The sequence below is a fragment of the Adiantum capillus-veneris genome, chromosome 4, assembly GCF_014529385.1.
Source record: "Adiantum capillus-veneris isolate H3 chromosome 4, ASM1452938v2, whole genome shotgun sequence".
NCBI classification, from domain to species: domain Eukaryota; kingdom Viridiplantae; phylum Streptophyta; class Polypodiopsida; order Polypodiales; family Pteridaceae; genus Adiantum; species Adiantum capillus-veneris.
In genome coordinates, this window is record NC_140934.1 from 45827855 (window position 1) to 45899943 (window position 72089).

At 43.2% G+C, this 72089-nt stretch overlaps 1 protein-coding gene across 2 annotated transcripts; it reads left to right on the plus strand.

Moving 5' to 3' along the window:
- Nucleotides 1–1566: 1566 nt before the first annotated feature.
- LOC147459083 (copper ion binding / methyltransferase) lies at nt 1567–59249 on the plus strand. Of its 2 annotated transcripts, none has more exons than XM_086510426.1 (12): nt 1567–1777; nt 32963–33225; nt 34392–34465; nt 44697–44791; nt 56342–56442; nt 56732–56815; nt 57076–57156; nt 57231–57329; nt 57580–57675; nt 58044–58123; nt 58193–58281; nt 58374–59249. In XM_086510426.1, exons 1-12 carry the CDS (start codon nt 1648–1650, stop codon nt 58961–58963), a joined length of 1782 nt encoding a protein of 593 aa, XP_086366552.1. In that variant the 5' UTR covers nt 1567–1647; the 3' UTR covers nt 58964–59249. The 2 variants fall into 2 exon arrangements, with proteins under 2 accessions (XP_086366552.1, XP_086366553.1); XM_086510427.1 differs by having other exon boundaries at nt 1569–1777; nt 58196–58281.
- The last annotated feature ends 12840 nt before the right edge of the window (nt 59250–72089 follow it).

Consider the following 72089-nt stretch of genomic DNA (forward strand, 5'->3'; position numbering starts at 1 on the left):
CAACAACGAACATGTCATCAACACGATGGCAGAAGTTGCGGAAGAGATGATGATGGAGATCGCAGTAGAGATGATCGATATGATGATGGAGATCACAATAGCCAATAATGACATGAGAGAAGGTATGCATGAAAGACAAAAAGACCATGAAAGAAGGATGAAAATAGAAGGTATTTTAGCCACAAGGATGTTAATCTAAGGACTCATAGGGAGCATGTGGATTGTAGGGATATACAATGAATATATAGACGATGATGAACGAATAGACTAGAGTAGAAGGGATTGAGATGACAGAAACCCTAGTTCTTCAAAAGGGCATCAACAATAGGAACTTGAGTTGTTCAATGTTTCCAAAGGTAGGTTTTCACTTGGTTTCACATGTCATGGATCATAGCTACTTTAGTACTTTGTGCACCTTGCAAGCTTTGTGATCAAAATGTCACATATTGTCACACTTATGATTGCTAATGCGAAAGATGTTGTGAAGAGAGATCAAGGAATGTGGGTTAAGACTGTTTCCATGAATAAAATTAGGCTTTGCATGAAGGATGTGGACCAAAAGGTAGGGCAAGATCTCCTATTGATAAAAAGTAGCTCTTTGGATGAGGAATCTAATTCCTCTAGTATGAATTAGCCTTCAGTAGGTCGCAAAGGACTATCTCGGATTATCCTCACACATGGAAATGAAAATGGTCCTTTTAGGTGACCACTAAACAAAATGAGTTCACGTGAGAGATGGAAAGATACTAAGCAAATAATAGCGCCTGGGCCTTGGATGTGAGGGATTGCCCCAAATTTGATCGTAATGGATTTAGGCTCTTGTATCAAGAGGAAGGTGCTAGAGAGGAGCTTGACATTGAGCTCAATGAGGATGAATCAGCCTTCTTAAGAGGACAAACAAGGTACTCCATTGATTGTGTTTCCTATGAAAATGATACTCTATTGCCCTACTAGCCTGTGCCCAACACCTCCTCTCACTGCCTTTTAGATGCATCCGAGAGGAAATCAATTCTTGAGACTAAGTGCTCTTGCAACATGCAGACGGAGGGCAAACCAACACACACTAATATTGCTTCACAGTAGGAGCAACTTATATCATGATCTACATACAACCCTGAAATGGGCGACTTTTAATTCTTGCGATGTGTGCTAGCATATATATTTGCAAAAACAAATAGACAAGGACGACTCCACCTCAACAAGACTGCAAGGTTCGTAATTGCATCCAATTCCCCATGCTTATGTGTTTGCTTGGACAACATGTAAAGACTACAGGCCAAGGCACAACTTCCGTTCCTTATAATTTTTGGAGAGACCATAGTGCTGACTCTCCACCATACCTTCGTATGGGGTGCACGATATGATCTATAAATTGTCATTTCCTCATTGCATGACAATAAGTTTAACTAGTTACGCCATGGTTTTCTTGTAGCTTGACAAAACAATGTTACTCAATTATCAGGTCAATACTCCAGGTAATTTTTCCATTTCTCTACACTATAATCTTCCATATGTAAACATACTACCTCTCACTTGCAACAACACATCAATAGCAAGGCAGTTCGGATCTAACCATGGTTGATACAATTTCACCCATCGGTTATGTAAAGGAACTGTGGGGTTTTGGGTTTTAGTGAGCGCGGTGTGATGGCGCTCGTACCAAATACCGCCCAAAAAGCCTTGTCTCCTGCAGCCCTGCGGGCAGCAGCTCGTCAGTCTGAGGGCCTGCTTCGGACTCCTTCTAGCCTACAAGCAGCCATTGACGCCTTTCTTGGAGGTAGGTTTTTTCTGTCGACTAAAATGTTAGTGGTTTGTTTTTTGAGAAAACAACCTTAGGATCTCTGCTTGTGTACGTGTGATTTTCAACAGCTCAGAACTTTTTTTTGCAATACTCATGCATTCACTCATCGTATGCATCTCCCTCACTTCTCGTTTCATCATTAAGAGGAAGAAAATCGTGTGAGGTTCTTGGTAACGATCAATTCCAGCATTTGCATACATACGCTCATTTAGACTTGTGATAATCAATCCCAGCAAGTTATGCGTCACTATACTTACTTCAGGCAATGCTATATGATGTTGGATCCTTCAAATTCTGGTATCGTGATTCCATAAGGAACTTTTAGGCTTGCATTCCAAGACTTAAAGTGGAATAGGCAACTTATGTTGACATTTTGTCAATGCAGTAGGATCAGAAAGTTACTCTAACTTCCTTGGTAGAGCCTAGAGGACATGTTCAGTTCTTTGCAAATGTTGCGGCAGAAGAGTTAGGATTGTTCATCTTCATGAGCGTTGGACACGAAAGACTTCTATGTTGGCTTGTGGCATTGTGAGCATGGATATGTTGTGCTCAGTCAACTCGGTCTGACCAATCTCCTACACTTTTTTAGCTATAGCTGTAGTAACCACTCTGTGAACCAAAGATTGGATTTTTCCAATCACTGTGTGCTACTACAATATATAACAATTTCCTAACAAGTTTGCACAATTCGAAATTGTCAAAGTGTAGTGGAAGGTGTGGTGACACAGGTGCATGCGCGCGCGAGAGAGAGAGAGAGAGAGAGAGAGAGAGAGAGAGAGAGAGAGAGAGAGAGAGAGAGAGAGAGAGAGACGGGAAAACTTCTTTCTAGAGATACAGAGATGTAGTGAGACTCACCTCGAGTTATCAGTGGAAGGCGACAATCACAGCTCACGGACTTCTCTTAAAGAACTGTCCTATCCATCAGTACAATAGACAGACGTTATTCGAACCCGGAGACACCCCAGGGCACCAAGGGACCATGCCCAGAGAGTCACAAGACCATCCGAGAGATCCAACTACGACTTGAGCACACCAAACAGAGGGAGATAGAGCGGGCCTTCTCAGACCTTGCTACGATGCTTTGGGGAGTTCACTCCCTAACCACCTGTACATGCCATTTGACACCCCAATTTGGTACATGGTGAAGGTAGCTAGCCATTTGCATATCATGGTTGGACTCCCCTATACATATAGTCCTACATCCATTACTTTTAGAGCTCCACCCCCCTCATCCTCATACACGTGTACACACAACCCATGTCTGTTCTATTTTGTCGTATAGCGGACATGCAGACTTCGCATTGTGAAGTTTTCATTCGAGTTATGACCAATTGATATTGTGCTAATTCTTTCTTTTTTTTGTGCTAATTTTTTTGATTTAATGTTTCTTTTAGTGCTAGGCTTCATTATGGCTGAGTCTGCACTTGATCTCCGGAGTCATGACAGAAGCTTAGTACGCTGAACTTTGTGTTGATGTATGCTCATGTGTGTGTGTGTGTGTTGTGTTGTGTTTGGGAGCATATGTTAATACCTAGTTCTACACCCACTATTGGGGACTGACGACGTTAGTGGGGATGTCGTGGTATTTTGTCAATACTATGCATGATGAAGCTGATGGTTATATTGTCTTGTGGGTAACTACGATGGGTCTATAGTATATACCTTGCACTTTCCTCTTAAGGGTGAATCTGGGCTCCTCTCTCTTTCTCTCTCTCTCTCCCCCCCCCACCCCCCCAAGTCTGACCACCACCACGGCTTTACTTAATTTCCCTTAAGCATCATTGAAAAGCATGCCTAAATAGCATTTCACTTGGACTAATGGGTGTGTGTGGCATTCTACTAACATATAGGTTGAATCCAACTTAATTAAAGCATAGTTTAGGTTTATTGTTCCGGCCCCATTCGCATTCCGCTATCTTGGGGGCCCCTGTTCTCGTTCCGTGTAATTTTGAAGTCCATACCCATATTCATGGCTCTCTTGAGGAGAGACATACCCTCTGTCATGTGCACATCTAAACCTATGTGCACGTGGACAAACTAACTCCTATTTCTAGGGTTTAGGTCCTAGGATAACCTAGGAAGTGCTATGGCACTCTTGTGACCTATACGCATGACTTGCATGCCTAGACACTTGTACAACCCTATGTGCATGTGGACAAGCTGTAACTCCTATTTCTAGGGTTTAGGAGAGCCTAGGAAGTGTTTTGGCACCCTTGTGAGCGTGTACGCAGGACGTGTGTGCAGGCACTTTACAATAGCTGCATACCCTCTGATTGCACATGAGCACAATGAGTGTTCGCTAGGTGTAGACACTAGGGAGTGTTCTCATACAACACCATTAGTACCAAGCCTAGGTAATAACTACATACGAAGCACCTCTTATTAGTAGTTCATCAACTTATTAATAAGAGACACTTTAGCATTATCTTAAAAAGTTGTGGGGCTCAATTTGATAGTACTCGACCCAGAATTTTGCACCTATATAGGAGGCCTAGAGGACACCTCTCTAGACATCCAGTACCCGCAGTACAAGTACCCGCAACACAAGGATCTTCAGCGTTTTTCAGCCATCAACCCATCGCCAGCATTAGCAGTAGAACCAGCTCAGCGTTTTCAGATTTCAACCCTAGTGTCAGCGTTAGATCGTAGTTCTAGGCCAGATCAGCCCTAGTGTTTTTAGTTTCCGGCGTTCAGCCTTGCAGATCCAAGCATTCACTGCAAGATTCCATGAGCATCTAGGATCATTGTATCAGCATTTGTGCAATCTAAAGCAAATACCTCTCTAGCGATAGAGAGGGGGGACCCTTTGAGGGGGGTTTAGGACCCCATCTGGTGTTAAGTCTTCTCTCTTTGTCTCTCTATCACTCACAAAATATTCACAGTATCATTCTCTTCTCTCTCTGTCACGGGGACGTGGCAGCTGTTAACTATGTCATGAGGACGTGGCAACTGCTAACTTTAGTTGTTGGTTTCTTTCCAATGGGTTTTGTTTTATTTTTGAGACCCTCTTCTTGAAGTAGCAAACGGTCGGACATTGTATGGCCAATGTGAACGGTAGTTTCACCCGTAGACGGGAAGTGGTCGGCACTGGAATTCGTATAGTAAGAGGATGTCTAGGCTCAAAGCAAGATCATATAGGTCCCCCCATCGCACTTAGCAAGTTGGGTGGATAGTAGGGAGTGAACTCAATAAAGGCCTAAAGTCAAGGTGTGACTACCAACGGAAAGTATTCGACAGTTGGGCCACATTGCACTTTTGGATGCGGTCCCAATGAGGATAGATGGTCAGATGACCAGTGGGAGCCCAACGGAATCATTTCCTAAAATTTAGGGAATTGCTATTTTGGGCCGCGAAATGTGTTCGTGTCATTACCTCCGGTATGACTAGGGGAGCACTTTACAACTCTGCCGCGAAGTCAACTTGGCGACCAATCGGGAGATTTTTAGGCGGCAAACGCGAAACGGGCAAATGCTTGTGCAGTTTTTCATGAACTTGCCTCATGCAAAAAAATGGGCGCTGAATTTTATGCTGGGAGAGGCCTCCTTTTGCATTTTGTCACAGGTTAAGAGCTATGGAGTGCTTCCTTTCCCCCTTATGCACAGTGTGGTGCTAGGAGTGATGCTCTGCATGCTACACACTGCTCTCTCTCTCCTATGAGCAGTATGTTATGCCCCTCTAGTGGGCTTTTCATTTGACCAATGTACAGTTATGTGGGTTCATGCGCGATTGCCGAGGCAAGAGCCTCTTGCACAGGTATTGGATTAGCTAGCGGCTAATCCCCCGTAGGTACAGGTGAATTCGGAGAGGTTTCACGTGAGAAATCTCGTCCGATTCAAAGGGCAAGTAGCCCTAATGGTGCGGGAGCTCGAGGTCTTGCTATAGATTTGACCGGCACGCGAAACGGAGCCCAAAACAGGGAATTACAGCCTGCTGTGTATTTTTGCAGGTTTAGGGTTTCGGCCCTAAACGGACCCTAATACCCCTAGGATGTCCGGGGACGCGAGGGGACCGCTGTATAGGTGATCTGGCGCATTTTCGGGGCAGAAAACAGAGAATTCAGCGTGCTGCAGATTCTCGCCAGGTTTTGCAAAGTGTCTGTATGCGTCGGGAAAGTCATCTATTGCATGGGGATACTGACTGTGAATCGTCCTAGTACAGTTATGTTGCCGAAATCGGGCCAGAATAGGTGTTTCTTAGCCTAGATTGTGCGGGGCAGCTTGTAGGAGGTCATAGGTTTTATTCCCTCTGTTAAAGAATAAAGAAATACTGAAAGGGGCGCCAATCTTGGGGCCTTCAGGTTGTCGGCGTGTGCTTGGAGCATTCTAGCTTCCGAGCTGTGTGTGTATTCAAGTGTTAATTCCCGTCGCAGGTTTCCTTTGCAAAGTGCTCTGTGTGTGTGTCTAAAGTAAAGAATTTCGGGTGAAAGCCAACGCCTACCGCCCCACGGGGCGGTTTCACTCTCTCTCTCTCTCTCTCTCTCTCTCTCTCGTCTTTGCACATCTCTCATGAAGTAAAAGGAACTTTGAGTACGCGCACTGAGCACTCATCATGAGCATTTACCATCAATTACTCCCGTTGCACATTACATTGCTATTAGAGCTCTTTGGCTGTGCTCGGTATCACCAATTGAGAAAAGAACCTAAAGAACCTTTATCAGATTTATTTTGTCAAAGAATCTTTGTGTCCTTGCCCCGAACTTACTAGCCACTCCCACCCTTAGTCCATCGTGCATTGGGCGTGCTCCCATCTTCATCGCTCTTTCTTAAGGGCCATTAAGCCATAAAAGAACCCCCTTTTTTTTGCTTGTTTGAGATTGCACGTAACCAAAGACCACTTAGGCGTGTCTATCTCTCTAATTTGTTTTGAGTGACAGGTAATCCAAAAAAAAGGGCTCGTCTAGCCTCTCCTAATTCCTCTTTCCACTCATTGAGAGCGGACCTTGCACATTGCGGCAGGCCAATCGACATGAGGTGGGAAAAAGAAGCTTTGGTGTGAGCGCAAGGCCGCCAAGGGGTGTACCCGCAGGAAGGAGTTGAGCTTGGGTAAGACAAAAGCCTTCTTCAATGCAGATTGCAAGTAGTACCAAGAACCCCAAGTACCCAAGACTCAAGTACCCAAGAACCCAAGTACCCCAAGAACCCAAGTACCCTAGTACATTGTGCATGGTCATCATTAGAAACGTGATGGATACTTTGCATAAAGGTGATGAAAGTGGAATTGGAGAAGAAGTTCCTACACCAAGAGGACCATTTCGAGGTCCTCCATCCCCATCTATGCCATCGATTGTACCAAATTCTATGGAGGTTTTGGTAAAGTCTGATGGAGATGATGCTACAACAAGAGGCTCAGGAGGCGGCGGTAGAGCAAGCACGTGAAGCTCAATGTGTAGCTGCTGAAGAAAGGAGGGTAGCTATGGAGCTAGAGCGTGAGCAGGCACATGAATCTCAATGCATAGCGGTAGAAAAGAGGACAGCTATAGAGCTAGAGCGTGAGGGGCTGCAAGACCAACACATTGTCACGTGCACATGGCTCTATGTGCCACGTGGGCATGCTTCATCGACTTCTAGAGCCCATTTTTTGGTTTTGGAACCCTCTTACATGAATGGTTTGTACACGCGTTTTAACAAACGTTTTTACACTACGATGGGCATCTGGCATGATATGCATGTAGTTTTAGGTTAGAGGAATCCAACGAGCCATTCCCCTCATCAATCGAATTCCTAGGTGGGCAGATGTGCGACAGTTTCACCCATAAACTAACCCCTTGGTCAAACTTATAAATAAATCACTTTTAAGATGTATTTGTAGGAATTTGACAGAGGTTTTTCCCTAGCTAGCCCTTAGTTGATTTATAACCAGCAAGTTTGGCCTATAAAGGGAGCGTATGACATGGCGTTTTAGCATCAATTTAGTGAGTGCTAGCAACAATTGTAGATCAGCCCTAGCGTTTCCAGTTCCAGATCAGTCTAGCGTTTTTGGCAGAGATCAGCTAGCGTTTTCAGATTTCAGCCCTATCGCCACCTCTTCCTTGTAGATCAGCCCTAGTGATTTCAGATTTCAGCCCTTCCCTCGTCGGATCGGCACGGATCTGCACTCGTTAGCCCTATCCGTTGCTGTCCGGTACTTTGGCAGCCTATTGAGCCTCTCGGCCATTCCCTTGCCGGCATCGAGTGCTGTCCATCATCGGCAGCATCGAGATCTATGTTTTCAGCCCTTTATTCCTCTGACATCGGGAGTGCAATTAAGCCCCAGATCTACCCTAGGTGGCCGTCCGCAATGCCACATCGAGAAGGATCCAAATGTGCATCAAATCGGCCCTGGAGGTGCCTTGTCTTGAGGAGTTACCGAGGCGACATTCCCCATTACCATTCGAGTCAATAGAGGCTGCACATGTGTGTACATTCCATTTATTCAATCTAAAGCAAATACCACATCGACAACGATGGGGGGGAGCCTTGAAAGGGTTGGTTGGGACCCCATCGGGTATCATTCTCTTCTCTCTCTCTCTCTCCCCCCCCCCCCCCCCCCCCCCCCCCTCTTTCCCATGCATCTCTATCGCTCTTTCTCATTCCCTCTCTCTAGGGTAAGGTAAAAGGAACCATCATTCAAGCTAAAAAGAATCACCAACGCAAGGAAAAGAAGTAAAGGATTTGTGGAAGTGTAAAATCGAGATCTTCACCATCTCAATTCCACTCCACATGACATTGATATGAGAGCTTTATGATTTTGCATTAATTCACTATCTTTGATTTTTTTTTCCTCTCTAGTGTTTGAGTGTGTTGTAGCGTTTTGCCCAAGGACGCTTCTCTCACTTAGGGAATTGCATGCCATTGTGCGTAGGACCATGCGCCTTGAACCTAGGAAATGCAAACACTAAAAATGGGGGGTTACAATTGTGTGTGTGTCACGAGGCAGTGGCAACCACTAACCTTAGTTGTTGGTTTTGTTCCCTTGATTTTTATTTAATTTTTGGGACCCTCTTCGTGAAGTCACAAATTGCCGGACAATGTGTGGCCGGTGTGAAACGGCCGACGGGCGAGAGTTTCACCCACAGTCGAGAAGCGCAGGTCGCCACGAGATGGTCGGGCCAATCGACACTGGAATCCGAGCAGTCACAGGGTGTCTAGACTCAATTCAGAGTCATTTGGGCCCCTCACTACACTTTATAAGTCGGTGAGTACTAGGAATTAACTCAAAAGAGGCAAAGTGGACACATGGCGGCTCCAGATTGAATTGCCAGATCTGCCAAAAGAGGAGGCACCCAAATTGAGAGAGGAGGCTGATTTTTGGCTCACAAGTGAACATAAGTGTGTGTGAGTAGTGGGTGAAGGTGATCACAGCTTTAATGGAAAGCTCGCCTTCTACCTTGTCTTATGTAGCGCGATGATTCTACTCTTGCGCACACCTCTGTAAAACCGGTGTATGGTCTCATAAAGTGGTGGTTCCTTCAATTAGAATACCTGAACTTAACTACACACACACACACACACACACACACACACACACACTAACTTCAATCTCGCTTCCTCGCTCAACACCAGATTGGCCCCGAAGTCCGGCGCCCCTTGCGGTATTTCTTTATTAGTAAAGAGAGGAGAAATACAAAGATAAAGTGCTACAGAGCACTTGACTTGTACACGCTGAATTTCTCCTGTTCTGGCAAGATTTCAGCAACATAATGGTACTATAACTTACCAAGAACAAGTCCACGGGTAGGGAAACACTTCAATTGAACTAAACCCTCTGTTAGGAGCCCAAAACAGTCAATTCCAGCCTGCTGTAATTACTGGTTCATACCTGTTTTCCAACCTGTTTTCAGCTCTATGAGAACCTATGTTGTCCCTCGTATCCTAGGCCTCGTGCCCCTTGATTCTGGCAATAATCTGGGCACAAAACAGTCCCGAAACAGTCCAAAATTAGCATTGTTCTAGTGCTGATTTTGATGTCAAATCGAGAGGTTATTATCCTCTCGCGTTCGTGCTTTGGAGTAACAGTTAGCTACTCCTGTTCCTGGACAGAGAGGCTCTTGCCTTGGCGTTTTAGCATCAAACCCCACACAACTGTACATAAAGTCAAATGATTAGCCCTCTAGTGGGGCATTACCACGGCTCATATGGGTTAGTAGGAGGCAAGAGAGAGCAGCTCAACCACCTGAGCATGAGAGACAAGGAGAGGGCAGCACATAGTAGCTTTGGTACCTGCAACAATCCACCATACGGCTGAAAATGCAGCCCACGTTCAATTTCAACGCCTCTCTCTCTCTCAAGCTGGAAAGTGCCCAAAAATGTGCAAGTGGCACTCATGCATGGTTTTCCCGCTTTGTACCTTCCGGTCTAAAAATATATCAACTGGTTGCTCAATTGACTTAGCGGCAGAGTAATAAAACATTCCTCTTGTCATTCCGGAGCTAATGATGATAACATATTTTAAGGTCCAAAAATAGTAACTCCCTAAATTTTAGGGATCACTTCCATTACATTCCCTTGGGTCTTGCGAACACATTTTAAGGTCCAAAAATAGTAACTCCCTAAATTTTAGGGATCACTTCCGTTACATTCTCTCGAGTCTTCTGACCATCTGTCAATAGTGTGACCATATATTAAAATGCATTGTGGCATAGATACAGTGACTTTCAGTAAGTGGCCACTCGTGTGTGTCTTCATGTCCGGTTAGGCACAGTGTCCGACACATTCTTCAGTGACCAAGTACACGGTTGTGATTCACTGTCAATCTGTTCATTAGTGTGAGTTCTAAGGCTCAGACAACCATTCGTCCAATCTCTGAATGGCCGTCTTCTCTGACCATGCAATGGTCCAAGCTTATTCCAAGAAAATTGGGGGAAAACAACAGCAGTAAGAAAAAGGAAAAGGAAGATATTCATACATATAGATCAGTAGAGAAAGCAAGTGCAGAAAAGATCATTACCTGTAGACATACCCTGTCATCAGGAGGTGTATTTTTCCTGTTGCCTTCCGTAAATAAGTACTAGATATTTTTATTTATTTTTATTTTTTACTTGTTTTCCCCGGAACCCTTGAAAAGGTGCAAATGGACATTGCATGGCCAGTGTGAAACGACTGCGGCCGAATAGGTTTCTCAAAGCGGGAGTCTGGTTCGGTTAGTTTGGGACTGGTCACTGGTTGGACCAGTTAGCACTGAATTCTGATGAGTATGGAAGCCTATGTGCGCCAAATGAAGTCTGGGCTACTTGGAAAGTCACTTATAATTTTATAAGTCAGTGGGAACTAGAGAATTAACTCGAAGGGGCAAACTGGACACTTGGCAGAGGAGAGCTGCCTGCAGCACACCTCAGCCAGAGGAGGTGCCCAAGAGAGAGAAGGGGACTGATTTTTTTACACACAAGTGACCTACAGTGTGTGTGAGTAGTGGGTGCAAGGCTACAGCTTTAATGGAAAGCTTGCCTTCTCCTCTGTCTCATGTAGCGTGATGATTTGCTCTCGTGCATCTCTCTCTCCCCTTTGGCACATATGGTAATGCCCCACTAGTTGGGCTACTCAGGTGAACATGTACAGTTCTGGGGGTTTATGCGCGTTTGCCAAGGCAAGAGCCTTCTGAACAGGAACCGGATTAGCTAATTGCTAATCCCCCACAGGTACGGACAGTTCCATCGCGAAAGATTGCGAGTTCGGAGAGTTTTCTCGCGTGAAAACTCGTCTAATTTACAGGGGAACTGTCCCATTGTGTGCGGAAGCCCTTGGGACACGCGTAGGCGTGTTCGCTCCGCTAAAAACGATCCGAAACAGGGAATTACAGCCTGCTGTGTTTTTTTGCAGGTTTAGGGTTTCGCACCTAAACTGCAAGGGAACACCGGGGGAGTCTCGTAAGAGCCTTGGGATGCGTGTACAGGCTTTTGGGCACCCGGCAGTGAAAAACAGGGAATTACAGTCCCCTGAATTTCTGTGACAGCTCACCAGAAAGCTTCCAGATAGCGAGGGAATCCGTCCTAGACAGGTGCTTTTGATCTACAGGGGTTTTTGCGCCGTTATGTTGCCGAAATCAGGTAGAAAACCTGCGTTTTCAGCCCTCGCCAAGTTTGGACAGCTTTGTGAAAGCTTGTGCTAAGTGGTCGGATCGTCTACCTTAATTTGAATAAAGAAATACCGAAAGGGGCGCCAGTCTTTGGGGCCTGCAGGGTGTCGGTCCCGTGTGCGCAGTGACATTCTAGTCGCTGGACGCAACTGTGTTCTCTTACCTTCTGAGTGCTCTGTGTAAAGTTAAGAGGTAATTGAAATAGTACCGCCCTCTACGTTGTACAGGACGGTTATATACCCCCCTCTTGAAAGAAGCAAGCGACCTCGATTGCAAGCCACACATGCTAACGGATGACACCGGGCGATAACAAGATTCCCCAGGTTCTTTGTGTCATCGCATGTTTCTCTTGCTATCGGATGACACTGGGCGATGACGCAGGTTCTTTGTGTCATCGCATGTTTCTCTTGCTATCGGATGACACTGGGCGATGATAGGAATTCCCCACTACCATTTGTGCCATCGCAAGTTCAAGCCTCACATAAATGTAGTCAAATATGCTTGCTTGGAGCCTTTCATATACATGCTTCTGGATGCAACACAGTGAGGGACGACAGAAAACAAGACAAGAAAAAGGAGAGAAAGATGTCACCCTCTTCTCCATCTTCTACGTATAATCATTCTATTGAAGCGTAACAAATACAACTTCAAAGCATTGAAATTTCATTTAGTGACAACACACATCAAGTCTAATTTTGTACATTATTCAAAAAGTATTTTATGTCAGTGTAGGTTCCAATTGGAAAGCCTCTTTATAAAGTTGCAACAATTGAGGCGAATCGGCCAGTTCAACCTCGTCCATCCATTTGGTATCCATTGGTGATCAGTTCTTAAACTTCACCAAAAATTGTCTTGCAACTTGGCCTTTGACTCTTTTATCTTTGTGTGCCAGAATTTGCTCAGGAATCAGAATTTCATCTAATTCCTTGACTTTAGGTTGTTCTTCTTGAACCATCTCTTGTGGCACTTCTCCAACAAAGGGCCTCGATAGGCTCACATGGAATGCATTATGGATCTTCCAGTTCTTTGGCAACTTCAGCCTGTATGCTACATCACTGATCTTCTCTGAGACTTGAAAAGGGCCATAGTAACTGTCACGTGACGCATCCAACCCTATGTGTCTGTGGACAAGCTACAGCATGATCAGGAATCAGGTCAGTCAAGTCAGTCTAGAATAGGAAGTGATCTGGCACTTTTGTGAGTGTGTTCGCAGACCGTGCATGTCCAGACACTTAGATTAGATGCATATCCTCTGGTTGCGCACAGCATGACCATCAGATTCCAGTCAAATTTCATCAGTAGCATTTTTACAGTGCATAGGCCTATTTTCCCTATTTTTGACATTTTCATTTATTATTTTTAGGGAAAATTACCAAAATACCCCTCTAATTTGTGGAAATTCCCAATATACCCCTAAAATTTCAAAATTTCCCAAAACACCCTTGTATTTATTTTTGTTGGATTCTTCAAGATTTTCTAACTTTATGCTTGTTTGACAATTGAGATCGTTTTTAGAGTCCTTAGCATGTAATTTGTCGCAAATTACCTTGCAAAAAAAGGCAATTATGTTCAAAAATATTGAAGCAATTCATCTCCAAAGCCTACATAACCGACTCAAATTTTAGTTTTAGCATCCTGTATGGTAGACAATCACTCTTCTTATGAAAAGCTACAAATTGTTTTGTTTTTGGAGAAATTTACTCTCACAACCATGGGTATTTTGGGAATTTTGGAAAATTTGAAGGGCATTCTGGGAATTTATGACAAATTATGGGGGTATTTTGGGAATTTTTGAAATTTGAGGGGTATTTTGGGAATCCACAAATTAGAGGGGTATTTTTGTAATTTTTCCTTATTTTTAATTGACTTTTGTTGGAAAGTAGGCAGGGCAATTTTGCTAAGATAATATATAAGCAAACCAAAGTTAGCACTTTCTGGCAGAAGAGGCAGTAGGAGCACCTTGCTCAACAGGCAACTTCTCAGCAAGACCAACCCCCACGACAACTCTGGCGTATTCTCTCAACAGAAGACCTAGCGTTTTTGCACCAGATCAGCCAACGTTTTTGCACTTGCAGATTCCTGGTGACAGTAGACAACAGATCAGCCCTAGCATTAGTAGATTCCCACAGCAACACAACAGATTTCCTAGCGTTAGCAGATTTCCCCGCAAGGTCAGTTTTATCCCTAGTGTTTTTGGTTTGCAGATCAACCTCAGCGTTTTTGCAGATCATCGCGACAAAATCAGCCATAGGACCAGTGTTTTCAGTTTTCAGCCTTTCGCACTCGCAGAACAAGTCTCGAACCTCACAAATCTCACCTTCCTGCAGCAGTTCCTCGCCGCACGGTGGGATCCATCGAAGTTTACAGATTCAGCCCGGAAAATGCAGATTTCAGCATCTGTGTTTTTAGCGCGTCGTCGTCGACATCGTCATCGACATAGAGTCGGAATTTAGCAGATACAAGATTTGGAGATTTCAGCCCTTAGTGTTTTCAATTTTCAGCCTGTCTCATCGTCATCGACATCGTCAGCAAGTCCAAGCATTGTGCAATCATAAGTAGACCACTCTCGCCATAGAGAGCGGGGCCTTCGGAGGAGGATTTTACGTCTCTGGTGTCGTATTCTCTTCTCTATCTCTCAGTCTCATGCATTTCCATTCACAATGTCCATTCACTTTGTTTGTGTCCATTGCACTCTCTCACTAAAGGAACGGAAGTCTCTCCCTTCCGTAAGTAAAAGGAACCCTTGAGCACAGTTCGGAGCACTCATCTTGAGCAAAGTTCAACATTCATTCCGTTGCACCTTACATTGGTATCAGAGCTTTGAAAGTGTTCTGTATCACTCAAGGAAAGAACCACAAGAATCACAAGATTTTTTTTGCTTGTTGAGGTCGCACGAACCCAAGTTCGCTTGGGCGTGTCGATTCCTAATCGTGATTTTGAAGAGGGACATGAATCCCAGGAAAGAAGGGCTTGTCCAGCCTCCCCTTGTGCCTCTTTTCACTCATTGAGAGCGGACCGTGCACTTAGCGGCTGGCCAATCGACGTGAGGTGGGAGAAAGCAACCTTGGTGTGAGCGCAAGTCCGCCAAGGGGTGCGCCTGCAGAAAAGAGCAGAACTCGGGTGAAGAGAAGATCCTTCTCGAACACAAATTGCAAGCTAAAGAAGAACCTCAAGAACCTCAAGACCCGCAAGAACCTCAAGAATAAAGAACCCCAAGAACCAAGACCCCCAAGAACCCAAGTTCCTCCTGAACTCAAGAACCCCAAGAACCCAAGACCCACAAGAATCCAAGTTCCTCGTGAACTTAAGAACCCAAGATCACAGTGTATGGTCATCACTCGAAGCGGAATGGATACTTCGCTTAGAGGTGATGAGCATGAGAGAGGTGACGAAGAATTTTCCCCACCAGGAGGTTTTTCCGACCCTTCCCCATCTATGCCAAAGATTGCACCAGATCCTATGAAACTTTTCGACAAGAGGATGATAGACAAGGAGTTCGCAGAAACAATGGCAGCCATAGATCGTGACTACAAAGAAACAATGGCAGCCATAGAGTGTAAGTACGACTTGGAAGAAAAAGAAAGAGAAGCAGAATTTGATCGCGAGAACAAAGAAAGACAAGCAACATTTGATCGCGAGAACAAAGCAAGACAAGCAATGAACGACTGACGCATGAAAGAGATGTTGCGACTCTTTTCTCAAGTGCAGACACAGATGCAAGAGATTCGGGGAAAAGAGACTCTCTCAGTCTCTTCTTCTCCCAAGCATGACACACATGATAAGCATGATAATTTGAATGACAATGATAAGCATGATGATTTGGATGACAATGACAAGCATGATGATTTGCATGATCAAGATGTGATTTCTCACAAGCATGATGATTTGCATGAAGAAGATGTGATTGTTCACAAAAAGGATGATGCTCTTTCTAGTGAAGCTAACCTCGATGTAGATTCGATCAATCACGAAGAATCGATCTTGGCTCTTGAGTCACGGTCTACAGATTGCCCACAGGAAGATTCAATCAAACGCGAAGAACCGATCTTGGCTCTCGAGCCTAGGTCCAAAGAACCCTTACAGGAAGTACTATGTGTTCGAATGATTTGTCAGCACCATTCAAGTGTTTCATAGTGTATCGTTTCGTGTATTTTCTTCAGCGTCTTTATGTGATCCCTTTTCTTAGGCATGACATATTGTATGTTGAGCACGTTTCACTCATGAATGGATTGTGCATGAAAAGCTGAAAAATATGCATTTCAGGAAGTCACTTTCCATGTCCCTTCCTTGGCACGACACAGTTGTAGAAGGAGCACATGAAAGTATGAGCACCAAGCATGGGCATTTCCGTTGTGAATTGCCACAGTTGCTTGCTTTAGATCAGAAGAGAACGATTGGATCTCATTGTTTGCATGTGTATGGTGAACGGTTGGGCACTCCGTTTCTTTGTTCATCTACATTGCATGCACAGTCTTTGAGGAAGACGAGATTTTTTCCAGTCACTTTACATGGAATGGATATGGTCATGTTTTTGTGTTGGAAGTGGTTTCCGGATTTTTCAACCGTGGAGATTCTTGAAGAAGAAAGAAGCATGACTCTAGACGAAGTTGAAGCATCGAAGGAGCCCAAAAAGGGTTGTAAACCTGTTCCAAAACTAGTGCTGACAAGCTCACAAGAAGTCGTAAACTGTCCCACAACAAGCTCACAAAAGGGCAAAGAAGCGACCAAATCCGTAGGGCCACACTACCGAAGAAAGGAGACAATATGGAGAAAGGAAGGAAGGGTCCACACTCCAACAAAACCTCCTCGAACTGTTGTCATTGTTGGCTAAGGGTCTGGCACCACATGCTCCACCTCTAAACCTCATCCAAGGGAAGTCGGATGATCAAACACGAAGTGGTTCTCGAAATAGAAGTATCCCCCTCTGCCTGTCATAGCCAACTCCAACACATGCACTGAAACATGTACCTGAACTATGAACACCGGATAATCAAGAGTCACATGAAGCCGGAACTGGAACTTCCATTCTTAGATGGAAAATGAAAAATCATGGAACATCCTTAGGGGACGAATTCCCCTCTGTCATCCTCTATCTGCAATCTGGGACAAAGGTGTGCAACTGAATCATCAACCTGCTACCCATTGGATAGGTAGCTCCGTCGAGAACTCCAAGAAAGACGTGCATTTGCAAAATGCAAAGCAAATCTGCCAGTCCATCTCCTCGAAGAAAACACAGCCATAGGAACCTCCTTTAGAAGTGGTGAATAAGATCCTGCTGCCGTCCAAACACTTCTCTTTAAAGAAGCTGGAAAGAGTAGCTCCCCCTTTGGATCCAATAACTGCATGCTTGCTCCCCCTTGCGGGAAGGCACAGTCACATGACTCCATCTGGGATAACCAAAGCAATCCAGCATTGCTACACATCCTGTAACCTCCATTGGGTTCCTCTCGGTGAAGAGAGGTCGGGGTAATCAAGGGTAAAGATGGGGAAGTCGTAGACGAGGATCCAAGGCCTCTACATACCCAAAGCTGCCCCAAACCAGAAAAAAACAGCAAGCTTCTGCTCTCTCAGTCATGTCCAGAACCGCACCGGATCAGCCACATCGGAGCACTCAGGTGGTCCTAACACCATAGAGCTTTGATACCATGTCAAAGGTGGCAGCGGAAGATGCAATGAAGACAAGCACTTGCTCGTGATCAGGTGGGTACCTCGACTTTGATCTAGAACGCCTGCAATGCCAAACACATGAACAAGGCACACCTATGGAGAAGAGAGATCACTAAGGTAGAGAGAGAGAGAGAGAGAGAGAGAGAGAGAGAGAGAGAGAGAGAGAGAGAGATTTGAGAAAGGCTCTCCATGCTGATAACAATCTGCTCATACAAGTGACCAAGGTGGTCCGGCATAGAATTGACATGCCCAATGGATAGATCCGAGGACACACAACTACGGCTGCTACTGACACTGCCAATTGCTCGTGTGCGACCACGGCATGGGCTGGGCTCTCCACCACTGATCCATCTCTTGGCAAAGGGAAGAACTTGGATGCCTACGGGATGGGCTCTGCCCTGAGAGGATCACAAGGAGAAGATCTGCTGCCCATGTGTGTTCTAGCAAGGGATCGCCACCAAAAGGCTACTGCCATCATCTGCAAACATCTCCTAGTCTGCCCACCAAAAATGTTGCGGGTTGCCAGGGAAAACGCTGGTGTAAGCTGATGAAAACGTTGGGCTACTTGATGGGGAAAACGCCAGAACAGCCTGCTGTCGATGTACTCATGTTGCCCCTTGGGGTGCCCATGAGAGGGCGCCCTTGACTGGGGCCGATCTGTGTGTATAATAAAGTGATCTCCAATGAGGCTGCCCGACCCAAGATCCCAGCCCTCACGACCTGGCATAAATGGGAAATAGGGAATATAGGCATGGGAGCAGCATAGTGCAGTGGGGAGAAATACCTAGGGCACCAAGAGCATGCAATGCCTTGGAATTGAGCCTAAAACCCGAGCTAAACATGGCTAGACACAACCCCACATGAGAGAACAACCTCACACTGTTTTGGCACAGCCACAAAACAGCCCTCAGTCCTTAGCACTAGTCCCTGGGAGAAACTGGGACCGAGTGGACGAATCAGGAGAGATGCTTGAACTCTAACAGCGTGAGCAGCGTGCTGGCGGGCAGAGGTGGGGGGAACGAGCGGCGGGAGCAGGGGCAACGCGTTGGAAGGCGCGCGGCACACGGAGGGGGGGCAAGTGCAGGGCGATGAGGAAAGGGGGCACACAAGTGTAGCGAGAGCAGCAACGAGCGTTAGTTTCGTCTCACAAAACATCTAGGACCCTCCCCTTGAAGGGGGATTCGGGAATCCATCTGGTCTAAAGTCTTCTTGCTCTCTCTATCACTCACAGAACCTTCACTCAAGAATACCACTCTCTCTCTTATCTCTCTAGTCTATTGCACATCTCTAACATGAAGTAAAAAGGAACCTTGAGCATGCAGTGAGCACTCATCCTGGGCGTTCATCATCAGTCACTTCCGTTGCACATTACACCTCAAGCCATAGGACCCTCATATGCACACACGGGCACCCTCTACTCTCAACCCCCACCCACCACCAATGCAGACTGCAACAAAGGCTTCCTTCTTCACATATGAGAAATCCAGCTCTCTCACTCCCCATAACTGAGAGACATTCAGTTTTCTTCATGTTTTTAAAAACTTGATCATCTTTTTGAGTTCCCACACTTGAATGAATAAAAATAGCAAAACTACCAACCCCGCACAATTGTCACCCATGCATAGTGGCGCCTCGCATACACGGCTTATGCACACTTTGTACATGCATGATTTATGTACACGTGTGATGTTTAAAAGCGTAAGAAATTATCTAAAAGTCCATGAATGCGAGGATCTGCGTCATCGTCCAAATACACGTCGCAACAAGGACAAAAACACATTAAAATCTAAAAGAATTTATAGAATACTTGGAAATTATGAACTTATTTGGGATTGCGCCGCACGGTAACCTGTTGCAAACACACTACACACAACACATGTCATGATTCACAAATGCAACTTGATTCTTTATAGAAAGAACATTAACTTAAAGTTGAAAAGAGTCCAAACTCTACGCAAAAGCTTAGAGCAAAAAGATGATAGATCTGCTGATGGCTTACAAGGCCATCTAAAGCGCTACAAATGGCTATAAAAGGTTATGTGGCTAGAGTGCAAAATAAAAAAGGATAACAGCCACACATGTGGTGGTGCAATACAAAAGGGGGCAAAGGAAACAAAAACCAATGAGCAATGAGTCATGACTCATGCCTCATGTTCACCTCTACGTAGGAGCAAAAGAGTCTCCTGCCTTCCAATCCGTAGTGGTGTCCTGGATTTCATGAATATCCTCCCAATCCTCCTGCATAGGTTCATCCTCATGCGTAGATCCTCTCGCCTCTCCAAACACCTCTACCTCTGCCTCCATCTCCCATTGTAGAAAAGGGTATGTCACTTTGGATGCTTACTTGCAAAGCATTCGTAAGTTTGCACTAACTAAAACAAGGTCATTTGCTTTTTCCTCTCCAAGACGGTTCCTCTTTCTAGATGCAATGTGGCTATATACACTCGACACTTGTTCCAAGCAAGAGGGTCTAACCGCTTGGTTGAGAATGCGGATAGCAAGTCGCTTAAGATATGGATCATCTGAATGCCACCACCAGACGGAGGAAATTCTACTGGCAATCAATTGGGCATTGGCAATCCCAAATGTTCCTCGCATTTCCCTATAAAATGCAAGCTGATCCTTGATTTTGCACTGCATGTCATGATCAAGGTAAAGCTTCGTGCACCGTGAAGAGGTGAACTATAAGAGTTCCACCTGCTACTACAAAGGTCTTTGATTTCTTCGAGCCTATCTGGGTCCTTGTCAAGATCTTCAAGCGCCTCCATCATGTGATCCATTGCTTCATAGACCTTGCCAAGGCAAGGTTGCATACCACCCGTCACTCTAATCAAGTGGATCACCCATTTTGTCAAGAGTCTTGAGAGATTCCTAGAATTTAGGATCCTCTACCTTCCATGTACAAATGATCCTTGTGGCTGTACTTGCATGGAAAGTCTCAACAAACTCCGTATTGATGAAGAGCTGCCGCATTGCACTACGACACTGTCACCAGCGTGTGACTACTATCTATCCTTTTTGTTGATTTCTTTCTTGCTATTTATTTACTTTCACTTTTTGGAAACACCCCTCGGGAAATCTAACTGCCCTGCATTGCATAGCTAGTGTGGAACTGTCCAGAGGGAGTCCAGGCCTGAGGGCAAGAGAGCACTAAGGTTGGACAAAGACTATGGTTAGCCAAAGTGGGGTCGTTGACTAGCCAAAGTGGAATCCTTTGCTACAGAGGCTACATTTCAGTTCTGGATGTGGCCGCAGTGTACAAAGAGGGTCGAATGACCTAGAAAAATACAATGGCAGCATTTCCTAAAATTTAGGGAACTGCTATTTTGGGACCTGAAAATGTGTTTGCGTCATCACCTCCGGAATGACAAGGAGAACATTTTCTTACTCTGCCGTGAAGTCAACTGGGCAACCGGTTGGGAGATTTTTAGGCGGCAACCCCGAAACGGGAAAATGCTTGTAAATGTGCCAAGTGGCACCTTCTGGTGCACTTTCCTCATGCAACAAGAAGTGGCGCTGAATTTGAAGGAGGGAGAGCCTCATTTTCAGATTTTGTCACAGGTTAAGAGCTTTGGAGTGCTTGCTTTCCCTCTTATGCACAGTGCGGTGCCAGGAGTGATGCCCTACACGCTACGCACTGCCCTCTCTCTCCCCTATGGCAGTATGTTATGCCCCACTAGTGGGCTTTTCAATTGACCAATGTACAGTTGTGTGGGTTCATGCGCGATTGCCGAGGCAAGAGCCTCTTGCACAGGTAGTGGATTAGCTAGCGGCTAATCCCCCCGCAGGTACAGGTGAATTCAGAGAGGTTTCACGCCCGAAATCTCATCCGATTCAAAGGGCAAGTAGCCCTACAGGTGCGGGAGCTTGAGGACTTGCTATGGATGTGACCGGCACGCGAAACGGAGCCCGAAGCAGTAAATTACAGCCTGCTGTGTATTTTTGCAGGTTTAGGGTTTTGGCCCTAAACGGTCAGGTATGAAGACCCTGGGCAGGAGAGTGGCAGCGGAAACGTATGCTTAAAGTGTTTTTTTAGGCCAGGGGGCCTTCGAAGTGGGCTGATTGGGACTGCAGATCAAAGTGTTTGAGATGCGTGGAATGTGCCCCGAAATGTGGTGTTCAAGATGCTCTAGAAGCTCATCCAGTCGTCAAACGGGGCTTCGGTGTGAAAGATATGCCAGTCCGAAGATGAAAGGCTTCGCAGGTCCCAACGGGCAGAGCAGGTACAGACAGGTGGCCAAAATTGGGATAAGTGGATATACATGTAAAGCTCAAGTTGTGGAGCATGCCGATCTTTTCGGATCGCCGTTCGGAGCTCAAACAAGAAAGTTACAACTAGTTGAAAGTTTTGGGGACGCGAGGGGACCGCTTTACAAGTGATCTGGCGCATTTTCGGGGCTGAAAACAGAGAATTCAGCGTGCTGCAGATTCTCGCCAGGTCTTGCAAAGTGCCCGTATGCGTCGGGACAGTCAGTCAATGCGTGGGAATACTGATTGTGAAGGGTCCTAGTACAGTTATGCTACCGAAATCGGGCCGAAACAGTTGAAATTCAGCCAAGTTTGTGCGGGGCAGCTTGTAGGGAACCACAACGTTTATTCCCTCTTTTGAACAATAAAGAAATACCGAAAGGGGCGCCTAAGTTAGGGGCCAATCTGGTGTCGATCTACTTATACAGGTGCAATCTAGCAGCCTGTATCCCTCTCCCCTTTGTTGTGTCTTGAAAGTACAGGTAAAGTGGGCGACAAATTAAATGGGTGAAAGCAAATAAGGTTTAAGTCTAAAGTCTACCGCCCTTTTTGAAAGTACAGGCCGGTTTCATGGTTCCATCGCCGGGATTAAATCACTTTTTCCCATAGAAGTGAGCCTTGGTCAAGTTGGGCTTGAAGACACAGGGGATCATAGACCAGACACAGGGAATTGCAATTATGGCTGACAGACCAGATGATGTGACTGAAGAGGTTTCCTCTTCACAGGGTCAACAGACACATGAAGTGGGTGAGTCCTCAAGACCACCACAGACGGATGATGATATATTTAGGACCCAGCTGGCTACTGCTGTGGCTATGTTCACACAAGTAATGTAGAACCCGAGGTTTTTAGCTTTTCTGCAACCTCCTGTTCCGTCTCAGCAAGTGGGGTCACTGGATCATATTCAAAAGCCTGTTAAGGCTCGAGCACAGGTGATTCATACTGCACAGTCAATGGAAACACCTGTACACTTGACGGAGAACATGCAGTCTCCACAACCTGTGCCTAAGGTGCAAGAACAGGTGGCTGAGATGCCAGTCTTTCAAGCTGTACCAGTTCAGCCAGCCACTTTTCAGCAGCCTAAAGCTGGTTCTAATGGGCAGGGAAGCAACCTACAGGCTATGCAACAGGTCTTCCCACCACCTTCAGTACACCCTGGCTATTTTGGAGGTGGATCGGTATTCCAGAGCATGGCTGGTCATGCACCTGGAAATCAGTTTTACACGTCAGGAACAGTGTTTGGGGGTGCTCAAACGATGATGCCTAACCCCATGTATGGTGTCACGGGCATGCTACCAGGGTTTCAGAGCACTCAGGGCCAATTTGGGATGCCACAGGCAAATTTTGGTATGGCTGGAATTACAAAACAGCAGCCAAATATGGCATTTCCAGGTCAACTTAATTGCGGTCAGGGAACACAAATGAACCCTAACAATGTTCCCATGTTTCAGTCACTTCCATATGACAATTTAACGCCGCTGGAGAGGCCAATTCCATACAAAGAAGGTGGCAAAGGTGTGACTTTCACGACCTTTACAGGGTTTGATGACAGGAAGAAGGCTCTCTCATTCCTCCAGCAGTTTGACAAGGCGTATGTAGGGGGAAACTTTACAGAGGCTTCAAAGGTCCGCAAGGCAGCCACTTTCTTGACAGGGAATGCGGGACAATGGTGGACAATTTTATTGCTGCAAGGGCAAGCTCCGTCCACATGGATTTATTTCAAGCAGATTTTTGTAGCAGCATGGTTATCTGATGATTTATAGCAGATGTCATGACAGAATGGCACCAGCTTAATGTTGCCACTTGCAAGAATCTGGATGATTACAATCGGAAGTTTTGGAAAGCTCTACTTCAAGTAACTTCCTATAGGTTTGTGCCATTGACAGAACAGATTGAAAAATACTGTTGTGGCCTACCCAAAGGATTGAGAAAATACTGCACGAAGACCAAAGTCACTACTTTGACGCAGCTCATCGAGGTAGCAAACACTGGCAACGGTTTGCTCAAGGGAGAAGATTGTGAATTCAATACTGGCGTCAAGGAAGGATCAGCCAAGAAAAATTCAGCAAAGAAGTATGTTCCCAAGGAGGCTCCGAAAGTCACTCAAGAGCCAGCCAATGCAGGGAAAGACAAAGCTACGGCTGAATCAGAAAAGGGACCAACGAAGAAATGGAAAAGACGTTTTCCTCGCAAGTCGGAAGAGCAAAAGAAGGTCCCGAGGTCAGAGAACAAATGCTTCATTTGTGAGCAGCCTGGCCACATTGCTTATAATTGTCCTACAAAGAAAAGGCCAGTTGATTCTGAACTTTGCAGAGCATGGGGAAAGGTCAGGGATCAAACAATGCTTATCTTCTGTGATCCAGGTGCCAAAGCCAACTTCATTTCCCCAGAATTGGCTTCGAAGTTGGGAATCAGACCTGAAGAGATGGGGTATACAACAGAGGCAGGTTTGGCATGTCCTGGCCATACAGAGGCTGTGACACCCATCATTGGAAAGTTGCGCCTACATATCCAGTCCTATGTAGATGCTGAAGAATTTTACATCATGCCACTGGACGGATGTGATGTGTTGTTAGGTATTCCTTGGTTGTTTCGTGTACAGGGAATCATGGATGCCTACAACAAAAAGATCATTGTATAGAGCAGGGGAAAGACTCACATTCTGGATGTAAAGCTTAAAGGGGAGTCTATCCCCACTGTATCAGCTTCTGCTATTACTTCTGTAATGAAAAAGCATCTTTCTGCGTACTTGGTTTCTGCACGTGAAGTGTCAGATTGTGATGAATCAAATTTATCTGTGCTAGATAAAGAAAGGTCAATGTTTTTACAATAGTATAGTGATTGTTTTTCCGATTCATTACCGTCTCAATTACCGCCAGAGAGACCCGAGGACCATGCGATAGATTTGGTGCCAGGCAGTAGCCCACCAAATAAGCCTCCGTACAGGGTTAGTGCGGCTCAACAGAAAGAGATAATGGGCCAAGTACAGGAGCTGTTAGAAAAGGGGCTGATTCAGCCCAGCTCATCTCCATTCTGTTCTCCAGTGTTGTTGGTGCAGAAAAAGGATGGCTCATGGCGTATGTGCATCGACTACCGTGCACTGAACAAGAATACCATCAAGAATAGGTTCCCTATACCTAGAATTGATGATATTATGGACAAATTAGAAGGAGCAACTATGTTTAGCAGGATAGATCTAAAGAGTGGGTACCATCAAATCCGCATTAGATCAGAGGATGTGCACAAGACTGCTTTTAGAACGACGTTTGGCCTGTACGAATTTTTAGTGATGCCCTTTGGTCTCACAAATGCTCCTGCTACGTTCAATAGGATGATGGACAGAATTTTCCGTCCACACTAGCAGTTTGTTGGTACATTCTTTGATGACATGATAGTCTACTCAAAGAATGAAGAGGAGCATAGGCATCACTTGGCCATTGTGTTCGAAGAGCTACGCAGTCATAGGTTGCTCATCAATGCAAAGAAAAGTGAATTTTTTCTGGAAGAGATTCATTTTCTCGGACACATTGTCTCAAAGGATGGTGTCAGAATGGATCCTGCAAAAGTTGAAGCGATCAAGTGATGGCCAGATTTGAAGACGGTGCATGATGTCCGAAACTTCTTGGGACTATGCTCCTATTACAGAAGGTTTATCCGAAATTTCGCTGAGATTGCTTCACCTTTACATGCTCTTCAAAAGAAGGCAGTCACCTTTAGATGGACACAGAAAGAGATTTCAGCTTTTAATCTCTTAAAGGAAAAGATGACTTCAGATCCAGTCATTGTGTTGCCAGATCTTAGGAAGTCATTTGTGGTCCAGTGTGATGCTTGCGGTAGTAGCATTGGTGCAGTGCTAATGCAAGATGGCAGGGTAGTAGCCTATGAGAGCAGAATTTTGCAAGGGCCAGAAATGACCATGCAGGCCTATGAGAAAGAGTTACTGGCTGTGATTCATGCGCTCTTAAGTTGGAAACACTACCTGCTAGGTGCAGATTTCGTTGTCCAAACGGACCATCAGACCTTGCGATACTTCTTGACACAGACAAAGTTATCTGAGAAGCATATGCGATGGGCAAATATCTTGTCCATGTTCCATTTTCAGATTGTGCATGTGGAGGGCAAGAAGAACGTTGTGGCTGATGCCTTGTCCAGGAAGCCACAAATTTCAGCTGTGTCAATTCCTTATCATCATGCACTTGATGATATGAGGGAACAGTATGAAAATGATGAAGATTTTGCAAGGGTTTTCGAGCAGCTAATGCATGGACAACGTCATGAACACTATCTTCTCAAAGATGGGTTCATGACGATGCATGGCAGATTGTGTGTCACAAAGCCATTGCGACGCAAAGTTATGGAAGAGAGTCATGTCCCACCGTATGCAGGGCATCGTGGTATCGATGCTACAGTTAAAGCGGTTGAGACATTCTTCTATTGGCCTATATTGAGAAGAGTTGTGGATGCCTTTATGCGAGAATGCCTAATTTGCCAGAAGGTCAAGTTTGACAGGCAAAAGGCACCAGGGTTATTGCAACCACTACTTATTCCAGATAAACCATGGGAAAGTATTGGTATGGATTTTATCTTTGATCTTCCGAGAACGCAGACAAGAAACGATGGTATTTGGACCATTATTTGCAGATTCAGCAAACAGGCTCATTTTATTCCTGTCAGGAAGAAGATAAAACCAGATCAGATGGCACGCTTGTTTATGAGCAATATTTTCAAGTATCATGGCATGCCACAGTCGATTGTTAGCGACCGTGATCCACGCATGACAAGTTTGTTATGGAGAGGCTTGTTTGAGAATATGGGCACAACGCTCAAATTCTCTTCGTCATTTCATCCTCAAACAGATGGGCAGTCAGAAGAGGCAAATTCTACTGTCCTAGATCTGCTGAAGTGCTATGTGTCAGAGCATAAAGGAAAGTGGGAGCAGTATTTGCCATTGGTGGAGTATGCATACAATAATACAGTGCATTCATCAACTGGCAAGGCACCTTTTGAGATAGTTGAAGGTGGCAAGAAAGTTCCTCCCATACTGCATACAAAGGACAAGATATTTGAAGCAGATAAGTATGTTCAGGACATGGATGAAATGTACAAGAAGGTCAAAGTGGCCTTAGAAAAGACTCAGGCAAAGCAAAAGAAAGCAACTGATAGTCACCGTCGTGAAGTGGTATATTCACTTGGTGATTGGGTGCTTTTGCGCTTTGAAAAGGCAAGGTTAAAGAAGATGAAGGGCAAGGAAAGATTGTTTCCAAAGCTCAACATGCGTTACTATGGGCCTTTTCAAGTGTGCGACATAATCGGTGATGTTGCGTATAGGCTGAAATTGTCTGACAGTTGGAAGATTCACAATGCGTTTCATGTGAGTCTTCTCAGACCCTATGTGGGTGATGTGCCAGAGGATATGCCAGCTGAAGATCAGCCGGAAGTCGAGGAACTTGACGAGATCTTGGTCCCGGAACTGATTTTGACACATAAAGAAAGGAAAGTGAAAGGCAAGGTTGCTAGGCGTTACTTGGTAAAGTTCAGAAACTATCCACCAATGGATGCTAAGTGGATGGAAGAAGGTGAACTTGCAGAGTCACCAACTGTCTTATCACTTTACCTTGAAGCCTTCGATTTGCAACCTACCTTGACCCCTTGAGTTTCAAAGCTACATGGATTGTCAGTGTGACAATGGCTTCTGAAACAAATGATGTACATGGTATTTAAAGTGAGCTCAAGTGAAATACCTGTTACATGAATGTTAGAGCTGTACAGACTGTCAGTTTGGCAATTGCTCTTATGGAATGTCCAAAAGTTTGGTTAGTGCTATAGAAGTGAGTATTTCTTGTCAGTTTGTCAAGGATACAGTAATTGCTTCTATTAAAGGGTACATGTGTAACTGCATTCTTAAACTATCAGTTTGGGTATGCTTGAAAGTGTTACACGATCCAACGTGTACTATAAGATAGTGGCAAAATGTGTAGCTACCATTTTGTCGTTGGAAAGTTAGTGACTCAAAGCAATGGCAGAGTGCGAAGCTACCACTATGTCATTGGGACAGGGTTCACACGCAGGCAATACATGTGTCGACGAGGTGTTGAATACACCAGGGTTGACAATGAGCATGTATGTGTCGTACATGTGTCGACAGGTGTTGAATACATCAGTGTTGACGGTGAGCATGAACGACATAGATGCAAACGAGGACGTTTGAGATTTCAAGAGGGGGGTATGTCACCAGCGTGTGACTACTATCTATCCTTTTTGTTGATTTCTTTCCTATTATTTATTTACTTTCACTTTTTGGAAACACCCCTCGGGAAATCTAACTGCCCTGCATTGCATAGCTAGTGTGGAACTGTCTAGAGGGAGTCCAGGCCTGAGGGCAAGAGAGCACTAAGGTTGGACAAAGACTATGGTTAGCCAAAGTGGGGTCGTTGACTAGCCAAAGTGGAATCCTTTGCTACAGAGGCTACATTTCAGTTCTGGATGTGGCGCAGTGTACAAAGAGGGTCGGATGACCTAGAAAGATACAATGGCAGCATTTCCTAAAATTTAGGGAACTGCTATTTTGGGACCTGAAAATGTGTTTGCGTCATTACCTCCGGAATGACAAGGAGAACATTTTCTTACTCTGCCATGAAGTCAACTGGGCAACAGGTTGGGAGATTTTTAGGCGGCAACCCCGAAACGGGAAATTGCTTGTAAATGTGCCAAGTGGCACCTTCTGGTGCACTTTCCTCATGCAACAAGAAGTGGCGCTGAATTTGAAGGAGGGAGAGCCTCATTTTCAGATTTTGTCACAGGTTAAGAGCTATGGAGTGCTTGCTTTCCCTCTTATGCACAGTGCGGTGCCAAGAGTGATGCCCTGCACGCCCTCTCTCTCCCCTATGGCAGTATGTTATGCCCCACTAGTGGGCTTTTCAATTGACCAATGTACAGTTGTGTGGGTTCATGCGCGATTGCCGAGGCAAGAGCCTCTTGCACAGGTACTGGAGTAGCTAGTGGCTAGTCCCCCCATAGGTACAGGTGAATTCGGAGAGGTTTCACGCCCGAAATCTCATCCGATTCAAAGGGCAAGTAGCCCTACAGGTGCGGGAGCTCGAGGACTTGCTACGGATGCGACCGGCACGCGAAACGGAGCCCGAAACAGTAAATTACAGCCTGCTGTGTATTTTTGCAGGTTTAGGGTTTTGGCCCTAAACGGTCCCTAATACCCCCAGGAGGTTCGGGGACACGAGGGGACCGTTGTACAGGTGATCTGGCGCATTTTCGGGGCTGAAAACAGAGAATTCAGCGTGCTGCAGATTCTCGCCAGGTCTTGCAAAGTGCCCATATGCGTCGGGAAAGTCACTCAGTGCGTGGGAATACTGACTGTGAAGGGTCCTAGTACAGTTATGTTGCCGAAATTGGGCCGAAACAGTTGAAATTCAGCCAAGTTTGTGCGGGGCAGCTTGTAGGGAACCACAACGTTTATTCCCTCTTTTGAACAATAAAGAAATACCGAAAGGGGCGCCTAAGTTAGGGGCCAATCTGGTGTCGGTCTACTTATATAGGTGCAATCTAGCAGCCTGTATCCCTCTCCCCTTTGTTGTGTCTTGAAAGTACAGGTAAAGTGGGCGACAAATTAAATGGGTGAAAGTAAATAAGGTTTAAGTCTAAAGTCTACCGCCCTTTTTGAAAGTACAGGCCGGTTTCAGACACTCTACAAAGCTGCTTACCATGATAGTTGTAAGCAAAGTGTGTCTCACAATACTTCAAAAGAACTTTTCCCACAGACTGCTTCAAGAACTCAGCTCGAAGGGCGTTGTGGTTGTTGACAAAAGAAACTACTCTCGACATAGATGCAATGAGAGGCTCTATCTATGTTAGTTTGTTGAAATCCTTTAGGAGATCGTTTAGACAATGTGCCATACAAAAGACATCGTAATGTGGTGATACATGCAACTAAAATAGCTCTGGCTGTCATGTTTGATGCCTCCCATCGGTGACTAGTCCTTTCAGAAGCTCCGACCCAATGGTCTCTACGGCAGAGGCCCACTCTCTCAGACATCAGGTGATTTTCCTATTTCCATAGCGTTATGGGATTGAGCAAAATACATCTTCCCTTTGGAATAGGCAAAAACACCATGAATGGCTCGTCTCCTAGTGTGGCTCTATCCATCTGCAATGAGGGTCACTCCATACTTCGTCCGTTGCCTCTTTATGCTAAGGGTTGCTATGTTCACAATGGTCTTCTCTCTATTGAGTAGAGTATTGTGGAGTGTCTCCGAAGAGGTGGCACATAGGGTGCCCCATACTCTCCAATCCTCCTGCACATAGTCTTGAAGTACTCCGACCTATACATAAAAGGTAACAAATGGGTATTAGAATTTAGAATTAAACTGGTCATCATTTCTAAATCCTAAAATACTTATGAGAGGATTGATCATTGAGCAATGAGAAGATGAACTTAAGTCTTATCAAGCTTATATAAGGAGAATGTGATCATGATAGAAGCAACGTGCAACACTTGCATCCAAATCCTCCTTTTTTTTGATCCCAAGTGGCATGTAGAGTGCGTTGGTGAGGTTTGGGAGTGGAGACGAGAGTAGTATGGCATTGCAAATGCTAATCGAAATGATGTCTCCCCCAACTCCGCCATTTTCGTATTACTTTCATGACCAACGGATGAAGAAAGTGTAAAAGAGGAAAAAAACCAAGTTGTTGGAGTCAGTTGCGGGCGTATCAACTTGGCCGCTTCTTTCTCTAGTTTGTTGGCTTGATGGCGGCATCCTTGGCTTCAAAAATCTTTAACAACTTCTCCTTCGTCTCCTTGCATATTAATACTTGCTGTCTCTCTGGCTCAAGGAGGTGAGTGCGGACTTTGGTTGTGCCGCGTTTCCTTTCTAAGCCGCATAGTTTGCACTTCCATGCACGTTCACTGCCTGCCTTTTCCGACACCCAGGAATGCACTTTGTCCCACCATGATGCTTCAACCTTCTTCTTTTAAGCACCCAAGGACCCATGTTCATTTGATGTGGAAGCTTGCGCCATAAGTGATGAGAGAGAGAGAGAGAGAGAGAGAGAGAGAGAGAGCCTTGAGGCTCGAGAAAGAGGGAGAGAGAGCAGGGAGAGGGAGAGATGGCGCTTCAAGCTTGAGCGTTGAGGCCCAAGCAAGAGGGAGAGAGAGCCTTGAGGGAGAGGATGAGCCTAGAGATTTATATAGGAGAGAAAAGTAAGGATATCCCCCCCCCCCCCCCTCCCCCCTCAAAAAAAAATAAAATTTTTAAATAGCGTTGTCCAAACAATCATTAAAAAAAAAAAACAGTCACTTTTTCAAAATTCAAAAATTCCACTCCGACCATTCTTTGTTCTGCTCTTCGTTGCGCCGTCGTTTGGGATCCCGTTCTGCCTTCCGTTTTGCTTGGCTTGCTGTCACAAATTGCTGAGGTGTCAAGCCATTGAAGAACGAAGCCAACTTGCAGATCCTTGACCAAGGGGCTTTAACCCTAGAAGCTGCAGAAGAAGTTTTACCAAGTTGCTAAGTCTTGCTGAGAGGCATATTTTTAAAGAGAAGTTCCGCCAACTTATGGGACCCCGTTTGATGGGGCCCAAGTGACGCAAAGAATAAATAAAGTTGGACCTACACGCTCTTGAAAATAGCATAAAAGTTGACGATGTGGCAGTTGTATGGATAGTACGGAATTCCGCAATTTGCGTTGACTTTGCTGACGTGGCATATTGTACAACTTTCCGCGTTTTGCGTTGCATGACGACATGACAGGTGTACGGATTTCCTACATTTGTGCTTGCTGATTTTCAGCATGTGCTTTTGGGCAGATGCTTTTGAGTTTAAAAGCTTTTCATTTAACTGCTTTTCAAGGCCAAGGGCCTTCAAATATGTGCAGAGGGCTCATTCTTTGGCACTCTTTTGAGTGAAGGTGCAGAGCGTGAGTACCTGCATTGTACCGAGTTCAAGTAATATAAAGAAATACCGAGAGAGGCACCAAGGTTTGGGGCCAATACTCTCTGGGGTGGAATTCCGCCACTCCGTGTCGCGTGCTCTCTCTCTTTTAGTCCTATTGTTATTGAATGTTCAGTCTGCTCTTTTCTGTTGGCACGTGGTGCTCGTCTTGTGACACATGCGGACAAAACACCATTCCGTTCCCATTTGCATTTGGAGTATGGGTCTTGTGTGGGAATCCGTTTTGGGAATGGGAGGCTTCGTTCCTTCCCCCTTCCCGTTCCTCGTGCTCCCTGTTACTCTAGTGGACCTATACACTTTCACCCCTCTTCATGTTGTTTGGTGATGGAAGTTGCATGAAGTGAAGCTCTCTTGTGCCCGTATGTTAGCGACTAGGTTTGTGAGTAGCAGGCATATTCTTTACATGTTAATGGGGCCATGGGCAAAGTTTTCCCATGTTTCTTTATGGCTTTTCTCGACTTTTTTGACCGAAGATTATGTGGTTTTGGATGAGGCTTGACTTGAGTGAGGTTTGGGGAGTCTATGTGCATATATGTTAGGAGTTCTGGAGCGCTAAGGGCTGTTGAAAGGGTGAGAAGCTCGTGGTTTTTATGCTAAAAAAATTGCAGATGTTTTCCTCAAATTATACTTTGGTTTTCTCCCAAAATATAGTGGAATTTCTACTTCCTTGAGTGCAATTGAGCATATTTGGGGCTATGGCAAAGTGTGTGCAAGAGTGAGCAAATCTGTTAGTGGAGATCAGGCCCATTTCTTCTTGAAAGAGCTACTTTTTTCATCCTCATCTATCATGTGAATATGGAGGTGTTATAGAGGCCACCCCAAATTCTTCACACCGTCCTGACCCACCCTTGGGTGCCAGGCCAATTAATACAATCCTCAATGCTAGGCCTCATCATGGCTAAGTCCGACGCTTTGCATTGCACTATTGGGGCTATGGTCGCAACTCAAAGCAACCGTACATATTAAGCTTTGCATGCGATTGTTTTGGAATATGTACAAAATAATATATTTTTTCTGAATTTTATACACCTGAGTTGAACACTGATTGTATGTTGAAATTTGCATATGGTTGGCTGACGATTATGGGGTTTTGTGTATGATTGCAATGAATTTATAGGCTGCATTTTCTCGAAGTGGTGTGTCTGATATATAGATTCATCTCAGCTATACATGTCCTACTGGGTTTTAATGATATAATCTTGCCAATCAGAACTCATTCGTACATTTTGTGTAGATTATTCAACCGATGAGTTAAAGAAGGGTGTGTCCCGACTATCTGAAGCCATGCGGAACACAAAACTGGCATTGCAGCGGTTGGAAGACTCACAGAAGTCAGCTGAAGATGATATCTTTGCTAGAGACTCATTTAAGTGGCAGAAAAAGTTACAGTTTCGAGGAGGGCCCATCTTTAACAAGTATAGACAGAGGGATACTTGTGCATATGTTGCCGCCCGTATGCCAGCAGTGTATAGTGCTGTGTATCGTGTGCTCTCTGAGGTAACAGGAATCTTTTGTTGGGGTTATATGCATATACATACATACATTTGTACATGCATCTTACTTTTTAATCATATGTACTTATAATAGCTCTGTGTGTGTGCGTATGCTCCTACCTTTTTATCATGGGCACATATAATAACTCTGTCTCTGCCCTGCAACTCTAGAGTCATGACAGAAACTCATACACAGATCTTTGTATTGATGTATGCTAGTATATATATGTGTGTGTGTGTGTGGCAGTATATATCGGTACCTAGTTCTACACCCACCCTGGCGACGTTAGTGGGGATGTCGTAGTATGCAGTGAATAATATGCATGATGGAGCTGATGGTTATATTGTCTTGGTGACTACCATGAGTCTATACCTTGCACTTTCCTTTAAGGGTGAATCTCGGCTTACCCTGGATTCATCTATGTATATATATAGCTCTGTGTGTGTGTGTGTGTGGGTACAGTGTTTCAACATATATACGACAAAAGTATTGTACCTTGGCATATACAGGTATGTACTTTCAATAGTGAATTTGAGGGGAAACTGAACCACGTTCAACGACTTTAATGTACGTGTGAGAATCTGGTCTTTTCTTGGACTCATCCAGGTATATACATGCTCAGATATCTATCTGTCTGAGCATATTTATACATCTATGGCATGCCAGGGTTAGGATGCATGAGGGTTGCCACTGATCAACAGAGTTACTGCAGATGGTATACACATTATATCCATTTCTTGCTTAGGCTGTCACACACACAGATATGGACACTGTTTTATATTGTCTTATCTTAGGGGCCAGCCAGTATGCCTTTTTGCAGACATCAATTAGACATATTTATTTCTATTTCTCTCTCATTATATGTGCAGATACATATTCAGATCTTCTTGCATACACAGGCGCTCAGAACTTTGAGAACCTTTCATTGATATAAACCATTACGTGTCCATACACATGCACAAAGGGATTCATGCATGTGCGAAGTGTTTATGTTTGTACACAGACACATACACATTTTTATCCATAGTAGATTGGTGGATAGAGAACTGACTAACTCAAGTAAGAAACTGATGAGTCATATCATCTTTACAGTTTCAGCGTTATGTTTGTTTACTTTTGTCGCTGGTAAGACATTCAAGATTTTGAATTCATTTTGACCTCTCTTGTAGATATCGAACCGCTTGCCTGAATTCAAACCGCAAAAAATTTTGGATTACGGTTCGGGCCCCGGCACTGCAATTTGGTATTCACTTAATTAATTATTTTTTTGAAGAATCTTCTCTATTATGGAGTTTTGGTGGTTAAATGCCTCTTGATTACGGAAAATAAACCTCTTGTGAATGCTTGTAGATGAGTTGTCCATTTTCTTGACGACTGTGTTTGTATGCAAGTGATACATAAAAAGGTGGAAAGACAAGTCTAATGTCTTTTTGTTTGTTTATCTTTTCTGCTTGCAAATTTATGCTCCCTTGTGCATGTGTGTTGATATGATCTGTAATAAAAGCTTTGCGTCTGTGTGTGTGCATTTTATGCAGGTATTTGTTGTGTATGTTTATTTTGTCATAAAAGAGTTTTTTGTGTGTTGATATGTGTATATACATATTGTATACGTGTGTTTATATGTGTTGTGTTTTGATGAGAGCGTGAGTGTGGGCAGGGGTATGCATGTGTGTGTGCTTGTGTGTATTTATATATGTATGTAGCTGTCTGTTCTGTTCAACCAATGGACAAGGGGGGGTCTGCCCGGAGGTATCGTGAACCCGGCCAGTGTGGTTGGTGGTCACCAGGCCAAAGCCTCATTTGGAGACAATGATCTGCACTGGCAGACTGCCGGTGGTCAGTGTAAGTCCCTTGCTGGATCCATTCTGCACACATGACATGACACAAGCCATACTCACACAAAGACAAGCATAGAGAGTGAACACCAGACTCACCTCCCAGCCATAGAGCCAATACGTGCTCACCCTCGAGCTTGGGAGCCTGCAAACTAATGGGGTAGCCTCTATCGCTAGGGCTGGTGTTCCATACCACCAAGCCCATACCAAGCGGGTGTGTGGGTAGGGCTGCAAAGGGTCTAGATTCCAAGTGTGGTGATCACACAAGGTGTTTGATAAATGAGACCTCAGTCCTATTTATAGGACTTCTTAACTGCCTTTCTTAACTTCCCTTCAATTAAGGGTGCGCTCACATGCAAGGTCGGTTTACACTCACCAAACATATTGTAGGCGCCCATCCTGATGTCTGGGGACGTAACACTTCCCCCTTATTTTTAACTGCCGTCCGCAACAATATCCTTAGAAACCGGGGAAGCTGTTATGGTTATGGCATCCCTTTGGATTTTTCTAGTTTGTCCCAGTTTCTCCAAGGGACAGGTGTTAGGGAGTGAGGGCTGTTTTGTGGCTTTGCTCCGCCATTGTGAGGCAGGTTTCTCATGTTGGGACATTCTAACCATGTTTAGCTCAGGGTTTTGGCTTGGTTCCATGATCACTTAGGCTCCTCTTGCCTTATGGTAGTTTCCCCCCTTGTAGTCCACTTCCTTCCCAAGGCCCTAGTAGTCAGTAGCACCCTTTCTGCTATTTATCCCTTTTTTGGCAGGTCGTGTGGGCTGAGGGCTAGGTTGGGCAGGTTTGTTATTTCCCTATGTAGGGAGCAGGGGGGGTCATCTATTCAGTATGCAGTACAGCCCAGAGGGAGGGGGGGGGGGGGGGGGGGGGGGGGGGGGGGGCGCCCTCCCTAGGGAGCCTCAGGGCGGCCTGCAGCAGATCAGCCTGGCGCTCTTGCAGGAGATCAACAGCCTAGCGTTTTGCTCAGGAGATCAGCAGCCCCAGTGTTTTTGCCTTGCCGCTGCGTTTTTGGTGGGCAGCCATGGCGACGTTTGTAGATGATGGCGGGCATCGTGCAGGCTGGCAAGCAGATCATCCCCAGTGTTCTTCATGGGCAGCAGTAGCATTGCTTGGGGATTTTCTCCTCCGAGGGCGGCCTTACACAGGCCTTGTGATCCTGCAATGGCAGAGTTTCTCATCCGAGATCTAGATCCACACCTAGATCTAGCTAGGAGGAAGTGCACCAGATCTATGTTCTTAAGAGCATGTTAGAGGTGATACCCATGTTGAGGCCATGCCAGTGATCTCGTGTGCGGGAGCATATGGCATCGGCAGTGGCAGTCGCAATTGTGTGTAACTTGGGTCTATCCAGTCAGCATGTTAGTGCTATGCCAGACCACCCTTGGTCACTTGTATGAGCAACTTGTTATCAACATGGAGAGCCTTTCCAAGATCTCTCTCTCTCTCTCTCTCTCTCTCAGATGTCCTTTATCTCTCTAGCTTAGTGATCTCTCTTCTCCACAGGTGCCTTGTTCATGTATGTGGCATTGCAGGTGTTCTAGATCCGAGTCAAGGTGTCCGCCAGATTGCAGGTCAGTTCTTGTCTTCGTTGCATCTTGCGCTGCCACCTTTGACAAAAACGGCTTTTCAAAAGAGAGCGTACTAGTTCCCAAGTAGCTCTTGACTCAGGTCAATGCTTACACTTGAACCCAAATTGGTCTTGCATCAAAGGGGCAAGCAATCTCGAAAGGCTTCTTACCCTAAGTGGTTACCTCCAAACTCGGGACTTCCCCTAGTGGAATCACTTGTTCATCTTGTTCCAACCTGTGGTCCATAATATCGCCAAGATAATTTTGAGCATTGACTAGTACGAATCGTTTGAGAATCCTTCAGTACCTTAAGGTACATCCATATCCCCTCTTGGAGATTATGAGGTTGTTGATGTTGTTTAGCATAAAAGGTGGCTCGATCTCGGGTTATCTTTGTGCTTTCCTTAGCGATCACGGCATGCCATGCAAGAAATTGGCCACTGATTGCATCTTACCCCCTGGATTTCAATAGCGATTGGTGGTTACGGCTCATAACTGTACATAAGCATGAACATGCTATAGCCTGTAGCCGAGTGCTTAGTACTGTTATAAGCAAACCCAATCTGTGGAAGATAATGTTTCCAAACAGATTGATAGCTGGAGACATACACGTATCATATCCTCCCTGGTTTAATTAGTGTGTTCGGTCTATCCAGTTTTTTTGTGGATGATCCGAGGACGACATACCGAGCAACTTTCTAGTTATTGGAAAACCCTTACCAAGAAATTGCCAGTGAACTTAGGATCAAGGTCACCAACAATCTTCTCGGGCAAATCATACAACTTGTATAAGCGCTTCACAACAGCTGTAGCTCTTTACAATGATGTGAATAGGAATAAAACTTCCCATTTTTATGAGGCAATCCAACTACAAAATCCATAGAGATGCTAGTTCATTTCTTATTAGGAATTTGTAGAGGATGTAGTAGTTTAGCACGTTGTTGATGTTCATCCTTATTGAGCAGACACTGTGTATGTTCGATAGTTTTTCCATACGTCAACCATGCGTCTCACTCGGGCGGGTATGGAAGCCCCGAAAGTTTTTTTCTCACCCGTGAGGAAAGTCAACCGGGCTTCCGAGCGCGTCTACGTGACATACTTGTTGCACATACTTCGCAACAAAGGCTTTCGTGTGTGGTCAATAGAAGTACTAGCTTAACAAGGTTAGATTACGGTGTATGCCAGGGTGTCCCGCGCTTGGAGCATCATGACACTCGAACAAAATCTTCTTGTTGATATCCTCATCAATGAGCACACACCTTGCCTTGCTTAAAAAGTAATCCACTACGGATGGAACACTTTTCCGCTACCTTTCTCTCCGTAGAGCCAATCGATCGGCATCGGGACTGCCATTGCTCTCCGGGCTACCTAATCCCTCTTAGACTCATTGCCAAATCTCACCAAAGTGAGAATCTCTCTAGGAATGCCCCTTGAGAGAGAGAGAGAGAGAGAGAGAAATTAATCGAGATTTTAGTGACGAAAGAACATTCACCTCGCAGATTCTACTAAGGGGAATGACCACCACATTGGTAGCGCCGTTCGGTAGCGTATCTCAAAGTTGAACTCTTGCATGAGCTCGGCCCTCCTTGCCTTGCGACCTATCACAAGGATATTTCAATGATGGGTGGTCAATCCATACTGTGATGCGACCACCATAGAGATAATGATGCTAAATTTTCATGCATGGATGATTGCCAACAATTCCTTCTCCTATGTGATGTAACGGGTTTGCATGTCTGTGAGCTTGCAACTTTCAAATGCTACAAGATAGCTGTCTTGATAGAGAACAATACCCATCGCATTATCACTGGCATACGTTTCAACCACAAAGGGTTTGTTCATATCCACTATATACATTATTGTTGTAGATGTAACAAGTTACTTCAATGTTTGAAAACATTGATCGAGCTCAGCGGTCCATGTGATAGATTGGACTAACACGTTACACAACGCTTTTTGCTTTTAACTCCTTCTACCAAACGTGTAAAGGGTTCAACAATCTTGGCGTAGTCTTTGATGGATTTTCTAAAAATCGGATAAAACCTAGGAAAGATATCACTTGTTGTATGGTTCGTAAAACAGGACATTGTAGGACCATTCCTACCTTTTCGGAATCAATGCAGATGCCATCAACCGAGATGACATGACCGGAGATACAACTATGCGCGGGAATATTTGCACTTGGATTGTTTGACATATAACTTCTTTCATCGTAAAATACATAAGAGATGTTGCAGATGCTCCTTGAGTGTCCGACTATAAATATTTTTGTAGCCCACTTTCCCAGATATGGGCGAAAGAGGTCATTGATTATCTTCTGGCAAGTTGCGGGAGCATTGATCAATCCGAAAGGTGAGACCAAAAATTGGTTATGTCCTTACCCTGCATGAAACGCGGTTTATGGGACGTCACGCAGGTGTATTCGTGTTTGATGGCAACTGGACGGAAGGTCGATCTCGGTGAAGTATTTCTCACCCGAGAGTCGATCCATAAGGTCATCCATCCTAGGCAACAGATACTCGTTCTTGATGGTGACTTTATTGAGATTTTGTAATCTACGCAAAAACGCATCTCGCCATCCTATTTAGCAAGAAGAACAGGAGCGCCCCATGGAGACTTATAGGCCGAGTAAAACCTTCGCAAGATAGGCTTGTAGCTGCCTAGCGATCTCCTCTTCCTCTTTTAGGATGAACCTACAAGGTTGCTGAGAGACGAGATGGCTACCTGGCAAAAGCTCTTGGGGCCCACCAGACGGTGGAAGCCCATTTGGTAAATCTGCTGGAAACACGCCAACAAACTCTATTAAAAGAGAATCTAAATATCCTTGAACACTAGCATCATAATTAGACAAAGGGACATCATGCAAATAAAATGAAAAATCAATGTTGGAATCCTTGACAAAACATATTGAGATTTCAACAGCAGGATCATGACACACCATGTATCAAGCTCTTTGGGTGAAAATTTTTACGTCAGAATTCTGAGAGGGGATTTCCAAGATTAGTCCGGAGGAATTTCTCTCTTGACTGATGTGCTCGCTGCTATTGTAACGCTCGTGCGCTTCCCTGTCTTGCTTCGCCATCGCCACAACATCCCTCCCTCGGCCCGCGCCTCACGACGTTCCACCCTTCCCTCGCCATGTTGCCCTCCCCCTCTTTGCTGCTCACTGCCTCACTTTGCTACGTTCCCCTGCCTCCTTTCCTCTCCTCCCCCCCCCCCCTTCCCGAAGCCTCCCGCCCGCCTCCCCATTCCCCAGCTTTTGCTAGGGCAGTTTTTTTTTCGTCTCTTGATCTCACCTCGTCAGCTTGGTCTCGCCTTTGCCTCATCTTCGCTCGTCTTCTCAGTAGCAGACACAGATGGAGGGCTCTGCTCTGCCTTAGATGGACTCGACGGAAGCCCCCTCGTCCCACCGCGTAGAATCCACCATTCGACTTTCTCCTTCGCCGACAGAGGAAGTGAGGTTAGAGGCAGAGGTGGTGCCCCTTCAGGCGGCCTCTAGTATGTGCAAGATCATTGACACCCAACCTAGCAGAGGAGAGGTGTGTATTCTCCTTCGGTTCTGCCTTTTAGCAGAGGTTGGTAAGATTATCGACATTCAGCTTGTCGGGCGCGGCTACTATCAGATAGAGTTTGAGACTTGCGTGATGGCATCCAAGGTCATTGTGATGAGCCCTCTGGCCATCTGCGCAGCTAGAGCTCATTTTCGACAGTGGTGCCATGGATTTGATCCGACTATCGATGCTCTTGTCGAGGAGGCAGACCTACCCATCTCTATCTGCTTCCCAGGCCTGAGGAGAGAGTACCTCCCGCTTCTTTCCAAGATTGGTTCAGAGATTGGGACTGTCTTGGAGAAACCTCGCACGACAGCTTCCGTCGTTGCCAAGGCTGGTACCATACGTAATGTATGGTACATATCTGTATGTACTATATGTCGTTCCGTATGGATAAATTTTTTATGTATGTCAAAATACGTACCTTCTGTTAAAAAAAAGTAAATGAGAACATTTTTTAAAAAAATCCATTCTTCATTAGAGATTTAGAAAATGTATATCTTGCAAACTACTTGGGGACACATTAATGATTGCCACACAAATTATCATCTAGAGATTCACTAGTGTGCTCCTTCCACAAGGGATTAGTTGGTTTCGGCATGATGTCTCTTTCTTGAAGGAAAACAGTTTGCTCAGTGCTCACAATATATGTGTGGAGAGAGAGAGAGAGAGAGAGAGAGAGAGAGAGAGAGAGAGAGAGAGAGAGAGAGAGAGTGGATGCTCACTTACCTGATTTTGAACTGCACACACACTGTCAGTAAGTATTATTGCTCGTTGCAGAGAAGTTCTTAGAATGGCCACACGGAGAAAAGCGTTCAGAGCGTACGGCAATTTTCAGAGCCCTAGGTGCAAAAGTTTAATCGATATGCTGGTCGCTCGCATCCGGACGGCCAAATCACCCAATTTTATTTTATTTTTTAAATTGTCGTACAATACGATCAATCGGTGTATTGTACAAATCAGTACAGACGTATACAATACGGTTCAGTACGTACGGACTGATACAACCTTGAGAAAGACTTACCTCTTTGTCTACACAGATTTTGCATCTTGTAGTATGACTCTTGAGTTTGGGGTGTGTCATTAGTTCAAGGATTCTCCATCCTCTAAAACTACCTTTATCGATGCTTTCAGCAAAGAGGGCGTTGTTACAAAGTGATGACGTGGTTGCCAAAAACCCTAATTCTTCTGAAACCCTAACCCTAAAACCAAAAACCGTAATTCTACTGAAACCCTAACCCTAAAATCAGAGACCCTAATTTTGCTGGAACCCTAAGCCTAAAATCAAAAACCCTAATTTTGTTGAAACCCTAGCCCTAAAATCAAAAACCCTAATTTTGCCCTAACCCTAACCCTAACCCTAACCCTAGCCCTGTTTTTATGACGTGGCAGGCTGACACGTGGCCTGCTGTACGGACATCAGCGTGATTTACGGAAAGCTGGGCAGCCTTTTGGCATTGCTTTTTCTACGCAAATTGTTGAGAAACAGAGAGAGAGAACCCTCTTTGCTTTATTTTAGCAAGAGAGAGAGAAAGAGAAAGCCTCTCTGCTTTATTTATTAAATGAAAGAGAGAGGAAGAACTTTTACTTTATTTTCAAAGCTTTTACTTGAAGCTTTTGATTTCAGCTTTTGGGGCTCTTCTTTTAGCAACCCTTGTAACTTTAAATATGTGAGTAGGCCTCTCACAACTCAGAGCATCTGGACGTAGACTCTGAGTGTGAGCGCCTGCCCGCACTCTTGTACTTTGAACACAGATTAATACAAAAAGAAATACCGAAAGGGGCGCCAGTCTTTGGGGCCAATATCTCTAGGTACGGAACTCCGCCGGGCCAGTGTGGAGTAAATTGTGAATTGTGAACTGTTTTGAAGTGGTTATTTGGTGCTATCGCGGTAGATTCTTGACTTGGAGTGTCTAAGTCTGTTACAGTGGTATCAGAGCACGGCCGATTTCTCTTCTACGGGAAATCCGATCCCAATTTTTTTTTTCCGCGGCACCTATGGCTTTAGGCAAAGATCAATCGACTCCCTCTGCATCCGGACATGCGGGAAGGGATCACAACGAAGATTCCGGCAAGGAGTATGGCCCGCCTCGGCCTACTCAGGCGGAGCGTCGAGAGATGGAGCGTCGTCAATTGATCGGCGATGCAACAAAGATGATGCTCAATTTTGTGAAGGACCCAAAATTTGCAAAATATATGAGCGAGACTTGGCGTCATGATCCTACATGCATATCTTGCAAAGGGTTTTATTGAGCCTAGTAAGTCGCTCTTTAAGTCGCTCTTTTGGTGGTGCTTTTTAGTGGCTACATAGTGGTTGACCCGAGGGTTTTCTCAATTCTTCTATGGCTTTCATTGGTGGTGCTTTCTTCTCTTGCTCGTGGCTGCATGGATGGTTTTGATCTCGACCTTGTTTGGCCTCCTTTTGTGGTGGTGATTTTTAGCGACTCTCTGGTGGTTGCCTTCGATTCTCTTCCCTGTGCAACCTCTTCCCCACCTCATCTTTTGCTGTTGTATTGGGCTACTTCAATTATGTCGCATATTTTCCTTGGTGGTTTTCCATCTCTTCCTCTCTTCAATAGCTGCCACAACACTTTTTACCCTCGTTAGTGTGGCGTGTTTTTAAGCATTTCAATGTTTTAGAGTTTGGCCGTTGGCCCATATAATTGCCTAAGAGCTTTTACTTCCCCTTTGGGCTGGCACCAATTTTGGCTCTAAAGAGGGTCAAGTAATAGAGTGTTAGCTATGCTTTTTTTTTTTTTTTTTTGAGAGAGAGAGAGAGAGAGAGAGAGAGAGAGAGAGAGAGAGAGAGAGAGAGAGAGAGAGAGAGAGAGAGAGAGAGAGAGAGAGAGAGAGAGAGAGAGATTCACAAGTGGGATACATTTTTTAGTACGATTTACATCATCACTCTTTGGACCATGTGGAACGCTCGTGATCACATTTAGGGCTCAGTCTTCTCCTATATCCACCACTTTGACAGTCCATTTGGACCGAGCTACTACAAACTCTTCGTAGCCAATGATGAGACACTTCAATAGTTCCTCAGGCCCACGGAGAGATAGTGAGATCTTCAGTCCTTTTCACTCAGGACGATGGTCACATCACACGGGGTTATGTACCTCCCCAATGGTTCATTTTGCACTCCTCATATAGGCCACCTTAATATCACGTAGCCATCTCATTGTTATCCCCCGTACATCCTTTGGGTGGTAGGTCATCGATAATCTTCAGAGGTCTCTCTTATACCCGATATAGACCATGTAGACACCTTTTGACCTAGAAGATGGAGCTGCTAAAATCAGTGGCTGATCGGTACAAGCCACAGCAACAACCCTCTCTCATGTACTGCACTTGCCATCTGTCACCACCAAAGCCAAACCGTGCTCAGGTGATGACATCAACAGCTACCTGGAGGAAGATAAGCAAGCCAAGAAGAGATGGAAAAAGGGTGCTCAAAGAGTTCCAATAGTAGCATTGGAGTTCAAGCCAGTATAAACAATAGCATGATCCACTGCCACCACAACAAGTCTGGGCCCAACTATGAGAACCTGGATACTAGAGATGAGGCTCGACTGTGCCATGACATAATCCACTGGGCTAGCTCCATGTCTGCGTGGAAAGCATGTGAAGCTTCCCGCAACGAGAAATCTCTGTAGGCCATTCAAGATGGCCGAGTCCCCATGTCTATCAAGTGCCGTCCATACTCAGTATGTTCCCCATCCTGTGATATTCTGGATAGGTCCGTCTCTGCAACATCCAGCTCTCTCATCTCCTCTGAAGTATCATAAAATACCGTCTGATGATGGGCAGTCCTAGCATTCAAGTCCCCTAGAATGATAATGTCACCATATCTAGAGAATTCCCATATGTCATCATCGAAAATAGAGAAGGGGGACTGTCCTCTTGGTGGTGCATATACTGACGTACTCGGGGGAAAGTAGCAAATAGCAATGTAAAGATACTTGCCAATCTCTGCTCTCAATCTCACCCACATGTACCTAGCTTGCTCATCCCTACGAGCTATATGTATCAATGGCTGCAACTCCTCCGTGAATAACACTGCCACTCCTCCTGAGCCCCGCTCTCTGTGCTCTGATCGTGTCTCCTGTCTACAGACTGTCATGGCTCGCACTTGCTCTTTGATTGTGTTGAGCTCTTCTATTACAGAGGGTTGCAATTCTCCCTCTTCAAGCGTGTTTCGCGATCGTGCCTCAACAAGCTCCTTCTTGAGTGACGCAATCTCTTCGTCTTGGGCTGTCACCCGATCTCCCATTACCGTGATCTTACTTTCTTGGGCCAAAACGAGAGAGAGAGAGAGAGAGAGAGAGAGAGAGAGAGAGAGAGAGAGAGAGAGAGAGAGAGAGAGAGAGAGAGAGAGAGAGATAAGTGGCTTGAGTAAAACTCCAAAAGAATTGCTTTGGCGAGCATGCTAGATGCTCTTTCTCTTTATTTATAACAAGTTTTTCTTCCATAAGATGTTCTTTCTAGGTCTAATAAAACTAATTGTGTGTAAGGGCTATGTGCGAGGTTTGGCCGAGGCAGATTGAGCATATGAACATCGTGGAGCCATCTGAAGCAATGTCCTTTGCTCGAAGGACCCTATATCAAGGTAAAGTCTCTCTCTTTTTTCTTGGTAGATTGTACATAAAACATGTTGTGAATAATGTTTATGTTTATGTAATCTTTGTGTATTCTTGTTGCAATTTTCGTGTGTGCTAGCAAGTAGGTTGTTTGTAGATAACTAGGTCTTGCAAAGAAGTTGACCTATCGACCTACATGTACGTTTTCTATACGTTAGATGGACGGGACCTTTTCGTGTCTCTCTCTCTCTCTCTCTCTCTCTCTCTCAGATCACTTGGATTGTCACTATAATGTGCAGCGGAAGTGATTTATGGTGAATTCTGAGTATGAGTGCTCAATGTGTACTCAAGATTTCTATACTGCATGAGAGAGTTCCTTTTACTTTATGTGAGAAATGTGCATTAGACTAGAGAGAGGAGAGAATGATACTGAGTGAAGGTTCTGTGAGTGATGGAGAGAGAAAGAAGACTTCACACCGGATGGGGTCTCAAACCTCCAAGGCCCCCCCTCTCTATCACTAGAGAGATATTTCTTTAGATTGCACAAATGCTGATACAATGGTCTGAGATGATGTTGGGATCTTGCTATTGATGCTTGAATCTGAGAGGCTAAGGGTTAAAATGCAAAAACGCTAGTGAAACTGATGGGATCGGCAACTTCACGAGGTTACGGGCTTATTTGCTAATGCTAATGTCGAGAATGGGCTGAAAACTGAAAATGCTGACTGATCTGGTACAAATGCTGGCTGATTTGCTGCCTGACATTGTAGATTGATAATGCTAGGGCTGATCTGGTACTGCGGTGCGGTTCTGATGTTGTAGGCCGAAAACGCTAGGCTGAGTGCTATGATGGGAAAATGGTAGGTGACGAAAGGTAGTGCTGATGGAAAACTGCCATCATGAAGGTAAAAAGGGGTTGGCTGCTCCTGAGGTACTGTGGGTATTGACTTGTAAATGAATGGAAACCTTGGGGGCCACCTTTATAGGGATTTTATGCTGGTTCGAGCATGCTGGCTGAAAATCCCTTGACTTGGAAATGCTGGGCTTACTGCCACTTGATATTAAGTTAAAAAACCTATTATAACAGGTGCTTTGTATGTGGATAATTAATTCCTTGGTGCAATGCACACATGACATTCCTAAGCTTAGATATTGGTGCTAGACTATGGAAACACTCCCTAGTGTCTACACACAGTAGACACTGGCTGTGCTTGTTACATCCCCAGACATCAAGATGGGCACATGCAGTTATGTCCGACCAATGTGAACATGGCACTTCGGTTATGAAGTCCTTTGGGAGCCTGCAGACAGTGTGAAAATGGCACTTTGGTTATGAAGTCTCATTTGAGAGACATCTTGTGTGATCACCACACTTGGACTCTTGGCCCTTGGCAGCTCTGAACACACACCCGTATTGGTTTGGGTTCGGTGGTATGGGACATCGGCCCTTGTGTCACAGGCTAGTCCGCTTGGTTGCAGGTTCCCATGCTCGTGGGTGAGCCAGTATTGGCTCTGTGGCTGGGAGGTGAGCCTGTCCGCTCACTATGCGTGTCTAGGTGTAAGTTTGGCTTGTGTCATGTCATGTGCGCAGGATTGGATCCAGCAAGAGACTAACAATGCTGATGTGCAATCAGAGGGTATCCAACTAATCTAAAGTGCCCGGACATGCATGTCTTACGTACAGGCTCACAAATGTGCTAGATAACTTTCTAGGCTGTCCCAAACCCTAGAGGGAGGAGTTAGCTTGTACAACCACATGCACTTAGGGTTAGATGTGACATGTAAAGTTTTCTTCTTCTTCTACTTCCTCTCTTTGCTAATGAGAGCTCATTTCTTCTGAAAGAAGTTTCGTTTCAAAAATATCACATAGCATTGAAAACTCTCATAAAAGACTAAATGGAGCAGGATGCACTATAATAAGGCTTCTTTTGAGATCATAGCTAGAAAGCATATCATGCCTCCCATTGTTCTAATAAAGAATAAGATATTTGCAACATATGAATTTTGTGAGAGATGTAGATATCGCTAAAAGCTAGAAAACGTATTCCTCTATCTCAAGAAAAGCTTAAGAACAAGCTGACAAGCACTGAAGACGCTTAGACTTGAGATTAAGCCACAATGGGTCTTGAGAAGGCAAGATTGAAGAGACAAGCACGCCTCTAGGGGGATGTTGTCAAACTTTCAACAGATATTATGGGCCATTTTAGATTAGGATGAAGTTAATGATGTGACCTTTCGCTTTGGGCTTTTTACAAATTGAATCCTTCATAATGCGATTCACATAAATTCACTTTGACCATATCTTGATCCGCCCCCTACTAGACCTATTCACGATCGGAGATATAAGAGATTCTGCAACCGGAGAGACAAAAGAGAGATCTGAAGAAGAAGAGACATAAGAGATTCTCCAACCAGAGTGGATTATTCATCATCACGACCGCCAACTAAAGAACGGTCAGTGAACTTGTAAGTTTTTTGATTAAGTTCAAGAGTTATATCTCTATTTAAGGCTCCTTTTGAGACCATAGCTAGAAAGCATATCATGCCTCCCATTGTTCTAATAAAGAATAAGATATTTGCAACAATGCACTATACTAAGGCTCCTTTTGAAATCATAGCTAGAAAGCATATCATGCCTCCCATTGTTCTAATGAAGAATAAGATATCTGCAATGTATGAGTTTTGTGAGAGATGTAGATATTGCTGACAGCTAGGAAACCTATTCCTATATCTCAAGAAAAGCTTAAAAAACAAGCTGACAAGCACGGAAGACGCTTAGACTTCACATTAAGCCAATGGGTCTTGAGAGGGCAAGATTGAAGAGACAAGCTTGCCTCTAGGGGGAAGCTGTCAAACTTTCAAGAGATATTATGGGCCATTTTAGATAAGGATGAAGTTAATGATGTGACCTTTCGCTTTGGCCTTCTTACAAATTGAATCATTCATAATGCGTTTCACATAAATTCACTTTGATCATACCTTCACGTGCCTCCTACTAAACCTATTCACGATCGGAGACATAAAAGATTTTGCAACCGGAGAGACATAAGAGAGATTTGAAGAAGAAGAGACATAAGAGATTCTCCAACCAGAGTGGATTGTTCACCATCACGACCGCCAACTAAAGAACGGTCAGTCAACTTGTAAGTTTTTTGATTAAGTTCAAGAGTTATATCTCTATTTAAATACTCAATGGATAAATGAGTTGTAAATGACCGTGGCACCAAGGCTGACACGTACGGTCACATACAATGTGTACAAGTACGAAGACGTTTGATACTAGTCGAACTAAAAGAAATTGAGAAGTACGAAGAGGTTTGATACTAGTTGAACTAAATAAACATGACGCATGTTGTTATGATGTATGACGAGACGCATGTTGATAATGATGTATGACCAAAAGAAAAAACATTCATCTTTTTAACTTAGACAAATATTAAGCTTGTAACTATAGAGATATTAAGTAAGAATGTCCATTGCCTAAACCTTAAGGTTAGAGTCTATATAATAAGTAGTTAAGGCCTAGCCCCTTATGCATGCCGCATGCGATACATCAAGGTCCAATGACCAAGTGGCAAGGTGCATCTTTGGAGTTTGTAGAATAAAGATGAAATTTAAAAGTGTTAATGTAGACACTTGACAGAGACCAATGACCAATATCCTAAAAGTGCTTAGCATATTTATTTATATCTCATGAATCATGAACTTAACTTCTATGGTCTACAATATTACAAGAGTCGAGCATTAGTTTAGATAATGTTACTGAGAAGTCAAGAACATGATTCATAATGGGTTCAACTTTCGAAACAAAAATGATGTAGTCTGCTAGCATATACATGTGGTAGTGATGTGTGTGAACACACTCAGGATCGCCGGGGCACTTTTTCCCTCACTAGGAGGGTTTTTTTCCCCGTGCATTGTATATACGGCCATCACTCTAGGGCTATCTTATCTTTCCATTGCACACTAAGTAATAAACTCTCTGTTTGTGCCTTGAGCTTCCTTCGTCTTCTCCAAGCTGCGTGTGTTTTCCTGCAACCCTAATTCCAACAATTGGTATCAGAGCAGGTTGCGTCTTCCCGGGCTTAGTCGCCAGCAGCTTCAGCACACGCTTGCTCACTTTCTCCGATTTCTGTGAGCTTTGGCGAGCGTCAGCAGGTTGACAATTACTTCGGATAAGTTCATAGAGCTTAATTTGCTCAAATTTTTGATTTGGGTTCATTTCGGCCTCCGTTTGGACTACAGGCAGTACTACGCAGGCAATTTCGTCACTTTGTGCAGAATTTTTGTCAGTGCCGTTTTCTGCATAATATATCCCTTATAGTCTTCTACGGTTTGTGCTATATAGCACGTGTTGTTCCTGCTCTATTTCTCCTCTTTTCAGGTAGTTTTCACATTTGAAGCAGCATTCGCCATGGTTGACAACAACACAGATGTGTTCAAGATGTTTGCTGCCGAGGACAGATTGGATGGGGACAATTACCCTATGTGGGCTTACATTATGCAACATGTCCTTGTGTCAATGGGTGTTTGGTGTCACAAGTTGATGACGTGGCATGACCCAAGACATTAAAGTGTTCCAACTTATGGACATTGGCCGAGGCGGGGCTTAGGGACATAAAGCAAATTAAAAGAGCAACTTGCTCAGCCGTACGGACGTCGAAATTTACGCTGGTTGCTGACGTGGCAAAGTGTACGGATCTCCTTGGTTTGCGCTGACAGCGATGCTGTACGGATTTCCGCAGATCGGCTGGCTGCTTTTGGGCCCTCTGCTTTTGGTGAGAAGCTTTTAAGTTCATGCTTTTGGGGCTCTGCTTTTTGGGCATCCCTTGTAACAATAAATAGGTCCACGTGCCCTCACTTCTCAGAGCATCTGGACGCAGAGTCTGAGAGTGAGACCCGCGGGCCCTCTTTGTACTTTGAACACAGATTAATATAAAAAGGAATACCGAAAGGGGCGCTAGCCTTTGGGGCCAACACCTCTGGCACGGAACTACGCCGGGCCGTGTCATCTTTGTGAACTGTTTTGAAGTGAATCTCTGTCGTGTCACGATAGAATCTTGACTTGGGGTGTCCAAGTTTGTTACAGTGGTATTAGAGCGCGGCCGATTTCTCTTCTATCTGGAAATTCGATGCTTTTCTCGCCGCACCTATGGATTATAACAAGAAACAATCGACTTCTTCTGCATCTGCGAATGCAGGAGGAGATCACGAAGAAGATTCTCATGATCAAACAGAAGAAGAGTACAACCCATCTCTGCCTATTGAGTTCGAGATTGAAGAGATGGAACATTGACAACTGGTTGACGAGGCAACAAAGCAAATGGTTAAAATTACAAGGATCCGAAATTTGTATAAATTTTTTGCCTCAGCAATCGATCGCAGAAGTGCACACCCAGTGGCAGAGCCACAGAACCACCCATCAAGCCGGCAATCAAGAGACCTCCTTCTCCGAGGATGTTTACAAAGCAAGAATTACAAGAGGTGGTTCAGACACAAATCAACCGGCCTTTGGACGCAAACAAAAAATCCAAAAAGCACGAGAAAAAGCACAAGAAAGGAACTGACTTCTCGGGTTATTTGGGTCGTCAATCTTCTTTTGCATCGGCCAAAAAGCAGAAGAAGCGTGTACGATTTGAAGGACTACCCAGTTCTTCTTCTTCTTCTGACAGTTCTTCTAGCTCTTCTGACTCGAGCGAAGAAGAAAGAAAATAGAAAAAGTGAAGCAAAAAGCAAAGCTTTGGAAAAGGCAAAGAAGCCTAGATTTTGCCCAGTTTATGACAGTTCTACAGAGGAGTCATCCTCAGACAGTTTGGACTGTGACGATGACATGTTTTATGCAAAGACGAAGCATTTTTATAGAGCCAACCAATACGACTTCCTCAAAGATAAAAGCAAGAAAGTAAAATAATTCAAAGAAGGTGGACAGTCGATTAAGTTTGACGCTTTTTCTGGATTCCGAGATGCTCCGAGGGCTTTGGCCTTCATTCAGTAGTTTGACATAGCTTTCTCTGGAGGGCATTACTCAGAGCACTTCAAGATTAGGAGGGCTACATCTTTCTTCAAGGGAAATGCTCGAACATGCTGGTCCACTCTTCTTCAGAGACAGGAAGCGCTAGTTAAATGGTTGAAATTCAAAAGGCTTTTTATTTCTTCTTGGCTGACTCGGGAGTACAGAAATAGAAATGACTTCACGTGCAGAAATAAGTTGCTCATTTACTATTTAAAAGTCATTGAAATAGTAAATGATTTCAAAAGTCATTTCATGAGTATTTCAATAGAAAGCTCTCTATTGAGCACATGCGTGTTTTTGGTTGTTTGGCATATGCTTTGGTGCCACAAACGCAGCGCAGAAAATTGGTTGATAAGGTTGTCAAATGTATTTCTGTTGGTGATAGTGCTGAAAGCAAAGGTTACAAGTTGTATCATTTGCATTTTAAGCATATCTTGGTCTCATGAGATGTTGTGTTTGTGGAAGATTCTGTTCAGCTGCTGTCATGTACTAGAGACAATATTGTAAGCCCACAGGACATTTATGACACTTATTTGCCTCTTTTCAGTGATGGAAGTTCAAATGTAAATTCCAATGAGGCAACTGTACAGCCTATGGGGGTTTCTGAAAAAGTAATGATGCAACAGCCCCAAATCTTTCATCTTGAAAGTAGCACTCAAATCAGCCTTAAATTCAATAATATGTCTCTCATTTGGTCTAGTGATAAGTAGATCATCCACATAGAGAACGACGATTAGAAGTACATCACCCTCACGCTTTACATACAATGTGCTTTTTGTTGCACTGTTACAAAAGCCTCGTTTGACCAAATGAGTGTTAGCCTTCTCAAACCAAGCACAAGGAGATTGCTTCAACCCATACAAAGCTTTCTTACATTTGCACACTTTATCTTCATGCCCTTTAATGACAAAACCGCGAGGCTGCGTTACATAAACTTCCTCAAATATGTCACCATTCAAGAAAGCAGTAACAATGTCTGACCGATATACATCCCAACCAAAATGAGCTACCAATGCACATAGAAAATGCACAGTAGCCATACAACAAGTGGGAGCAAAATTCTCTTCATAATCTATGCTTTTTGTTGTGCATAACCTTTTGCAACAAGTCGAGCCTTAGAGCGATCAATCTCACCATCCGGCTTGTGTTCCAACTTGTAAACCCACTTCGTATCAATGGCCTTATTGCCAGGAGGCAAATCACATAAAGTCTCTTTGTCATTTTCTATAAGTGCATCATATTCAGATTGCATGGCAACCATCAATTTTCTGCATTCTGTGCTTCATCAAGATAGAGATTCCTCAACATCACATAAGACACAGCCCAAGCATAACAATCTGATGCATAAGATGCATGACGAGAACTTGAACGAGTACGACTAGACAAAGGTGCATCCAATTTACTGTCACACAAAGTATGCACCAACCATTTTGGCATACCTCTAGCCTACTCATTCTCAACCCTTTCCTCATCAAATACATCATGTACATTTGCATAAGTAATAGGCTCATGTGTATTTAAGCAGTGTGGTGGTGGTATTGCCTTGTGTCAGACAAGTTACATAGAGACATTGCTATGTAAGTTTGGACTTGAGGATTGCAACCTATTGCCACTCCCATGGAAACAAGTTTAAAATTGAGTCTTCATGATGCTGGTGATACTATCGATGTCACCCTTTACCAAACTACTTTTGGCTGCCTTATTTATGTATGCAACACGAGGCCAGAGTCACCCTTTACCAAACTGCTGTTGGTTGCCTTATTTATGTATGCAACGTGAGTGTCCACAAGTGGTTTTTGTTTCATGCTCGGCAGTTCATGTATCTCATGGTTGAGCAACAAGCAACTTACTGTGGCCACTTCCAGTTGTGAGGGTGAGTACAGGGCATTCTTCACAGCTACGGTTGAGTGTGTATGGCTCAAATGTCTTATGGCTGATTTGGGTGTTGGATAGGACACTGCCATTACTATCTACATTGACAGTCAAAGCGCATTAGCAGTTGCAAGGAACCCAGTTTTTCATGCTCGCACAAATCACATCGAGGTCCTATCCAACCATGTCAGGGAGAGGCCCTCAGCAGGAGAGATCAGCTTGGCTTATTGCCAACACAGGACAACCTTGTAGATCTTTTCACAAAGGCATTGTCTCGTGAGAAGTTCGAAGCTTTCCGCAAAGCTTTGGGCTTACTCCTCTTTGTGGATTGATGATGTCCTCAGGGCATGGCACTTTCCTATACTCTGTGCCAGCTCTCGTTCACTGCATCACTCCCAAGGGGGATTTGCTACTATATACATGTGGTAGTGATGTGTGTGAACACACTTAGGACTGCTGGGGCATTTTTTTCCTCACGACGAGCTTTTTTCCCCCGTGCATTGTATGTACGCCCATCACTCTAGGGCTATCTTATCTTCCCATTGCACACTAAGTAATACACTCTCTGTTGTGTGCCTTGAGCTTCCTTCATCTTCTCCAAGTTGTGTGTTTTCCTGCAACTCTAACTCCAACATAGTCATTGCACAAAAATGTTTAAAAAAGAGAACCATTACGTACTGCGTTATGAAGGTAGAGACGATACAAAAGGTGGAAAAAGACCAAAATTGAGGCTTAAAATAGATTCTATGTGTGACCAAGAAAAGACTAAGTATTTATTTCAATTAAAAAAATCTGGAATTGTGTTCTGAGCTTGAGCTATGAGCATGATTCTCCTCATTGGCACAAGAATTGGAAGGAGTCGATGCAATGCAATAGTTTCTCACTTCAAGGATGATGTTCTTATTATCAAACTTTGTCTTTTTAGGCTCTACAAGCTTAGAGGGAGGTACATCCTCCATAGTGGCAGCCATAGTAGAAGAGCTGTTACCCAAGTCTCTACACACAGATTTGTGAATCGATGCTCTATCACTTCCACAAGCCGCGGATATTGAAGCCTATTCATCTCTAGTTGTTAAAGCTTGCAGAATGAACTTCGTGTAGATCGGGTGCAAGAGCACGGCGATTTATTTTTTTGAATTCCATATAGAAGTCGTGAAAGAATTCTCTCTCCTTGGGATCATGGTTGTTGTTGAGACTTTTAAGAGCATCGACCAAGAGCGTGCACCCGTCCACATTTAGCTATTTGACATTGAAAACAATGTGAATGGGGTTGGTAAATCGGAATAGCAAATGTTCTTAATCGATAAAATGAGACTACAAAAACTAATAGGTAAAGAGTAAAATACTCACTACCGAGCCATTGGTATCTCTTGCATGGAACATAATATACGTAAAATGGAGCGACTAATAGTTTTAATCGCTTAATATAGCTTGTTGTGGATTTTTGTATGTACTAGGAAATATGTGGACCGATTCCACTTGCATGCACGGGAAGAGCAATGACACCATCTACATCTTCTTAGCAATTGGTAGCCAACAATCTGGAGCCAAAGGGCTCCAATTCGAGGCAACCATCGCAGGAGTTCGCAGGCATCGTGAGCCCACATTCTTAACCACATTCGTTGCAGAGACCAGCATTCATCTAGAGCTTCCATAATATAGCAATCTAATCGAAGCCCCAAGAGGAGCCTCTATCTTTGAGGAGCTACTTGGCGGTTTCATGAGACATCATACGGAGGAGTTACCATGGTTCATGGGCATTCCAAAGGACATATCCCTCTTCATATCCCATTTGGCATTGCTCTCACCAGTCTTCCCGTGTAGGGACAGCATAAACTGGCTGGTAACGTTCGTGGACATCGGCGTTTGCATATCCAGCAATTCGCTTTATGAGCATCCATCCGGTTTGCAGTGTGGTTCACACCATCCGATTTGGGGTAGCAAAGATTATTGTTTGCCGGTAACCAACAAGGGCATCATTGATCCAAGAGGCAATCCATTGTTTGCGAGTAAATGTATGATCACCATCCTTGTGTTTTGGACATTTCTACATCTCCCAGGGAAGCCTCTCTCTCAAAAGTCGTCGTGGAGGACATCTTCTAGAAGGAACTATAAGCCTACCCACTCTAGGCATCCGCGTTTATTTATATTTTTATGTTCCCTAGACATTGTACTAGAGTCATAGATGGATTGGACCTTTTGGTCTTATAGGTTATTTTGGCCTTTTGAAGACATTAATATAACTCTTCCTAGATAAAAACTTCTATTAAAATAAACATCCCAAGGGCACAATCCCAAGTTAAATGTACAAAAGCCGATCACAACGGAGGCATGATCCCAAAATTGTCCCTGAATGTGTAAACATGTCTCACTAAAGGCATCTCTGTTTGCATCATTCGCCTTCTTCTTCTCTTCTTTGATTCTCTCCTCGTGGCTCTCTCGGCCTCTGTCCTCCTAAATCTTGGAGATACCTCCTGTCACTCCTGGCTACTGTCCTTGCTTTGGATGCTCTATCCTTCTCATGCACAGCTGCCACGTGACATACTCTACCACAAAAAAACAGTGTCCTCCTAAACCAGTGAAAATACCATATGCTGTAAGTCACCTCGACAGAATAGTAGGGAGACAGATGAATCAAGGACGGTTCTTCACTAGAGAGGGGTGAAGAATCAACACACCGAATTGAGAGGAAGTGTATACACGCAATCGGACGTCGCACCATCCTCTCCCAATCAAATACCAATCTCTGTAACATGCAGATGAAACTCTGGCAAGCGACCTGCAAACCTCACTGTAAGTGCAAGATCCTCAATGAGGCGAGCTAGATCAATCTGCTGCCTCCACCTGTATAAATTACAGCAAGCTCTACTGAAGCTAAGGGTACTATGTGCCAATGCTAGACTAGCCTTGTCCGATGTCTCAAAACTGAACTGTGTAGCATCCTCACCCTAACGGGGAGACCATCACAATTCTTGAAATAGGTGGTGTGAGCAAGGCAGCTCTGAGGAAGTCTAGAAGCTGAGTAGCTGACAGCCTTTCTCCAACCACTTCGCATACTGAACAATGTGAATAGAATTGAGATTATCCACTGCGAGTCTGATCCCAATGGAGAAACCATCGGAATCCATGCTGACATTTGTGCAGTGTGTGAAAGGGTCGTCGAGACACATCTCTCTTTTTCACATCATTAGCACAACTTTTGCCATTGTGATAGTCTTCTGACTCGCGGATGAAAAATGATAAATCAGGTGTTTGGCCTCATTTGGTATTAAAGAGTTTACTCTGACATGTCTTTACGATATATGCAAGAGGTGATTTACTTAGGCTGACAGCCTGACATTCCAGGTTTGGAACCATAAGTTTTAAGGATGGATATACATGGGATGCCCAGTTTTAAGCTTAAACCTGCCAGGTTGAATATACAGATAGTTTCTTCGAGGGCCGAGTTAGAACTAGGAAACCAATGATGTACTTAGGAGGTGCCTGTATTAGAGAAAATTGTGACATCTGCCTTTTTCCTTTGCTTTTTGGACCAGCTCTTCCGAAAATTTTCAAAATCAGATATCTTCCGAGTCTGTAGGGTGTTAAACTGGTTTTGAAGTATAATGGTAGCAAAAAAGCAATTTTTTGAGTTTAACTAGATTTTAGCATATTTATTTTAGGAGGGCATTTGATGATTGTGTTTTCCATGAAGGTATAAAGACTCAATTGCCAAAAATTAAGAACTTCAAGAGCTTTGATGGGTTTGTTAGCGAGGTTCGACCAGCAGAGCGTGAACATAACCTTGTCATTGCGGTGTGTATCTCTTGCACTTTTCTACATTCCATCATTGAAGGAAGGTACTGTTGATTTATTTTCTAGCACCTTTTGGTTGTGTCGGCATGTCTCCTTTGTCGGAAGCACAATGCTATTATTAAAGCTTTTTTACAAGGTTTTAGTCACAATTTTGATAATTTGGCTGTCTTAATTGTTTGTTCTCTTTGTTTTTTTATCTATATGCTATTTGCTAATTTTGAATTTGCTACCTTTTAGGCCTGAGTTGTATTTTTGATTCACCAAGGTAGTGGACTTTTATTTTTGATAGTCATATGCACTGGGAGAGTTGCACACGCAAGAAGAACGGATCAGTGTTGCTCGGCAGCTTTGGGGCCTCACCACAGATATGTTGGTGAGTGCTTTTTCTATCAGTGCGTTGCTTTTTTTCCTCTTGAGGCTGAGTCAGTCTCTTACTGGTTCATGCTTAGGAAAGGTACTATGGCATGGTTATTGTGAATTCTGCTCTTCTACTATGCATTTGAATCATTCTGAAATGAGAGAGCCTAGCGAAGCAGAAAAGGGTTGCATTTTGCATGCACGCATGGTGAATACGATGGCGCTATTATCTTTCTTTTGAGCTTCTTTATGTTCTGGTTATGGAAAATACTACAGGTCATAATAGAGCCCGGACATCCGCGAGGTTCGAGTATAGTGAGAGACATTCGCTCGCACATTCTTTGCATGGAGAATAAGGTGGAGAGTCTATTCAACAACTCTTCGTAACCCTTTCTTCAGGTCTCTAATGTGTTTTGCTGTTTGCCAACAAGAAACTGTGGCGCCATTCAAAGAAGCACAAGGCTGGTGAAGAAGATGAGATGCCCTTGACAGAACAAGGGAAAAAGATTGGTGCTTTTGTTGTTGCTCCGGTAAGTTTCCCTCCTCATTTTCCCATGTGACATTTTTCTAGGTGCTGCCAATGTTTCTATAGCTTTTGTGTGTTTTAAATCTGTTTGTTTTAAGACCATGTGTATTTTCTGTGCCATTCATCTGAGTTCTGGCTATAAGTTTTGTGCTTTGCTAAGGGTATTTGGTTGGAAATTTTGAACAGATTGGCTTGTATCATTTGCTTACAATGTAAAGTTTTGTAACTCTAAAGCTAACAGTTATTAAAAACAGTGTGCTCATGATGGAACGTGTCCATTGGACGGAAGCGGTAAATATTGTCACTTCACTCAGCGTCTTGAACGATGTCGATCTCAGTTATTATATAAGGTATGCTGATGATGAGCTTGTTTTTCTTTCAAGTGTAAGCTTTTGCTTATGTTATATTTGTGAGGGACATTTATTTAGTTTGACACAAAAACAGTGTCAATTCAAAGAAATATTTCATGCTTTGGCAGTCCTGTTTTGAAAAGTTTATGAAACCTAAGTGAAAAAAAAACCCATTATGGCAACTTGCATATGAAGTTTCACAGTCACAGCTTGAATGCCAGATGATTCCATCAACTATTGGTCATCCATTTGAATGTGACAGACTGAGGTCTTATAGTATTTGCTCGATATTTGTCTTGTTTACAATTTTCTGTTGCGAATGATGAGAGAAGTCTGCATGAAATGTTATATGCTGTTTTGTTTGGCAGAGTCCTAGAGGTAAGTCGCTCCGTGGCTACGAGGATGAGAAGTTCTCATATGTTGTTCTAAGACGTGGCTGTCGCCCAAGGTGATGAGAGTTTACTGTGCAGATGCATCGGTCATAATTGTTGATATTTGACGTTCTCTTTCTGTGTAGCAGGATCGAATGGCCGTTGGATAGAGTTGATCCTGACGCCTTTGACGAATCTAAAAAAAAGAGCCGGAGATTTTATGGCGTAGTCGTTGGTCAGGCAGCTCGATCTGACTTTGTATGTGTGTTTTTTTCTCCTAGAATTGTCTGCATTAGTGGCTGATGAGGAGGAATTTTGTTATGACAGAGGAGCCCAAGGGTGGTTTTAGGGGTGAAAGCAATGAGGATTCAGACGAGAGAGAGGGAGAGAATACTGACGATGAGAGTGAAGAGACTGAGAAAGAAAGTGGTGAGATTCAGACCGAGAGTGAAGAAACGAAGGAAGAAAGCAGTGCGAACAGTGGGACTGAGAGCGAAGAGGCAATCGAAGACGGGAACAACCACGGAATGAGTGAAGAATCTGAAGAGGAGGATACCATTGAGACAGAGGCAACAAACGATGAAGCTAGCGAAGATAGCGATGCAGAGAGTGACCGTGGGGAAGTAAGTGATGAAGAGGTAGAGTTCTATGAAGAGGACGAGGAAACAGAGGATGAGGACGCTGGAGCCATAGCTGATTTTGGAAGCGGTTGGGGAAGGATTCTTTTCCACCCAGCACGAAGGGGAAAACGTGTGGTTCTTGATGTATGCTGCTCCGCTAACCGAAATGGGACGAAAGGCCTAATGGATCGGATTACTGTGAGTAAAACCGATAACAGAGTTCTGCACTTCCAAGCTCGCCGGTCAAGATGGGGTGATCTGTGGCCTTGTGGTAATATTCGGCAACAGCGCTGGTAATAGTTTTATGCCTTGCGAGCCATGATGGTTAGATTGGCTTATTCCGCATCAGGTCGAAATTTTGACTTGCCAATTGCGTTCTTTGGGAGTGTATATACACAGTGGCTGACATCCCTTTGATAGGGTTTGTAACAACAAGAACTGCCATGATATAAAAGCTTTTCAGTTTTGGGGTATTACATTGCTATTACATATAAAATGTACCATAGCTGTAATTTGTAAATGTTTGGTGACAGGTGGTAATGTTTGTGAGTACGGTTGCATCCGACATGCTTCAAAATTGAAATGTTTGCTGAATGTTCTCAAACTGCAACATGATTTCATTGAATCAGCTTCTAAAGCTGAAGACTAATTAAGTGTTTTTAGTTTTCAAACTTGTAAGCCTTTTTATCTGAAATGTTTTAAACACACCTGAAAGGTCTTTGGGAGACTCAAATAATATTAGAAGCGTTGAATCATCAGGCCCATTTCACACTTGATGTGGTAGTGTTGGAAGCCTTATTGAGAAGCTCAAATGAATTCTCTCTTTTTGTCAATGCTGAACTCCCTGTGGGGATATGTCATCAAATTCCAGCGTTGAAGCCTTGGGGCCTGTGCAAGGCTATATAAACGAGGGTAGGCTTCATTTTTTGGAGTTTTTTTCCCTACCCTCTTCCCTTGTCATGTACACTTTGCGACCATTTTGTGAGTATTTCAACCGTGAGATAAGCCACTCAATGTGTGGTGTTGTGGAGAATGGCATTGCATCATACGCCACTCTTACAGGGAGTTACCTCGTGTATGAGGCACTCATGTTTCTCGGGACTACGCACACTACTACGACCAGTTGGGCACGCTGTCACGTCTGACAAGAAGGTTGGATGGAAAATTTCAAGATTGAGGTGAGCAAAGACACCAGTGGTGCTTTTGAATAAATGCTTCTCAATTAAGTTATTTTCACTTCATTAGATTTTTAAGTCATGCCTTAGTGAAGAGAGAAGATAGGCATACATTCGAATCAACTACTCTGAATTGTTTGAATACTTCCTATCTAATGTTTCTTGTAGTGCTAAGCTTCTTATGGCTAGTCTGGTGTTATGAAAGAAATTCAGCTCCTAGAATATTGTATTGGGTATGCTCGTGTGTGCGAGTGCACTTATATTGGTACCTAGTTCTACACCTCAATTGGGCATTGATGACGTTAGTGGGGGTGCTGTACCTTTAGGTCACTACTATGCATGATGGAGCTAATGGTTTCATTGTTTATTGTGACTACCATGAGTCTATAACTTGCACTTTCCTTTAGCGGTGAACTTAGGCGTATACATTTGAATATTTTATCATTCTTATACCATGAGTCTATACCTTGCACCTACCTTCGCATGTAAAGCCTTGAAAGCTTTTTTGTTTTTCAATGTAAATGCGTTCCTTCATTTAAGAGCCTGACATGACTTCTTTTTTCATGTTTTTGTTTCAGAATGCCAATGTGAGCCTTCACCTTGTCAAAAGTGGATTTGGAACTCTTCTCGTGTTTTGTACTATGAGGATTGGTCACTAGGATTTTAGATTCCCTGATGGAGTGTGAGCTCAAGTGCAAGCAAAGTATCGAAGATTTCCTCCTTCAGAAATAACATGCCATACTGAGTTGTATCCGTTATGTTCAGCCATGCCCTACATCATGAATAGGATGCAGCTCTCCTAGTATCCCACAAGAAAAGTTTTTGGAAGGTTTGTTCTCATTGTCCATAACAAATACATGCATGGACTGATGTGATATAGGGATTAACCACACAAGCCTTGCCATTGCATTCTTGGATTGATATGAATATCTTAGTGGTGATGAGTAGAAACTAAAACATAGGTGCACAATGGGGCCAGTATAAAGACCTAAAAGCAGGATCCGACCCTGGAACACATTGCTCATTAAAAAGTATTCATGAGCCTAGTGTAAAGAATTGACTTGGCAACAAGCATGGGCTAAGAAAGGGATTATGGAGGGACAAAAGCTCTCTCCAATGTAGTTTCTCCTTCATTCGAATTGCCGTATGATTGTTGAGAATGGGCTCTAGCCTATGGTCTCAACTTTCTTTGTGAACCTTCCCTTACATGAGATAATTACACCTTGAAAATGAGTTCCCTATGCTAAAAATTGAATGAATGAGTGAGAATGCCCCTCTAGTCCACTGGGAGGATGAGCCTCCGATGAGGAGAATGCCACCGAAGCCATATACATTAGTGTCGTGTAAATGCAGTAATGAGCCACTATGACAGCAAGAAGAGTGTGTCAACAAGAAGTGAAAACCATGTGGGACTACTAATCCTTGTTTGCTTTTAATGATTAGTAGAATGTATAATCAAGTGATTGAAGTGTGTCTTCTCTCCCTACTCACTCATTATTCATTACTCTGGAAGATTCCTCCCCATTGAGGAATCTGTCCCCCACCTTTGTATTCTTCTTTGAAAATAATCTAGAGTCCTATCTCCCAAGTGTGGTAGACTGGTTATGCCATTTCCCTCTTGAATAATAAGATTTGAGTTCAACTCTCGTCATAGAGAGGTCTCTTAGGATAGTTTCCCATGACGTTAAAAATTCTCTTCTTTTTCTCCCTACTCGCGCATTTATTCATTACTTTGAAAGATTCTCCCCATTGAGGAATTTGTCCCACCTCTGTATTTCCTACCCTTCAAAAATTGGATGCATGATTCGAACTCAATCCCAGAGGTATTACAACCCACATGATAACCCCCCCCTCCCCCCCCCCCCCCCCCCCCCCCCTTCCCCCCCGCGGCCGCGCGCACAACTATAGTCTCGCTTTTTCTTGCATCTGCCAAGATTCGCACTCAAGTTCTTTTTCAAAATTTGTAGGACCTGCTTCTTGGTTCTTCTAGACAAATTCAAAGTAGAAGTAGGCTTTTCTCCTTAAAATTGGGTGCCCTTAGGATTCTAATGTACATTACAATAGAGATAAATTTTGCATACTCTTTATCATGATACAAAGAGACCAAATGCTTGAAAATGGCCTTGATTCAAGTGTTGCTCTCAAAGTTCCGGGAGGAATAATATGTGTCCTATTATAACATAATTCAATAAGCATCTTTGGTTAACTTTGAGTAGGTCGCATGAATGTCGATTAGACACTTTAAATTTATACTTTCCCACTTGTTTTAGAGGAGGTGAGCTTGATGGAAAATTCAAGCCCAAGGGCTAATAAGTCACTCTGAAAATCAAAACCACTGAAAAATTGGTTCTGCAATTCCTAAAAAATCACCATCCCCCTATTTGTCACTGCCTTTATTGTACTAGTTTTACTTCAAATTTAGAATATAGGGGCTCATATATGTACTACGAACCTTGATATTTGTGATGATTTTGAAATTTAAGCATTGCTTAAAAAGAAATTACTAAATCATATTCCAATTGGTCAATAAACTCCAATTGGTGACAGAGGTTCATCTCTCAAGTGCTCTTTCAATTTTTTTCTAAAAAGGTTTTATGGTTAGACCCACATTGGCTTAGCATTGACACCCTTGGTCTACTTCAAACCTAGTAATTAAAATCCAAAAGCGCACACAAGATTCTTTATTGTCGGACTCGACAATGTTGTGAATGCAGCTTCCTTTGAAACAATGGAAAGACTGACTAAAGACAGATTCTCTCTTACCACTTTCAACCGAATCGAAATTGGTACTCCACTTAATACACAACTTCAAGAAATGAATTACTACCCCTCTAACCAAAAACTACATGTGCTTTTTGACTACGCAATTTGAGAGAGAGAGAGAGAGAGAGAGAGAGAGAGAGAGAGAGAGCTTGTTTTATTTAATTAATTTGGGCCCCATTGGGTGACACAATGTTATGAGAATATTCCTATTTTTGAAAAATTATGATTGCTCTCTATTCTAAAAGAGTTAATAGAAAACGAAGCAAAAAAAGCATTTTTTTTTTCAAATCACTCTTTAAGAACCCATGCTCGGTAATAAATGACACAATACAACCTACTTTCACTTTAATCAAATATAACCATTCACTTTGATTATATAAAAGTAGTTCTTGTTTGTTTTCACTAATTAATAGAATGTATAATCAAGTGATTAAAGTGTGAGTTTGCATTGTTGTCTCTTGCTTGCCCTTTTGATTTCTCTCTCTCTCTCTCACACACACACACACATTGTTGTCTCTTGCTTGCCCTCTTGATTTCACACACACACACACACACACACACACACACACACACACACACACACAAGTAACTATTAACTCTTTCATTCAATCATCCTAATTTCATTGCTCAACTAGCCAAGCCTTGAGTATGCTCTTGGGTTAAGCCTTTGAACTACCATTGATCTTCACTTAATTAGATTTGAGAGAGGTATTGTACATATTACTTGATACGAAAAGAACTTTTATTAGAGCATTTGATAAGTGATTTTATTAAACTTTGTGTGTAGTTTCTTAGATTTGCCTATAGCGTCGTAATCACGTCTCATTAAGCATTTCACTCATTAATCTCCTTAAATAATTTGTAATGTCACAATTGGGTGAAGACTTTTAGCTTGTTTCTTGAGCTCATCATTCAATTGAGAGAAGTCTAATGATAATTAGGGATCTCGCAAAATTCATTGACAAGATCTCGGGTGATTGTGAACTTTATTGAATGTACGGAGAGTTGCTTAAATGTCTCTATACCATTCAATCAAGATATTAATATATTGATGTCTCCGATTAGCTTTTCCAAAAAAAATAAATTGCATTGTTGCTCGAAAGCCCTTTCATTCGAGCTATTTATGCCCTTTTTAACACATTTTTTCAATTGTACCAATTGAGACTTTAATACTTGGCTAAGGCAATTTGGGTCAGGTTATGATTGTCAAATCGGCCAAAAATTACCTTCTTGGCCAACAATTGAGCTTATTTTGTTGCATTATGGGTGCCTCACCATCCAAAAATGGTAAACATCAACTGTCCATTTTTTGGTGCATGTTAAATCGGCCTTACACAAAACACTAGTTCTGTGATTGGACATAGAAGTGTCCTTAGAGAAATTATTGTCGTGCTTTCCTATCAAATGTTTTGTTTTGTTTTGTGAAGTTGGAAACAAAATTTTGAGGTGTTGCTCATTATATCTATCAGTTTTATGAAATGGAGTTTTTCTTCCCAGTGTTAAACTTGGAATAGTATATCAAGAGATTTATGAAAAGTTTTAGATGAAAAACTTCACAATTTGTGTTTTTCTAGGATTTGTAGTAGGCATGAAAACTAGGCTTTTGAGGATGATTTTTCCTTTTCAAAATGTCATTTCCTCACAGAAATGTATAAACATGATGAATATAATTTCTTTGAGAGCTTATAGGCCTTTTCTTAAAAATTATGGAAATTACTTTAAATCTTGGGTACAATTTCAAAATGTTGATTTGCAAGAAACGTAAACAATGCACTCAACCAAATTGTGACAGTAGTTGAAAACATCACAGGCAGGGCCGTAACAGGCGTTGGTGAACTTGTGGCAAATGGTTATTCTTCCACAAAGGAGGTTCTACCAATAAATGTGCAGGTGCATTTGAGCAGCTTGGAGCAAAAAATATATGGTGTTTCAAAGCTCATTTCACCTCATTTCAAATGATTGATGGTGTTTTAGTACAAAGCTATGACCCAAATCATTTTTTTGGGGATTTAAGGATTTAATCTCGCATATATGTCAAATATCAAGTTGCTTCTTGAAATTTCAAATGATTGATGATGTTTTAGTACAAAGCTATGACCCAAAATCATTTTTCGGGGATTTAAGCTTTTAAAGTTCCTATAAATCATTTTTCGGGCATTTGAGATTTAATATCGCATAGATGTCAAATATTGAGTTGCTTTTTGAAATTTATCACTCATAATCCATCAAAAATATAGATCTCCTCTAAAAAATACATGTGTAATTTATGCAACTCAAAATCCCATAAGGAGGATGTTTTACTTCCAAGTATTGATCAAATGCATGGAGCTTGTATATGACACAATGTAACTCCAAATTACGTAAAAACATAATGATATGCATGAAGCTTGTATATGACCTATGCAACTTAATATAATCTTATATTACAAGCACACTATAATTCTTTAATGTACAAAACTTGTAAAACCTCACATTTGTCTATCAAAACTGCAAAATAGACTTGGTACATTCTAGCATGAGGCAAAAATGCCATTTTTTGTACAAACAACTAGAATCAAAGGTCACACATGAGGAAGATGAAATTGGCATTTTTCTTGCTAAAATCAAAGATATCAATGAGCAACTCATTGTTGCAAGTGAAGTCATTATTAACCATTTACTTTCACACTATCCTGGATTCATTATCAAATTCATACCAAACTTTTGCTGCTCCTTAAAGATTTTTGCACAAGGAAATGATAATTTTCTTAAGTTTGATGCATTGGTCACTTTGTTGTTAGAAGAGGTGATTCTAAGGAAAAATAGATATAAGCAACATGCTGTTCTTCATCTTCTGTTTCTACACAAAGAAGATGTAGCAATAACAATGATGCTACTTCCAATGCTCCTTCTTTAGGTATAAATTTTTTAATACAAATGCCTCCCATAACAACAATGCATATGATAGATCTGTTTGAAAGAGGAAAGAAAATTGCATTGCAGTTGTTGTAGAGCTGTTGATCATTTAATAAAGAAATTTCTTAAAGCTAAAGGCTAAAGAGGCATATAAGACAAACAATGAATCTTCTTCAGATAAAGCCATTGTAGAATTTGCAGATTCTATTGTTGAGGTAGAATGGGATTTTAGCGCATAATTTCAATTTGACCCTTTTGTCCATGATGCATGCATGATTGAGAAAACAAATTCACATGTGTGGTATTTTGATAGTGGTTCTACAAAGCACATTACATCTCATTGTTGACTGCTTTCGTCTCTTGATGTTGTCCGTAATGAGAGTGTTACCATATACGTGTGGTAGTGATGTGTGTGAACACACTAGGACCGCCGGGGCATTTTTTCCCTCTTTAAGAGGTTTTTTTCCCCGAGCATTATATATACGCCCATCACTCTAGGGCTATCTATCTTTCCATTGCATACTAAGTAACACACTCTCTATTGTGTGTCTTGAGCTTCCTTCGTCTTCTCCAAGCTGTGTGCGTTTCTCTGCAACCCTAATTCCAAAAAATGGTATCAAAGCATGTTGCGTCCCGGGCTTAGTCGCCAGCTGCTCCAGCAGACACTTGCTCACTTTCTCTGATTTTAGTGAGCTTTGGCAAGCGTTCGCAGGTTGACAAAAATTTCGGGAGAGCTCGTAGAGCTTAGTCCTCTCAGATTTTTGATTCGGGCTCATTTTCGGCCTTAGTTTCCGCTACAAGCAGTATTGCACAGGCTATTTCGTCATTTTGTGCAGAATTTCTATCAGTGCCGTTTTTTGCATAACAGGTGCCTCATAGTCTTCTACGGTTTGTGCTATATAGCACGTGTTGTCCCCGCTCTGTTTTTCCTATTTTCGGGCAATTTTCACATCAGGTGCAGCATTTACCATGGCTGACAACAACACAGATGCGTTCAAGATGTTTGCTGCTAAGGACAGGTTGGATTGGGACAACTACCCTATGTGGGCTTATATGATGCAACATGTTCTTGTGTCAAAGGGCATCTGGAACATTGTGCAGGGCATTGATGTACGTCTTGGTTCTGAGGATGTAGGCGATGTTGAGGATGTTGCAGGTCTTGCTGGAAGGATTGCTGCTATTAGAGTTGTTTTGCATACGGCAGAACAAGCTCGTTGGGATGTAAAGGATGCGCAGGCTCATGCATTGATTGCGTTGTCTGTGAAGCACACCATTGTTCCTCACATTCGTTCAGCAAAATCTGCAAAACAGGCTTGGGATATTCTAGAAGGTCTTTATGCAAGCCGCAATGAGGCTAAAATTGCTTTGCTGCGTAAAGAGCTAAAGTCGAAGATTATGCATGAGGAAGATGATATGGACACTTTCCTTGCTGGTGTCAAGGATATCAATGAGCAATTTATTTCTGCAGGTGAAGTCATTTCAGACAGTTCCCATGTGCAGACTGTTCTTGATGCCTTACCAGATTCCTACCAGACTTTTGCTAGTGCTTGGAGACTGATGACCCAAGGAAATCCTGAAGTTGTCAAGTTTGATGCATTATGCACATTGCTGTTGCAAGAGTCACTTTCCAGAAAAAATAGAACTAGGCAGCGTGCAGTTGAACAGGCTTTTATTGCTTCTCAAAGAAAGGGTGATAACAGCAATGCGGCCACTTCTTATGGTTCTGTGGATGACAAATGTACAGTTCATGATCTCAGTTTTGGTGATGAAATTGTTGCATTTGGCCTTTTGTGCCGTGGGCTGTATAAGATCACTTTGTATGATAAGTGTGGAATTTTTTTTGCAAATGCTATTGAAGATTCAAGGGCTATTTCAGATGCAAAACTTTGGCATGCACGTTTTGGTCATCTAAATTTTTCCAGTTTGTTGCGTTTGCAGAAATCTGATATGGTTGCTTCTTTGCTGCCTCTTGAAGCACCTGTCAAACATGTTTGTGAAGGCTGTATTTTGGGTAAGATACAACGTTCTAAGTTTCCAAAGGATGGTTCAGTTCGGGCCACATGCAGATTGCAGCTTGTGCATAATGATGTTTGTGGGCCCATGCAAACTCCGTCCTTGGGAAATTACCTTTACTTCGTGACTTTCATTGATGATTACTCCAGGCATGCATGGGTATTTTTATCTTGAAGCAAAGTCCAAAGTTTTATGTTCTTCAAACAATTTCTGGCTATGGCTAAAAATGTCTCGAAATGTACTATGGGCACCCTCCATTCCGATGGAGGGGGGGAGTATATGTCTCATCAATTTAATGCATTTCTGGATAGTCGTGGGATAAAACACCAATGTACAATGCCTTATACACCTCAGCAAAATGGTGTTGCTGAGAGGAAAAACAGGTCACTTATGGAAATGACACGATGTATGGTCAAAAGTCAAGCTTTGCCACATTCGTTTTGGCTTGAGGCCATCATGTGTGCCACTTATGTACTAAATAGGTGTCCTACGAAAGCTTTGCAGTCTATTAGTCCTATGAAGTATGGCATGATAGAAAGCCTTCTATTAAGCACATGCGTGTTTTTGGCTGTTTGGCATATGCTTTGGTGCCACAAACACAGTGCAAAGAATTGGATGATAAGGCTGTCAAATGTATGCACCTTTGTTTAGTTGTACTCTTTTAGGCTCTCGCCATGCATCTTATGCATCAGATTGTTATGCTTTGGCTGTGTCTAGCTTACATGATGTTGAGGAGCCTCTGTCTTTTGACGAAGCACAAAATTCAAAAAATTGGATGGCTGCCATGCAATCAGAATATGGTGCACTTATAGAAAATGACACATGGACTTTTTGTGATTTGCCTCCTGGATGGCAAAAAAGCCATTGGTACCAAGTGGGTTAACAAGTTGAAACGCAAGCCGGATGGTGAGATCGATCGCCATAAGGCTCGACTTGTTGCAAAGGGTTATGCACAACAAAAAGACATAGATTATGAAGAGACTTTTTCTCCCACTTGTCGTATGACTACTGTACGTTTTCTATGTGCATTGGCAGCTCATTTTGGTTGGGATGTACATCAATCAGACATTGTTACTACTTTCTTGAATGGTGACATGTTTGAGGAAGCTTATGTAACGCAGCCTCGCGGTTTTGTCATAAAAGGACAAGAGGACAAAGTGTGCAGATGTAAGAAGGCTTTGTATAGGTTGGAGCAATCTCCTCGTGCTTAGTATGAGAAAGTTGACACTCATTTGGTTAAACGAGGCTTTCATAACAGTCCAACAGAAAGCACATTGTATGTAAAGCGTGAGAGTGAAGTACTTCTCATTGTGGTTCTTTATGTTGATGATTTGTTGATCACTGGACCAAATGAGAGACATATTGCTGAATATAAGGCTGATTTGAATGCTACTTTCAAGATGAAAGATTTGGGACTGTTGCATCATTACTTGGGTATACAGTTTAAGCAGTGTGATGGTGGTATTGCCTTGTGTCAGAAAAGTTACATACAGACATTGCTATGTAAGTTTGGACTTGAGGATTGCAAACCTATTGCCACTCCCATGGAAACAGGTTTGAAGTTGAGTCTACATGATGCTGGAAATCTTGCTGATGTCACTCTTTACCAAACTGCTGTTGGCTACCTCATTTATGTATGCAACACGAGGCCAGATATTCAGTTTGCAGTCTCACAGGTTAGCAGATTTATGCATAGCCCAGTGTCTAAGCATTGGCAGGCTATCAAGAGGATTTTCCACTACCTTAGTGGCACTTTACATCTTGGCTTGTTTTATCCCAAGGGGGGATCATTGCCGCCAGACTTACATGCTTTTTTGGACTTAGATTGGGCTGGTTGTTTTGACACGCGAGTGTCCATAAGTGGTTTTTGTTTCATGCTTCGCAGTTCATGTACATCATGGTTGAGCAAGAAGCAACCTACTGTGGCAGCTTCGAGTTGTGAGGCTGAGTACAGGGCAATCTTCACAGCTATGGTTGAGTGTGTATGGCTCAGACGCCTTATCGTTGATTTGGGTGTTGGACAGGACATTGCCAACACTATCTACACTGACAGTGATAGCGCATTGGTAGTTGCGAGGAACCTAGTTTTTCATGCTCGCACAAAGCACATTGAGGTGCATTACCACTATGTCAGGGAGAGGCTCTCAGCAGGAGAGATCAACTTGGCTTATGTGCCAACATAGGACAACCTTGCAGATATTTTCACAAAGGAAATGTCTCGTGAGAAGCTTGAAGCTTTTCGTAAAGCTTTGGGCTTACTCCCCTTTGTGGACTGATCATGTCCTCAGGGCATGGCACTTCCCTTTACTCATGTGCCAGCTCTCGTTCACCGCATCACTCCAGGGGGAATTTGTTACCATATACATGTGGTAGTGATGTGTGTGAACACACTAGGACTGCCGGGGCATTTTTTCCCTCTTTAGGAGGTTTTTTCCCCCGAGCATTATATATACGCCCATCACTCTAGGGCTATCTATCTTTCCATTGCATACTAAGTAACACACTCTCTATTGTGTGCCTTGAGCTTCCTGTGTGCATTTCTTTGCAACCCTAATTCCAACAGAGAGTACTATCCCTTGTGCCAACATTGCCTCTTATATAGTTTAGGGGTGTGGAAAGATTGTGCATGGCTAGAGGCTGCGATGTCTACATACTTAACAGGTGTCTCAATAAAGCTTTGTAGTTTAAGAATCCAAATGATACATGGCATGATAAGAAGCCATATATTGACCACTTTTGTGTTTTTGGTTGTTTGGCTTATGCTCTAGTTTTGCAAAAAAAAAGAAAAAAATTGGATGATAAACCTATCGAATGCAAGCGTTACATATCATATTATCTGTAGTCAAAACACATCCTGAATTCATGAGTTGTTTTTTGTGGAAGATGCAGTTCAGCCCTTGTTGCTATATCTACTAAAGAGATAGCATAAGCACATAAGGTGTTTTTGATACCTTGTTTCCTCTTTTCAGTGGGGATTCAAATGTAATTCCAAATGAGATAAATACTCAGCCTACGGAGGTTTAAAGTGAAATCATAGATCAACCGATTTATGATGTAAATATAAATGATTTACTTGATGAGGATATGTTTGAAAATGAGGAAGCATACTTTGAATCACAATAAATTGGATGGACCTTTGTCTAGTCATACTTGTTTGAGTTCTCATCACGCTTCTTGTGAATTAGGTTGTTATGGTTTGACTATTTCAAGTATGTGTGACAAGGAGGAACCTCTTATCTTTGATGAAGCACACAATTCATAAATTTGGATGGTTGTTATGCAAAAGAAATATGATGCACATGTGAAGAAGAATACTTGGTTTTTATGTAACTTTCCTCTTGGAAAGAAGAGAATTGGTATGAAGTGCATTCGCTGTCATAAGGTGAAACATAAGCTGGATGGTAGTAATGATTTCTATAAGGCAAGGCTTGTTGCAAATAGTTAAGCTCAACAAAAAGGCAGTAATTATGAATATTTATTTTTTCTCCCACTTGTTATATGATTACCGTTCATTGCATTTGTGCATTGGTATCTTATTTTGGATGGGATGTACATAACCTGGACATTAAAAATGCTTTTTGGAATGGTAACTTATATGAAGAAGTGTATGCAATGTAGCCTCATAATTTTTTCAAGAAAGGATAAGAAAAGAAAGTGTGCAAAAATGTTCAATGAGAGAAAGAAAGAACAAGGAAAGGCACAAACTAACTTTCCATTCTCATTGTGGTATGCAAACATAATACAAAAGACTCCTGTTTAAAGAGTTCCAAGACCAATAGCTCAATGTCCTATGAATCTCAACTTTCCAACTCCCATGACCTTTTTGAGGGATGCATATGAGGGCGATTTCAAATGGGAGTCAAGTGATGATGATGATGACGAATGGGCTTGTATGTTGCCATTAAGCCATGAAATGGGGATATTAAAGACAAAGGAGAAGGAGGTGCAAAAGGAGGTTGGACAAAAGAGACTAGAAGAGCCCCTAGATACCCCTACCCTACCACTAGAGTATGCTCATGAAGTGGAACATTTATTGACCAAATTTATGAGATAATGATTAAGATTTATTGTTTGCAGATTATATTACTTTTGGATATGCAACTTTCCAACGATTTTCTGAAACTTCGTGCTTAAATCAACCATGCACCACTTCCTACATTCATCTTCTTTTGAGCACTCATCACTACACATGAAAATCCTCCACTTAATGCTTCCAAATCATGCAAACCTCACATTTCTTCTTCTTGTTTTTACCCCCCATCACAAATACTTCAAGTAAAATACAACAACCATGTGCAACCCTCAAGATTAGTACACCACACCAATCTGAGACAAACTAAACTTGCTAACCGAAGAGCCATGGATACAATATCGAGATCCACAAAGTCCATTTAAGTGCCTACAGAAACTAGTTTGTGTAATTTAAACTAGTGATGGATTTGATATTTGTCAAAGATAAAAAAAAAGATACCGCTTTCAACTTAATCAGATTTAGCAAGATACGATACTTCCATTGTGAACTTCCACCATGTCAAATTTTTAGCAACTTGCACCTTTGCTCCAAGGAGTTGTTTACT

Excerpts from the sequence above, each read along its gene's own strand:
- LOC147459083 (XM_086510426.1), top strand. The coding sequence starts at position 1,648 with ATGGCGCTCGTACCAAATACCGCCCAAAAAGCCTTGTCTCCTGCAGCC. Across the intron at positions 33,226-34,391 it reads TGTATCGTGTGCTCTCTGAG|ATATCGAACCGCTTGCCTGA; the intron begins GTAACAGGAATC and ends CCTCTCTTGTAG. Across the intron at positions 34,466-44,696 it reads GGCCCCGGCACTGCAATTTG|GGCTATGTGCGAGGTTTGGC; the intron begins GTATTCACTTAA and ends ATTGTGTGTAAG.